We start from the raw sequence: 72,089 nt of genomic DNA, 5'->3' as shown, positions 1-72,089 counted from the left end.
TGACTCACGAAACCCCTACAAGACTTACTGTCACCAGAGAATTTCTCTGGAAGCGGGAGGCGAGTTAGAGTCGGGACATCAGCGGCAGTGGACAAGGTGGCTGCAGCAACACTAGCAGCCTGAACAGCGACAGCAGTGACATCCACAGCTGAGGTTGAATGCTCAAGAGCCGCCAACCTTCCCTCCAGCTGCTGGATGTACCGCTGTGAACGCTGATCGTCCATCATTTACTAGCCAGACCTTGGCGCTAGTATTATGTTAAGGACCGGCGGAATGCACCAAGTATAGATAATAAGAAACTAGGTGCGTTCGCAGTCCGAGGTCCACCGTGCAGGTAAAAGACCCTGCTGCTAGTAAGACGGACTATATGGCGGTACTAAGTATACACACATGGGTTAACTTCACCCTGCGTGAAGGAAGCGATCCTGTTGCGTCACAGGACCGCAGTACCGCACATAAAGCGAGAGCAAGAAGTCAGCGGACTCAACCCCTACACAGGATTGAAGTCCGATTAGACACTTGCTGGCACAACACCGCAACTGGGTGTGTCATAGGAATATAAATAATAATATAAAGGCACAAGAGTGCGTGCGGTGCCGCACTGACGGATGCCACTAACCACCCAGGCTTGGGTCAGGAAAGCGCAGAGCAAGCGCACGGCGCCGTACTGGCGGACACAGCAACTGGTAGCTGTAATGTGTGTTTTGTGCTGTTGGATAAGTCGGGCGCTAGATAGCAAACATACACCTTCCGCGAACAGACATTCAATAGGGAGGGTTATTTAAAGAGCGACTTTCACTCACAACACACACACATATTTACAAGACAATACTAGCGCATGGCCGTGCGGTCATGCGCAGTTTATATAGTAGCAGCACAGGAAGCAGCTCCAGAAGTTTTGCCCTTCCAGGACCTGCCAAGAGGACCAATGGGATGTGCTGCAATACCTGAGCATGTGACCCTCGATCTCCAACGGGAGATCCTGCCCTGGGCATGCTCAGACAGAGAAAAGCAGGACTTAGATCCAGAAACGTCCACTCGCCGCTGCCCAGCACTGGCTTCAATAGCAGAAGCAGGAAAAGAAGCAGTAACTCTTCGCACAGAGTCAGACTGAGCGAGACGCTGGGATCGACGTCCCTGCTAAGCAGACTCCACCGCGGCTGGAGAAGAATGGGAGACCGCAGCGGAGATGGATCGAGATTCCCCCAGTGCAGCAGAGGAAACTCGACTCCTAACAACGGGTCACTTCCATCTTTCTTTCCTTCTGTCTTTCACGGATATTCATTGGTCGCGGCCTCTGTCTGTCATGGAATCCAAGTCGCTGATTGGTCTCGCCAGCTACCTATCATTACTGCCTGCGTCCAATCAGCAACGGCCACAGTCGTCCCTCCCTTACTCCCCTGCAGTCGGCGCCTGCTCCATTCTCCCCGCAGTCAGTGCTCACACAGAGTTAATGCCAGCGGTAACGGACTGCATTATGCCGCGGGTAACTCACTCCGTTACCGCCGCTATTAACCCTGTGTGACCAAGTTTTTACTATTGATGCTGCCTATGCAGCGTCAATAGTAAAAACATCTAATGTTAAAATTAATTTAAAAAAAATAACAAATCATTATATACTCACCTTTCGCGACGCTCCGGTGACCTCCGGCAGGTTCCGGTGCCAAGAATGGTATGGGAGAAGGACCTGCCATGATGTCACGGTCATGTGACCGCGACGTCATCACAGGTCCTGCGCGCCTGAGTATATGTTTATTTTTTAACCTGTGACATACATGGCTGGGCAATATACTACGTGACTGGCCAATATATACTACGTGACTGGCCAATATACTACGTGGCTCTGTGCTGTACAGTCATGGCCAAAAGTATTGACACCCCTGCAATTCTGTCGAATAATACTCATTTTCTTCCTGAAAATGATTGCAAACACAAATTGTTTGGTATTATTATCTTCATTTAATTTGTCTTAAATGAAAAAACACAAAAATAATTGTCCTAAAGCCAAATTGGATATAATTCCACACCAAACAAAAAAAGGGGGTGGACAAAAGTATTGGCGCTGTTCGAAAAATCATGTGATGCTTCTCTAATTTGTGTAATTAACAGCACCTGTAACTTACCTGTGGCACCTAACAGGTGTTGGCAATAACTAAATCACACTTGCAGCCAGTTGACATGGATTAAAGTTGACTCAACCTCTGTCCTGTGTCCTTGTGTGTACCACATTGAGCATGGAGAAAAGAAAGAAGACCAAAGAACTGTCTGAGGACTTGAGAAACCAAATTGTGAGGAAGCATGAGCAATCTCAAGGCTACAAGTCCATCTCCAAAGACCTGAATGTTCCTGTGGCTACCGTGCGCAGTGTCATCAAGAAGTTTAAAGAACATGGCACTGTGGCTCACATACCTAGATGTGGACGGAAAACAAAAGTTGACAAGAGATTTCAACGCAAGACTGTGCGGATGTTGGATAAAGAACCTCGACTAACATCCAAACAAGTTCAAGCTGCCCTGCAGTCCGAGGGTACAACAGTGTCAACCCGTACTATCCATCGGCGTCTGAATGAAAAGGGACTGTATGGTAGGAGACCCAGGAAGACCCCACTTCTTACCCCGAGACATAAAAAAGCCAGGCTGGAGTTTGCCAAAACTTACCTGAAAAAGCCTAAAACGTTTTGGAAGAATGTTCTCTGGTCAGATGAGACAAAAGTAGAGCTTTTTGGGCAAAGGCATCAACATAGAGTTTACAGGAGAAAAAAAGAGGCATTCAAAGAAAAGAACACGGTACCTACAGTCAAACATGGCAGAGGTTCCCTGATGTTTTGGGGTTGCTTTGCTGTCTCTGGCACTGGACTGCTTGACCGTGTGCATGGCATTATGAAGTTTGAAGACTACCAACAAATTTTGCAGCATAATGTAGGGTCCAGTGTGAGAAAGCTGGGTCTCCCTCAGAGGTCATGGGTCTTCCAGCAGGACAATGACCCAAAACACACTTCAAAAAGCACTAGAAAATGGTTTGAGAGAAAGCACTGGAGACTTCTAAGGTGGCCAGCAATGAGTCCAGAACTGAATCCCATAGAACACCTGTGGAGGGATCTGAAAATGGCAGTTTGGAGAAGGCACCCTTCAAATATCAGGGACCTGGAGCAGTTTGCCAAAGAAGAATGGTCTAAAATTCCAGCAAAGCATTGTAAGAAACTCATTGATGGTTACCGGAAGCGGTTGGTCGCAGTTATTTTGGCTAAAGGTTGTGCAACCAAGTATTAGGCTGAGGGTGCCAATACTTTTGTCTGGCCCATTTTTGGAGTTTTGTGTTAAATGATCAATGTTTTGCTTTTTGCTTCATTCTCTTTTGTGTTTTTTCATTTAAGACAAATTAAATGAAGATAATAATACCAAAGAATTTGTGGTTGCAATCATTTTCAGGAAGAAAATGAGTATTATCTGACAGAATTGCAGAGGTGTCAATACTTTTGGCCATGACTGTATACTATGCAATAATTACGTGGCTCTGTGCTGTATACTACATCACTGGGCAATATTCTACCTCACTGGGCAATATACTATGTGGCTGGGCAATATACTACGTGACTGGGCAATATACTACGTGGCTGGGCAATATACTACGTGACTGTGCAATATACTCCGTGACTGGGCAATATACTACGTGGCTGGGCAATATACTATGTGGCTGGGCAATATACTACGTGACTGGGCAATGTACTACGTGACTGGGCAATATACTACGTGACTGGGCAATATACTACGTAGCTGGGCAATATACTACATAGCTGGGCAATATACTACGTGGCTGGGCAATATACTACGTGTATGGGCAATATACTACGTGGCTGGGCAATATACTACGTGACTGGGCAATATACTACGTGTATGGGCAATATACTACGTGACTGGGCAATATACTACATGGGCTGTGCAATATACTACGTGGCTGGGCAATATACTACATGACTGGGCAATATACTACGTGGCTGGGCAATATACTACGTGGCTGGGCAATATACTACGTGCCTGGGCAATATACTACATGCCTGGGCAATATACTACGAGGCTGGGCAATATACTACGTGGCTGGGCAATATACTACGTGACTGGGCAATATACTACATGGGCTGTGCAATATACTACATCACTGGGCAATATACTACGTGACTGGGCAATATACTACGTGGCTGGGCAATATACTACGTGACTGGGCAATATACTACATGGGCTGTGCAATATACTACGTGGCTGGGCAATATACTACGTGGCTGGGCAATATACTACGTGCCTGGGCAATATACTACGTGGCTGGGCAATATACTACGTGGACATGCATATTCTAGAATACCCCATGCATTAGAAACGGGCCACCATTTAGTGATTTATATTCTGGCATAAACCTTTCAATCTCCTGATGAATGACCATTCTGCTCCCTTGTTAGGTGGTGGCCAATATTTTTTAGGTTATGTGCACACATTGTGGATTTTGTTGCGGAACCGCAATATTGGTCGCTGCGGATTCGCAGCACCTTTCCGTGAGTTTACAGTATCATGTAAACCTATGTAAAACAAAATCCGCAGTGCACATGCTGCGGAAAAAAACGTGCGGAAACGCAGCGTTGTTTATTCTGCAGCATGTCAATTCTTTATGCGGAATCCGCAGCGGTTTACACCTGCTCCATAATAGGAATCCGCAGGTGTAAAACCGCAGGTGGAATCCACACAAAAAAACGCGGTAAATCCGCGGGTAATCCACAGTGCGGTTTACCTGCGGATTTACCAAAAACTGTGGAAAAATCGGCACACCATTCCGCAGCGTGTGCACATAGCCTCAACGCTTTGTCTGCACTGCCAGTAGTTTTTCATGTGGATGATATACACACACTACACGCTACAGCTGCGGCCAAAAGTCTGGAAACTGACAAATTTTGGTTTTCACAGTTTGCTGCTTTATTGTCTTTAGATGGTTTAGTCAGATGTTTTCTATGCTTACTGACATACAATAATATGTATTTAGTAAGTTTTTAAGCTTTCTTTAACAAATAACATCAACATTTATCATTGGAAGAAGTTGCTCTTGGAGACCATTCTTTTTTAATGCCACTTTTCATCCAAGGAAGTGAGCCCACTCCCTTAGATGAAAAGCAACCCTATACAGGATGCTTTATTGTTGCCATGACACAAGCCTCACCACAGTGCTCAACTTTTCCTATCTTGACAATCATTCTTATTAATGTCCCAGTTGGGGGCTTTAGCAGAGGAAATAACTTCACCCCAGTCCTCCGCAGTCCAATGCCTGTACTTCCTACAGAGTGTCAATCTGCCCTTTATGTTTTTTTCTTGGAAAGCAGTGGATTCTCTTCTTCACATTTTAACACCAAGCGTGTCTCAAAAAGCCTTTGCCTCAATGTGCTTGGAGAAGCGCTGACAACTGACTACTGCCAACTTTACACTGCTGTTGAACTGATCCTGTAGCTGAATGCTCTTTAGTAAACTGTCCTGACATTTGCTGGATTTTCTTGGGCGCCTTAAAGCCTTCTTCATGACAACTGAACCTTTCTCTTTTTATGATGATCCAATAAATGGTTGATTCAGGGGCAATCTTACAAGCTGCAATGTCCTTGCCTGTAAAGCCCTTTTGATGCAATGTAATGATACCTGCACATGTTGCCTAAGTAGTTAACAGAAGAAGACAATAATTTCAATCACCAGCTCCATCTTAAAGGAACCAGTCTGCTCTTATAATTCAATCAGCATGACAAAGTAATATCAGCTGCCTTGTCCTCTTTAACACTTTCTCTTGATCTAACGAGATACTAAAAATAATGTTTTTAATAATGTAATAAAAATCGGGTTTTAGGAATAAAGTTAAAGGGACGATAATGAAGAGGCGGCGCCCAGCGCGCAGAGGCCATGAGTGATGGCTGTGAGGTGTCTGGATTAGGGGGGAAGACCTGCCCCCCTAGCGATTTCACGGAATGAGGGACAAATTTCAAAAACTATTATTGCAGCAGTGCCAGGGACCCGAACTAAAAGAGCCACCTTGTCAGAATTCAGTATTAGTGCAGCACAAGGTGGCTCTTTTAGTTACAAACGCCTGGGGGGGGGGGGGGGGGACAGGTTCCCTTTAACTTTATTTCTAAAACCCAATTTTCACTGAATTTCAGATCTACCACAAAATGACTTGCTTACATTATTTTTAGTATCTCGTTAGATCAAGAGAAAGTGTTAGGGTGTGTTTCCACGTGCAGTAAACGCTGCGTGTTTGACGCTGCATAGAGATGCAGCGTCAAACACGCAGTGTCCAGATGTTACAGCATAGTGGAGGGGATTTAATGAAATCCCATCTCCACTATGCGTGGTAACACGCACGCGGCGGCCCTGCGACTCCAGACATGCGGCGCGTCTTTTAAGATCGCAGCATGTCCGTATACCTTGCGGCGATGCTGCGTCGCCGCAAGGTATAGCACAGGGCCCTATGGTGGGGTGCGATGATCCCGGATGTGTGCTATGAACACATTCGGCATCATCGCGTCCCAGAAAGGGGGCGGAGCTTAGCACAGAGCGGGTTTGCCACTCCGACGAAACCGCCGGCCATCCTGATCGTGGACACATACCCTTAAAGAGGTCAAGGCAGCTGATATCACTTCTTCATGCTGATTGAATTATAAGAGCAGACTGGTTCCTTTAGGAGGGAGCTGGTGATTGAAATCATTGTCTTCTGCTGTTAATTACAAATGCCTGGGGGGGGTGACAGGTTCCCTTTAATTTTCATGTCATGAAATGACTGTTCCATTCATCTGATCACTATTCATAGCAATCTACAGTTACTAGATTTGCCAACACACACAATTAAACCTGCAGCTGTGTATGATCTTGTTGGGGGGCCCTTTTGGATATTGGTGCTGTGGACCATTGCCCATGTTGCCCTGCCCCCCAATGTTGGCTCTGAGGGAAAATAATCCACTGTGAGAATAGTCAGGCAGGAGTTTCTTCCTCCCACCCATACCCCACAGGAAACACATGTAGAAGGCTGTATGCACAAGTTAATAATGGAGTTATTAGAAATATTTGCCTGATCAATAGCTGTTTGTCTGTTTGAGGATGGGCAGCTTTAGACTAGGGTTACACGTCGACACATTGCAGCAGTATATGTAATTATGGGGTCGCATGGCGACCTGGAGTCGAAAATGTTTCCAAATATGTTGGGTTTTCTGTAACAAATCACAAGAAACACACTTCATAGACTTCAACGGAGATCACAGCTGACGTGTGGCTCATGTGCAACTCGGCTGTTTTATTTACAGCAAAATCAGGTCTAAAAAAGTCAGTCGACAGCAAGTCGCACAGATGTTTTTGTTGTACGTCTTTTCTGAGAGCTTCTGTCGCGGGACATGTTGGATTTAGCCTTAGGGTGTAGCACTGAGGCAGAGCAGGACATAGACATTACTGTTTAGACACTTTTCCATGAAAAACTAGATAGATAATATGCCCAGATCAAAAAGGGGGAGTCATACCTGCTTGTTCAAAGTACAAAAATCTAAAGCAAAACCAAAGAAATGAGCTGGAACACTTTGTTATAAGTGCAATGTGTAGATGCACATTCACTGTGGCTATTTAACAGAATCTAGGATACAAACAAAATGCGCAAATACGCTGTAGTAAGTTTTCTATATAGCGTTCCACAGGCAGGTGTCTTAACTATCAGGTCTGGATCCTGCTCTGCCTCCTTATATTTTGAGGTCTGCTGACACATCACAAGGGGAACTACAAGAGTTAGCTTCCATCCTAATCGGGTACACCTTGTCACGGTGGGATGGATTTTACACCAGTTTGATCAAAATAGTGCTAACTAAGTACCCTATGTTATATGTACTATTACTATTTATTTACTTTCTACCGTTATTTGCTCATTTTGTTTTTTATCCTAGGTTTTGATGTAATTATAGTTTGACCTTTAGCCCTCTAGATTTTCTTTTTGCTGAAAATTTTAAAAATAAAAGGTTAAACATTAGTATTTCTAATTTTTTATTAAAATAGTTGCATAAAAAAAGCATTATTAAGACGTGATGTAACCCTAGTTAGGGTTGGAAAAAGTGTGTAAAAATGCATTATAATGTTAGTATTTTTTAAAAAAAAATACAAATATTAAATAAAATGTTAAAATATTTACTATTTACACTTTAGATGGGAAACTTCTTTAAATTTTGGACAGTTTTTCCAGCAGGTGCCTGTCAAATTTGCAAGTCAGAGGAGAGGCAGAAAGCTGGGGGAGAGCATAGTGCAGAACGTGTGCAGTGCACATGATTTGTTATTGTCTCGCTCAGCCTTTTCCATCTCAGTTGCTGTCCATGTAGAGCACAGCAGCCAAAGACAATTTCATCTCCAAAGACAAACTCATCTTGACTACTGCGCTATGCTGCTATACTGGTGGCAGTGACCGAAACTCTGAACTTGTGCAGTTCACCGACTGCTGGGCGGGTCTGACTGCGCGCATGCATCGCTCGGCTTCCGGTGGTTTTGATCATAGACACAGCGTGGCATAGGGATCCCACCACTGAGCTATTGATTTTACACGAGAGTCCAGAACAAGACACCTTCATAAGGTTTTTTTTTTAAATGGGTTTAAGTGTATTTTCCCAAGTAGCAAAAGCAGAACATGCAACGAAAATATCTGCAGCATAAATTTTTTTGAAGACTGTCCCTGCCTATTTGTGAATGCGTACTTTACTCTGCAACCCAAAGAGTGAAATTTGCAACTTACCCAAGCCCCTTTTACAACCAACTTACCCAAGCCCCTTTTACAACCAACTTACCCAAGCCCCTTTTACAACCAACTTACCCAAGCCCCTTTTACTACCAACTTACCCAAGCCTCTTTTACAACCAACTTACCCAAGCCCCTTTTACAACATCGTTGCAGGATATCTGCATTGGAAACGCAATAAAATAATTGTTCTGTTACTCTATGTTATGGTGTTTATTGTATATTACAAGTTACACTTTGTTTCAGTACTAAGCCACATTGTATAATATAGAAAAACTCTAGTTTCGGTTCTAATGAGATCCTGTCCTGTTAAATAGGAGATTCTGAGCAGATTGATAGCATTTTATGGAAAATCTCTGCTTATTCTGCACTTACCAGACCGGGATGGGCATCTTTGTATGGTTATTCATACAGGAACGGTTGTCAATCGTCCATTGAGACTGCCCAATGCCCCTTAGGCATAGGAATAAATAATAATCTTTATTTTTATATAGCGCTAACATATTCCACAGCGCTTTACAGTTTGCACACATTATCATCACTGTCCCTGATGGGGCTCACAATCTAGATTCCCTATCAGTATGTCTTTGGAATGTGGGAGGAAACCGGAAAACCCACGCAAACACGGAGAGAACATACAAACTCATTGCAGATGTTGTCTAGGGTGGGGCTTGAACTCAGGACTCCAGCGCTGCAAGGCTGCAGTGCTAACCACTGAGCCACCGTGCTGCCTAAGAGCAGGAAATTCAATCAATAAGATACATGTTTTACTGAATTTTTTCCACATATGTATCAGCTAAGCTCCTTCTGCTCTATAACATGCTGGCAGATTAAAATGGAACCTGGCAGCTTGTTCACGATACCTTTACAACGTAAATCATACACTTGCTCTGTCATTTCATCCATGTACAGGTGCTTTTCACAAAATTAAAATGTAATCAAAAAGTTAATTTATTTAAGTTTTTCAAAGCAAAAAGTGAAACTCACATTATTTAGAGTCATTACAAACAGAGAGATCTATTTCAAGTGTTTATTTCTGTTAATGTTGATGATTATGGCTTACAGCCAATGAAAATCCAAAAGTCATTATATCAGTAAATTAGATTACCAAAAAACACCTACAATGGCTTCCTAAGCATTTCTAAAGGTCCCTTAGGCCGGTTTCACACGTCAGTGGCTCCGGTACGTGAGGTGACAGTTTCCTCACGTACCGGAGACACTGACTCACGTAGACAAATTAAAATCAATGTGTCTCTGCACATGTCAGCGTGTTTTCACGGACCGTGTGTCCGTTTGAAAAACACGGAGACATGTCAGTGTTTGTGGGAGCGCTGTTAATAAAATACTCACCTAGCCCCCTTGCTCCCATAGGGGTGGAGCCGCATTTTCATCACTGTAATGGACGGTACCACGTGACCGCTCATACAGGAGAAGCTGCGGCGCAGATAGGAAGCAGCGAGAGAGCTGGGTAAGTATTTTATTAACAGCGGGGGGGGGGGGGGGGAAGCGCACAGGTGGTGCGAGGGGGTTGGGGACAGGGATTTTTTTTTTTTTTTTTTTTTAAACACCAAAAAAAAAAAAAAAAAAAAAAAAAAGATTTTTTTCATATCTTCTCTCCAGCGAACGCTGCAGGAGACAAGAAATGCATGGCGGCTTCAGCACCAGATGCAGGGGACAGCGCTTAACTGTAGCGCTGTCTCCTGCACGGTGCGTGTGGTACCCAGTCGGCACACGGGCGGCACACGGATGCCGCACGTGTGCCACACTGATGTGCCATATGAGCACACGGACACGGATAATTCCGGTACCGATTTTTCCTGTACCGGAATTATCTGGACGTGTGGGACAGGCCTTAGTCTGATTCCGTAGGCTCCACAATCACGGGGAAGACTGCTGACTTGACAGATGTCCAGTCATTGACACACTCCACAAGGAGGCTAAGCCACAAAAGGTCATTGCTAAAGAAGCTGGCTGTTCACAGAGAGCTGTATTCAAGCATATTAATGGAAAGTTGAGTGGAAGGAAGAAGTGTAACAGAAAAAAGGTGCAGAAGCCACCGGGATAAACGCAGCCCTGAAAGGATTGTTAAGAAAAGGCCATTCAAAAATTTTGGAGGAGATTCGCAAGGAGTGGACTGCTGCTGGAGCCATTGCTTCAAGAGCCACCACACACAGACGTATCCAGGACATGGGCTACAAGTGTCGCATTCCTTGTGTCAAGCCACTCATGTCCAATAGACAACGCCAGAAGTGTCTAACCTGGGCCAAGGAGAAAAGAACTGGACTGCTGCTCAGTGGTCCAAGGTGGTGTTTTCATATTAACAAAATTTTGCATTTCATTTGTAAATCAAGGTCCCAGAGTCTGGAGGAAGAGTGGAGAGGCACACAATCCAAGCTGCTTGAGGTCTAGTGTGAAGTGTTCACAATCAGTGATGGTTTGGGGAGCCATGTCATTCTGCTGGTGTAGGTCCACTGTGTTTTATCAAGACCAAAGTCAGCGCAGCCGTCTACCAAGAAATTTTAGAGCACTTCATGCTTCCGTCTGCCAACAAGCTTTTTGGAAATGGAAATTTCATTCTCCAGCAGGACTTGGCACCTGTCCAATACCTGGTTTAAAATCAACAGTATCACTGTACTTGATTAGCCAGCAGACTCGCCTGATCTTAACCCCATAGAGAGTCTATGGGTTATTGGCAAGAGGAAGATGAGAGATACCAGACCCAACAATGCAGACGAGCTAAAGACTGCTATCATAGCAACCTGGGCTTCCATAACACCTCAGCAGTGCCACAGGCTAACAGAAATAAACACTTGAAATAGATCACTCTGTTTGTAATGACTCTATATAATATGAGATTCACTTTCTGTATTAAAGAACTGAAATAAATAAACTTTTTCATGATATTCTAATTTTGTAAGAAGCACCTGTATGTGATACTCTGAAACACTGTGATGCATCAGGGAAAACATTTAATATCTGCAGCTCAGTTGACTAGTCTAAGAAGCTGATCCTTGGAGACTTCTCCACATCCCGCTTTCCTGGAGTAACAGGTCTCTCCCTATGTGTATGTGTGTGCAGGAAGAAACTGGTCACTGAAAGTTAGTGGGGAGAAGTTGATCCTGTCACCTGAGCAGCATGGTCTATGACCGGCTTTTAGGGTATGTACAGCCGTTCCGAAACTGGCAGAGCTTTGGACGCAGCACATGTTCGCAGCGTCCAAAGAGCTGCCGGCTACTGAACGTAGGTGACTGCATTTGTTCACTGAACTGTGCGTATTCACTGTGTCCAATCTGTTGCTTCTCGGCAAGAGAAATTGACATGCTGCGGGTGAGCCACGGACGTCTATGGATGCGTAGTGCGCATGGGATTTCAAGAAATCCCATCCATTATGCTGCAACATCTGGAGGCTGAGGGTTGGACGCCCCAGAAGTACGCAGCGTCCAACCCGCAGCCTTTACTGATCATCTGCACATACCCTAAAACGTATGTTTTCTTTGAAACTGCAGCATTCAGAGCAAAAGGTACCTGGCTGAAATTACAGAGCCAGTGTCTGATCCATGTTGCCCGAAGTTCGGTTATTTTTAAACTGCATTTTCATGATTATTGGTTCTGATTAAGAAAGAGTTGCCACTTTATTCATATGCTTTTGTATGGCCTTTTAAACAGACAGTGATCTGCAGAAAAGTTTGTTCTCAATCATTGCCCTTCAATGCAAACCTGATGTCAAATGAAAAAACGCTCGTTTGTCGTTCATCATGTTTCTTATGCTGGTAGAAACAAGATTGTTGTTCAAAAGCACATCATGTAGACAAGATTGCACTTTTGGGAATGAAGAGAACAATCATATGGGATGGTCCCTGCTGGCTTATCCCTTCCCAAATTGAGTAACAGGTATCTTTTTTTAAACTATGATTTATCAGAAAAGCTGTAGAGTTTCAAAATAAAACATAGATGTCCTCAAATAGGGATCATGTCCTTTATTTATTTCCTTTACTAGAAATAGGCCCGATGTTGTCGCATTGGGAGTGCGATGAAATTACATAGACGTCACCGCTATTCCCCATGTAGGCGCAGTAACAGCTGCGTCGTTACCGCGCATGCACAGGTAGAGCGCGCAGTTGTGACTGTTACTACGCCTTCGTGGGAATAGCGGAGACGTGTATGTCACTTGTGCAGGTGAAAGTGACACTGCCATGGTGCCTTATGGGATTCGGGGAAAGCGGCCGGAAGTCCCAACTGGCGATTATATAAATAGATTTATCCTGCCTGTGGTTTAGGTAGCACAAACCTTCCAGGTTTCCCTAAAAGCAACATAGTAAAAGTTCCAGTTCTGTTGGGGTTGTCTAGAAAATAAGGAAAAAAAATGGCCTTTAGCTGCTTGGTGTCCTGAGCAGACCCTACTGATGTCCCAACAGTGTATAATATAATGTAAAAATAGTACAATTTTACACGGTACAAATATCCATACCGAACAGCCCCCAATAACATTTACCAATCAATACTAGTTAAAGAAACAGTTTCTCCCGCTGCATGTTCTTTTTCTATGGCACCAATAGTCAGATGAGGAGCACATTTTCTGGGTGACTGTCCAGGTCACTGGGCTAGTGTCATCCCCCAAGTCACTGGGCTAGTATCATCCCTTAAGTCATTGGGCTAGTGTCATCCCCCAGGTCACTGAGCTAGTGTTATCTCCCAGGTCATTGGGCTAGTGTCATCCCCCAGGTCACTGGGATAGTGTCATCCCCCAGATCACTGGGCTAGTGTCATCCTCCAGATCACTGGGCTAGTGTCATCCCTCAGGTCATTGGGCTAGAGTCATCCCCCAGATCACTGGGCTAGTGTCATCCCCAGATCACTGGGCTAGTGTCATCCCCCATATTACTGGGCTAGTGTCATCCCCCAGGTCATTGGGCTAGTGTCATCCCCCAGGTCACTGGGCTAGTGTCATCCCCCAGGTCACTGGACTAGTGTCATCCCCCAGGTCACTGGGCTAGTGTCATCCCCCAGGTCACTGGGCTAGTGTCATCCCCCAGGTCATTGGGCTAGTGTCATCCCCCAGGTCACTGGGCTAGTGTCATCCCCCAGGTCATTGGGCTAGTGTCATCCCCCAGGTCACTGGACTAGTGTCATCCCCCAGGTCATTGGGCTAGTGTCATCCCCCAGGTCACTGGGCTAGTGTCATCCCCCAGGTCACTGGACTAGTGTCATCCCCCAGGTCACTGGGCTAGTGTCATCCCCCAGGTCACTGGGCTAGTGTCATCCCCCAGGTCACTGGGCTAGTGTCATCCCGTCAGTAAGGATAAGTAATGCACCCTTTGCACACTCCTGAAGCTAGCCACACAGCTGCACATATGAGCCCAGCGATTATTTTTTTCTGCTAAATGAATTTCCAAAGCGAGCCAACATGTAGAAGCATAACAGTATATCTGGGAAGGAATTGCATGTGAATCTGTTTATTACAATGTGTTCAGCTTTGTGCATTTTTATAATCAGTATTCAGGAGAGTACAAAACATTCACATATAAATTTGTCATCATGCCCCCATGACACATTGAACCCTCAGTTCATGAGGCATTATACAGTTCTGAGATCAGTGTAACAATGACAGTGCTGGAAAAATACTAAGTGCTTATCTTTCTTTGTATTGTGTCTTCATTGTGCATGTCTCTGAACGTCAGCCGGCACCATTCCTACCATAATCATTAGGTCTTACAGTCTTTTCTAGTGCTCTTTTAGGGGCTCATGCACAGTAATGCTTTTCCCATGAATTCGGCACTACCAGTTTTCTCATTTGTTATGTCATATCGTTTTTACTTCCCTTCACCCCCTATTCCCGGCTGTTCTACCTCAGGTTCCACCAGAGAAGAAGCGAAAGCTGACTGTACAATTTGAAAACCAAATGACTCTAGTAGGGACATATTTTGCTGTGGAGAGAAAGGAGATGCCAGTGCAGAGCCTAAAGCTGGCCCAAGAGATGCCCCAAGAGTTGGACCTAGAGAAGGCCCAAGGGCTGGTCCCAGTGCGGGCCCCAAAGTAGGCCCAAGTGCAGGACCCAATGCTGACCCTAAATCACCAAGGGATGCACCAAGAGGCCTGGCATGAACTTTCTGGATGTGTTTATTAAGATAGGCCTTAGAGCGAAAGAAGCTGCCACATTCTGAACAGGGATACCGCTTCTCTGATTCTGTCTCCATTTTCTTGGGAATCACCAAGTCATACGTTGCATACGATCCATTAGAATTCTGTTTGTCCGGTGATTTGAGGTCGCTGCCATCAGATAGGTCACCATAGGAGTCAGAACTCTCTTGTTCTCCATGCTGACATTTCTCCCCCTCTGCAAAATAAGAACAATCAGTGAAAAAGGCTTGTCATCTTATGGTAATGGACAATTCTCTATTCCAAGTACGGTAAGTTTCTAGTCCCCCTAAATATTTGTAATTGCTAAATAAATAGGTGTATGACGTGCCATGAAAGCTGAACTGAAAGGTCTTCAAGTCATATACAAAATGGAACAAAAAAATAATTAATGATGCATAACTCAATAATAATACTAGACATTTGAAAGTTTTAATATGCAGGTGAAATAGTTATTACCAACTTCGACATTCATGGCATGTTTACAGGATGTGGCATAAATATTGGACAGATGTTGAAGAACGGAGGTTCCATCAACTGGTCTGATTGGCTTATTCCAGTGAACAGAGGGGAAAAAAAAGAAAATAGAGCCACATACTGGCAAAGCCACCTCAACATTCACTCTCCACCTAAATGCGAAAGCAGTTGCTTTACAAGGCAGATTCGGGGTACCGTAGATCTCTCCATTGGTCCCATAGGTGAGACAACCATTTATCATATATTTATGACATAACCTGGGGACTTACCATGAATGTCAAAGTCACCCCTTTAAAGAGGACCATTCACCACATTTTTCATGTTGAACTGGATACACAAAATAATAGTTGCTGCAGAGCAGAATTAAAATCATTATATATTACAATATACAATTTTATTTGTACAAAAATAATTCTTTGAGAATACAATACACACAAAATAATTAAAATATTTTTGTATATATGGGTACACAAAGTTTCAGATCCAAAAAGGTGTCAAGTAGTGGCTGGAGGCTATGGCCAGGATCATATAGTAATTAAACGAAATACCAGTATATTACAGTATCAACATGATTAAGAAAATAGCCACATGGTAGAATTAAGATCCAAGTTAGGCAATCTGTAATCCTGATTTTGTTAGATTAGATTGTGTTAGACAGCCACAAAACATGCGGAGGTTGCCTGACAAAGACAGTCCCCGCATGTCTTGTGGCTGTCTAACAACCGTGAAACGTGGCTGCAGGGACTCGAACATGTCACTCGGGCACCCGCGATATTTGGTGCATACCCGGGCATCCTAGGCAAACTCGAGTAACAAGCAATTGTGCTCATCACTAGTCAGCATCATACAAAGAGAATGCATGCCCTTAGTGAAAACTATCTAACTTTTTTTTTAAAGTTCAATTGGGTGTTAACTCATTAGGTGCCAAATACCTGATTCCTAATATTTCTGCAATGGAGAGGTGAAATTTTTTTTAAAAAAAGGTGTAGTTCTGCTTTGCAGCCACTATTATACCATGTGCCCAGTTCAACAAAAAAGATTGGTGAAAGGTCCTCTGATTGTTGTAAAACTCGTGCTCCTTGCATTAAAGATATGAAAATATTACGCAGGTTTTCCAATTTTATGGAAACAAAGCTTACTAATTAGCTAATTAGGAATTACACAACTGTCTAGTTTGCTTTTGGTTTCAGTTCCTTCTTTCAGGATGTTTGCTTTCAGTTTACAATCAGAAACCCATACAGATACAGGCCTACTCTCATCATAAAAGTGCACACAGTTGTGTCCAGAGTAGGTAATGCTCTAGGAGCTGAACAACATACACTTCAGGCTGCACTCCATTGTGCGCTGATACAAGAGATATGGGACAGAAATGTGTACCGATGCTCACAAAGAAGTAACTGGTGGATATGTATCAATCTCTGTGAGCAGGACCAGATCAGTAGGTTTCTGCCTTGGTTCAGCTGCAGTACCCAACAGCCATTTATTCCCACAGGGTCAGCAGTAGTTGTTTTACAATTTATGGTTCAATATTTAAAAGCAATAAAAGGGTATATGTAATCAGAAAATCAGCCATTGTGTAAATCAGGATTTTATACCAAATGTATATTTTTTACCTGGTGGTCCTGCCCTAGGGTACAAAGCTTTAGGATTAGCATTTACCTTTTATGTTTACCCAAGTCTACCTTACTCATGCTCCTTGAGATGTGCTACTGGACAGGCCCACACTTGATATTCCAAAAATACAAACACTAAACTCATGTTCATTTTTGCCAGAATTACAGGATCATGGTTAACGACAAACTCCCTAGTATCCTTCTAAATCCGGTTACCTTGTATGAGAAAACTCTGCTACCATGGAACCATTATTTGGAGAATATTACTCTCCATTGCGAACTGATGGACCAAACAGGTGTTTTTCCCTGTGGAGTTGGATATCGAAGAAATACGCTCTGAATTTCCCTTCTTGCTGTCTAGTCTTGTCTTCTTTTTTCTTTCTTTCTTACTCTCTCACCTCTATCCTGTTCTTTTATTACGGTAAGTTGTTTGATGACTTTGTATGCTCTGGCGGAAAAAGGCCGTAGTGTAAGGGGTACTCATGAAGTAAGCGATTTTTAAGCTGCAGAGTTGTTGGTCTTGCTTGTATGATATTGGTAAATCCTCATCCATTGACAAATCACATTTCAGGGCCATGAACTTATTTTCTTACTGTTATGCAATCTAAGTCATCTAATGTGTGTATCTGTTTATTATGGAGTAATAAACCATACGCTGTGTGCAGAATTATTAGGCAAGTTGTATTTTAGAGGATTATTTTTATTATTGATCAACAACTATGTTCTCAATCAACCCAAAAGACTCATAAATATCAAAGCTTAATATTTTTGGAAGTTGGAGTGTTTTTTTTTTAGATTTGGCTATCTTCGGAGGATATCTGTTTGTACAGGTTACTATTACTGTGCAGAATTATTAGGCAACTTAATAAAAACCAAATATATTCCCATCTCACTTGTTTATTTTTACCAGGTAAACCAATATAACTACACAAAATTTAGAAATAAACATTTCTGACATGCAAAAACAAAACCCCCAAAAATTAGTGACCAATATAGCCACCTTTCTTTATGATGACACTCAGCAGCCTTCCATCCATAGATACTGTCAGTTGCTTGATCTGTTTACGATCAACATTGCGTGCAGCAGCCACCACAGCCTGCCAGACACTGTTCCGAGAGGTGTACTGTTTTCCCTCCCTGTAGATCTCACATTTTATGAGGTTCTCTATGGGGTTCAGATCAGGTGAACAAGGGGGCCATATCATTATTTTTTCTTCTATGAGACCTTAACTGGCCAGCCATGCTGTGGAGTAGTTGGAGGCATGTGATGGAGCATTGTCCTGCATGAAAATCATGTTTTTATTGAACGATACCGACTTCTTCCTGTATCACTGCTTGAAGAAGTTGTCTTCCAGAAACTGGCAGTAGGTCTGGGAGTTGAGCGTCACTCCATCCTCAACCCGAAAAGGTCCCACAAGTTCATCTTTGATGATACCAGCCCATACCAGTACCCCACCTCCACCTTGCTGGCGTTTGAGTTGGAGTGGAGCTCTCTGCCCTTTACTGATTCAGCCTCTGGCCCATCAAGAGTCACTCTCATTTCATCAGTCCATAAAACCTTTGAAAAGTCAGTCTTAAGATATTTCTTGGCCCAGTCTTGATGTTTTATCTGATGTTTCTTGTTCAAAGGCGGTCATTTTTCAGTCTTCCTTACCTTGGTAAAGTCCCTGAGTATCGCACACCTTGTGCTTTTTGTTACTCCAGTAACATTGCAGCTCTGAAATATGGCAAAACTGGTGGCAAATGGCATCTTGGCAGCTTCACGCTTTATTTTCCTCAATTCATGGGCAGTTATTTTGCGCCTTTTTTGCCCAACACGCTTCTTGCGACCCTGTTGGCTATTTGCCATGAAAAGCTTGATTGTTCGGTGATCAACCTTCAAAAGTTTGGCAATTTCAAGACTGTTGCATCCCTCTGCAAGACATCTCACAATTTTGGACTTTTCAGAGTCCGTCAAATCTCTCTTCTGACCCATTTTGCCAAAGGAAAGGAAGTTGCCTAATAATTAAGCACACCTTATATAGGGTTTTGATGTCATTAGACAACACCCCTCCTCATTACAGAGATGCACATCACCTGATTTACTTAATTGGTAGTTGGCTCTCAAGCCTCAACAGCTTGGAGTAGGACAACATGTATAGAAAGTATCATGTGATCAAAATACAACTTGCCTAATAATTCTGCACACAGTGTATATACATGCGTGTTTGTTGTATGTATGTATTCACAGTGCTCAGCAGAAATTAATACAACCACTTTGTTCTTGTATTCAGTGGGTTGTTAATTAAAATCTTACTTTTCAATTTCCAAAATTTTGACAAGAGTAAATTTCATAGAACATTTTTTAACCTACGACATGATAGTAACGATAATAATATAACTTTTATTACAATACCTTCAGTTTTACTCAAAATAGTATTTTGCATGACCTCTATGATTTTTAGCGCAGCACCAAGTTTTCTTGGCATAGAATGAACAAGTTGAGGGACGATCATAAAGAATAGAAAAATATAGATGTTACATTATGTCGCAACTTGTTCATTTCATGCCTAAAAGTCTTAGTACTGTCCTTAAAAATCATGGAGGTCATATAAAATACTAGATGTAGTTTTTCATGTGGGGTGTATTCATTTTTGCATCATCTAATTTTAGTAAAACTGAAGATTTTGGAATGAATGTTATGTTATTAACCTTACTTTCATGTTATGGGGTAAAAAATGTTCTATGAAACTCAGTCTTGTCAAAATTTTGGAAATTATTTTTGTATTCTGTAAAATATTGATTAAAATCTTAAGTAAATGAAAGAATATACACTGGCGCTATAACTGTAGATGTGAGCTACACAAGTGCCGCTGGTACTCCTGTCAGATGATGTGCCCAATCCGACAAACAAGAATAAAAGACCAGTATAAACGAATAAAGAGTACCGCGCTACAAGTGGCTAGGGCTGAGTGCCGTCCGTGATCCCAGCGTAACGACTCAAAACTCCCTATGACCGCAGATGGCAACTAATACTAACTGACCTTCATGAAGGAGTGCGTGTCACTTTGAAACGCGTAGGTCAGATTTGACCCCATTGAGGCTCCATAGGCCAGTGACGTCACTCACTGCTTCGCAGTGTCGGCCATTTTTTCACGTGTATCCAGGGACGCCTCCGGCCGGGACGTCTCTGGCGCTACACGTAGCTACCACAGTCCTCACCTGCAGTACCCAAAGCCGCCGATATCGACCGAGGCTGGCACCCGCATACTTACCTTCCAAGCAGACGGAATCAGCCCTCCGACAGAGCGGACCTCTAGATGTACTGACCAGCCAGCTGAATCCGACGAAAGTAGCCCAGCAGCTCCGGGATCCCCATACGGCGGCACTCAATAGGTAACGAAATATTACTAGTTACCATCTACTAATGTGGGTGTACCAGTATAATATTACAAGCTCAGCAGGAAAGCCACAACTAGTTGCACTACGCACACAGAAGGTCAGCGCACCTCTCTCTTCCAAGTATATGCAAATTGGCAAATTGGTCAGTTAGTATTAGTTGCCATCTGCGGTCATAGGGAGTTTTGAGTCGTTACGCTGGGATCACGGACGGCACTCAGCCCTAGCCACTTGTAGCGCGGTACTCTTTATTCGTTTATATTCATTAAAATCTTATTTCTCAAAGGGGCTGCGCTCATACTGTATATACTTGGACACATACACATTTTCACTCTGGTCACAAGGCCCATCATTGGACTTCAAATGCCAAGTGGACATTTTCAGCAAACTGACTCAGACGCTATTGAATTGAAGTATTTAATGAGTATGCTCTCATCCAGGAAAAAGTCAGTGTGAAGGGGGAGCTGTGACATCACCTATTGAGAATGGCGGATTCTGTGTGATCTACTGTGTATAGAGGTGCTATCTGTAATTGTGGTCCTGTCTGATGATATGACTGCTGAAAAGTCATCTGTAATAGTCAGGAAGTTTAAGTCTAATATTAACGCTATTTGCTATTGTGAAAATTGCATTCTTTTCTTCTTTTTTTTTAAACAAATAGAGCTAATGATATGGAAAACTGGAAAAACAATTTACAAAAAAAGGCAAATATAAAAACCTGATTTAAACAACATCAGCTGCTCTCCAACAATTCTAAATTGTGGCATTTTTCTTCTGTTCACTCTAGAGATTCACTTGAATCCCCCCAGGATCATAGTTTATGGGATCACGTTGTTTGCCATTTATGTACTATTCAACCTTGTCATTGCTGAATGTTCTCACCCTATGCCCCGTGATGAGCTGATATCTGTATAGTAACCATTTATGAAAAAATATCTGGCTAAGTGAATAAGTTGTTGAACTTTTCATGCTTGAATGATTAAGCTTTATTTAGATAAAACCAGAAAACCCTTTGAACTCAGACCGGATGGGTCTCCTGTTCTGTTCTGACCTGCTTCCATCTGCATAACATTGCTATTTCCATGCATTCTTGTTTGCTCAGATGGAGCCGTCGCATACTCTTTTTAGCATGTTTCCTGTAGCGGTAGTCACATTTTACCTCAGCATGCGCCCCAACCCCCATCAACCAAGGTTACCACTAGTGATGAGCGAGTATACTTAGTTAGTGCTCGGAGAATTAGTTTTCATTGCCGCAGCTGCATGATTTACAGCTGCTAGACAGGCTGAATACATGTGGGGAATGCCTGTTTGTTAGGGAATTCCCACATGTGTTCAGGCTGTCCAGCAGCCGTAAATCATGCAGCTGAGGCGATGAAAACTAAATCTCAAGCACTAACAAATACTCGGAGGACACCCGAGCAACGAGTATATTCGCTCATCACTAGTTACCACCAGTCATGTATTACAAATATATATATTTTTATATCATATCTTTATAAAGTTTAGGTTTGTGCAGTCTAAGACTTTATTCACACTGGCATCTACAGGCCACACTATTCTAGCCATCAGGAACAACAGCTACAGGATGACTTGGACCTGTGACTAGTGTGAAAGTCGCTTAGTTATTACTCTGCACATCTGTATGCATTAATGGATCATGGTTTATTAGTCCCTAATATGTACAACCATAATGAATTAAATAACAACCCATTCTAGCTGACGGATGCGCCCCCCTCTGCACGGACAGCCGGCTGTGCAACGCTTGCCTTTCACGCCACAGGTCCGGACACAGTGGAACAGCGCTGCACCGTTTGGGACGGAGTCCGGCGGGTGAGGGCCCGCGCTGAGGAGGGCGCCATGATGTGTTTTTACATGGACTTTTAAGTATGAGGCAGAGGAGAAACCTAAACAAGATAAAAGCAGGTAAGATGCTGCCACAGACAGACCTCCAGCTGCTTACAACATCAATATGCAGACTACTCAGCTACCTCACAAATGTACTTTGCATTGCCTTCATCTGCATTACTAGGTAGACATATTCAGGATTTCACAAGGTTTTAAGCTTGTCAGTATTTTACCTTTCAATTCACATCATTTCTACAATAGACATGACTGGTCTTTCAGACGGCGCAATAGTGGTGTGTATTATGTGCCAAGAGCGGGCATGGATTCTGTAAGAACAAACCAGTGAAACATTTTCCAAGCAAAAGCTTTGGGGAGGATGACTTGCTTAGTTCTGATCATTCTGCACAGAGCCCTATATACCGGCTTCAGCCTGGCGCTATAAAGCAACACTGGTCGCGCAGCTGTAAATCGCTGCATGCTGAAGCCTAATGCAAGTGAATACGACCTGCAAGGTGCAGTGACTGCAATAAGCAGCAGATCCAACTGGGCTAGCTTTCCGAGAGTGGCTTGTCGCAGTCAATGCGACTCCATTCACTTCCATTATGCTGAACTATAACAGCAGCAGACATCGATCCTTGGCTGTGCGACCCATGGTGTAGCTGCCAAAGCCAGCATATAGCTACAACCTAAGAAAACGGTAATTTTACCACAAATGGAAATAATACAAATTACTTATAGCAACTACTTAGTGTGATTTCCTTTCCATAGGTTATGCCTTAAATACAGTAGCTAACTTTCTTCCTGGTAAACAAGATGTCCGCCTCCAAATTTAGAAAAAAAAAAGTCACTATAATACAACGCTATAGATTAGGGAAAATGTGAGTTGTAATCACACATGCACAGTTGCCAAACAATTTATTATTAAGGGGTTTTCCAGTTTTATGTAGTTATGAAATAATCATTGTACAATGAAAAAGCTTACAACTTTGTTGTAATGATCTCTGCTTGCTATCAGTGAATGTAAAAACCTTCCCCGATCGGGCACCATTCACTTCCATAACCACAGTGGGCAGTGCCAATGATGTTACAACCCCATCCATCTACTGAGAGGTGGCAACTTGTCGAGCTCATGTCTCGCAGTTATGTTGGGTTGTAACGTCAGCACTAATCACTTATGATGTGGAAGTGAATGCCATTTAATAACCCATTTAAAATTAACCAGTCAGATGATTTATGCTGACCAATTATTACAAACCATGTACCTTCTAGAACAGGTGTGGGGGACCTCAGGTCTTTTGACAGGTCTGCTCAATCCAGCAACTGAGTTTAGATGGCTGACGGCCATTAAATTTCGTCTTCCTCCTTGAGCATGAGAGCGTGATGCAGCGTTCACTACTGAATGCTGCAGCGTGTGCAATGAAAGATTACATCCTGGCCAGTGCCAACGTCAGGACGTACTTTATGGTCAGAGATGGCATGCAACAGCAGCCTCTGTGTTTCCTCCTATGATGTATATACTGCAGACCATGTGTCTGCTCCTGTGATGTATATACCGCATCCCCTGTGTCTCCTCCTGTGATGTACATACTGCAGCCCATGTGTCTCCTCCTGTGATGTATATACGCACGCATATATACGATGTATATACGCAGCTTCTTATGCTTTCTCCTGTGATGTATATACCGCAGCGCCTGTGCCTCCTCCTGTGATGTATATAACGCAGCCCCTGTACTTCCTCCTGTGATGTATATACTGCAGCCCCTGTGCCTCCTCCTGTGGTGTATATACCGCAGCCCCTGTGCTTCCTCCTGTGATGTATATAACGCAGCCCCTGTGCTTCCTCCTGTGATGTATATACTGCAGCCCCTGTGCCTCCTCCTGTGGTGTATATACCAGCAGCCCATGTGCCTCCTCCTGTGATGTATATATATCGCAGCCCATGTGCCTCCTCCTGTGACCTATATACTGCAGCCCCTGTGCCTTCTCCTGTGATGTATATACCAGCAGCCCATGTGCCTCCTCCTGTGATGTATATATATTGCAGCCCATGTGCCTCCTCCTGTGATCTATATACTGCAGCCCCTGTGCCTTCTCCTGTGATGTATATACTGCAGCCCCTGTGCCTCCTCCTGTGATCTATATACTGCAGCCCCTGTGCCTTCTCCTGTGATGTATATACTGCAGCCCCTGTGCCTTCTCCTGTGATGTACATACCGCAGCCCATGTGCCTCCTCCTGTGATGTATATAACGCAGCTTCCTATGCATTCTACTGTGATGTATATACTGCAACGCCTGTGCCTCCTCCTGTGATCTATATACCGCATCCCCTGTGCCTCCTCCTGTGACGTATATACCGCATCCACTGTGCCTCCTCCTGTGATGTATATACCGCAGCCCCTGTGCTTCCTCCTCTGTGATGTATATACTGCAGCTCCAGTGCCTCCTCCTGTGGTGTATATACCAGCAGCCCGTGCCTCCTCCTGTGATGTATATACCAGCAGCCCGTGCCTCCTCCTATGATGTATATACTGCAGCCCATGTGCCTCCTCCTAGGATGTATTTACAGCAGCCCCTGTGCCTTCTCCTGTGACGTATATACCGCATCCCCTGTGCCTCCTCCTGTGATGTATATACCGCATCCCCTGTGCCTTCTCCTGTGATCTATATACTGCAGCCCATGTGCCTCCTCCTAGGATGTATTTACAGCAGCCCCTGTGCCTTCTCCTGTGATGTATATATCGCATCCCCTGTGCCTTCTCCTGTGATCTATATACTGCAGCCCCTGTGCCTCCTCCTGTGATCTATATACTGCAGCCCCTGTGCCTTCTCCTGTGATGTATATACTGCAGCCCCTGTGATGTATATACTGCAGCCCCTGTGCCTCCTCCTGTGGTGTATATACCAGCAGCCCATGCCTCCTCCTGTGATCTATATACCAGCAGCCCATGCCTCCTCCTGTGATCTATATACTGCAGCCCCTGTGCCTTCTCCTGTGATGTATATACCGCATCCCCTGTGCCTTCTCTTGTGATCTATATACTGCATCCCCTGTGCCTTCTCCTGTGATGTACATACCGCAGCCCATGTGCCTCCTCCTGTGATGTATATAACGCAGCTTCCTATGCATTCTACTGTGATGTATATACTGCAACGCCTGTGCCTCCTCCTGTGATGTATATACCGCAGCCCCTGTGCTTCCTCCTGTGATGTATATACTGCAGCCCCTGTGCCTTCTCCTGTGGTGTATATACCAGCAGCCCGTGCCTCCTCCTGTGATGTATATACCAGCAACCCGTGCCTCCTCCTGTGATGTATATACCGCAGCCCATGTGCCTCCTCCTGTGATGTTTTTACAGGAGCCCCTGTGCCTTCTCCTGTGATGTATATACTGCATCCCCTGTGCCTTCTCCTGTGATCTATATACCGCATCCCCTGTGCCTCCTCCTGTGACGTATATACTGCATCCCCTGTGCTTCCTCCTGTGATGTATATACCGCAGCCCCTGTGCTTCCTCCTCTGTGATGTATATACTGCAGCCCCTGTGCCTCCTCCTGTGGTGTATATACCAGCAGCCCGTGCCTCCTCCTGTGATGTATATATATCGCAGCCCCTGTGCCTTCTCCTGTGATGTCTATACCGCATCCCCTGTGCCTTCTCCTGTGATCTATATACTGCAGCCCCTGTGCCTTCTCCTGTGATGTATATACCGCATCCCCTGTGCCTTCTCCTGTGATGTACATACCGCAGCCCATGTGTCTCCTCCTGTGATGTATATAACGCAGCTTCCTATGCTTTCTCCTGTGATGTATATACTGCAACGCCTGTGCCTCCTCCTGTGATGTATATACCGCAGCCCCTGTGCTTCCTCCTGTGATGTATATACTGCAGCCCCTGTGCCTCCTCCTGTGGTGTATATCCCAGCAGCCCGTGCCTCCTCCTGTGATGTATATACCAGCAGCCCGTGCCTCCTCCTGTGATGTATATACCGCAGCCCATGTGCCTCCTCCTGTGATGTATTTACAGCAGCCCCTGTGCCTTCTCCTGTGATGTATATACCGCAGCCCCTGTGCCTCCTCCTGTGACGTATATACCGCATCCACTGTGCCTCCTCCTGTGATGTATATACCGCAGCCCCTGTGCTTCCTCCTCTGTGATGTATATACTGCAGCTCCTGTGCCTCCTCCTATGGTGTATATACCAGCAGCCCGTGCCTCCTCCTGTGATGTATATACCAGCAGCCCGTGCCTCCTCCTATGATGTATATACTGCAGCCCATGTGCCTCCTCCTAGGATGTATTTACAGCAGCCCCTGTGCCTTCTCCTGTGACGTATATACCGCATCCCCTGTGCCTCCTCCTGTGATGTATATACCGCATCCCCTGTGCCTTCTCCTGTGATCTATATACTGCAGCCCATGTGCCTCCTCCTAGGATGTATTTACAGCAGCCCCTGTGCCTTCTCCTGTGATGTATATATCGCATCCCCTGTGCCTTCTCCTGTGATCTATATACTGCAGCCCCTGTGCCTCCTCCTGTGATCTATATACTGCAGCCCCTGTGCCTTCTCCTGTGATGTATATACTGCAGCCCCTGTGATGTATATACTGCAGCCCCTGTGCCTCCTCCTGTGGTGTATATACCAGCAGCCCATGCCTCCTCCTGTGATCTATATACCAGCAGCCCATGCCTCCTCCTGTGATCTATATACTGCAGCCCCTGTGCCTTCTCCTGTGATGTATATACCGCATCCCCTGTGCCTTCTCTTGTGATCTATATACTGCATCCCCTGTGCCTTCTCCTGTGATGTACATACCGCAGCCCATGTGCCTCCTCCTGTGATGTATATAACGCAGCTTCCTATGCATTCTACTGTGATGTATATACTGCAACGCCTGTGCCTCCTCCTGTGATGTATATACCGCAGCCCCTGTGCTTCCTCCTGTGATGTATATACTGCAGCCCCTGTGCCTTCTCCTGTGGTGTATATACCAGCAGCCCGTGCCTCCTCCTGTGATGTATATACCAGCAACCCGTGCCTCCTCCTGTGATGTATATACCGCAGCCCATGTGCCTCCTCCTGTGATGTTTTTACAGGAGCCCCTGTGCCTTCTCCTGTGATGTATATACTGCATCCCCTGTGCCTTCTCCTGTGATCTATATACCGCATCCCCTGTGCCTCCTCCTGTGACGTATATACTGCATCCCCTGTGCTTCCTCCTGTGATGTATATACCGCAGCCCCTGTGCTTCCTCCTCTGTGATGTATATACTGCAGCCCCTGTGCCTCCTCCTGTGGTGTATATACCAGCAGCCCGTGCCTCCTCCTGTGATGTATATATATCGCAGCCCCTGTGCCTTCTCCTGTGATGTCTATACCGCATCCCCTGTGCCTTCTCCTGTGATCTATATACTGCAGCCCCTGTGCCTTCTCCTGTGATGTATATACCGCATCCCCTGTGCCTTCTCCTGTGATGTACATACCGCAGCCCATGTGTCTCCTCCTGTGATGTATATAACGCAGCTTCCTATGCTTTCTCCTGTGATGTATATACTGCAACGCCTGTGCCTCCTCCTGTGATGTATATACCGCAGCCCCTGTGCTTCCTCCTGTGATGTATATACTGCAGCCCCTGTGCCTCCTCCTGTGGTGTATATCCCAGCAGCCCGTGCCTCCTCCTGTGATGTATATACCAGCAGCCCGTGCCTCCTCCTGTGATGTATATACCGCAGCCCATGTGCCTCCTCCTGTGATGTATTTACAGCAGCCCCTGTGCCTTCTCCTGTGATGTATATACCGCATCCCCTGTGCCTTCTCCTGTGATCTATATACCGCATCCCCTGTGCCTCCTCCTGTGACGTATATACCGCATCCACTGTGCCTCCTCCTGTGATGTATATACCGCAGCCCCTGTGCTTCCTCCTCTGTGATGTATATACTGCAGCTCCTGTGCCTCCTCCTATGGTGTATATACCAGCAGCCTGTGCCTCCTCCTGTGATGTATATACCAGCAGCCCGTGCCTCCTCCTATGATGTATATACTGCAGCCCATGTGCCTCCTCCTAGGATGTATTTACAGCAGCCCCTGTGCCTTCTCCTGTGATGTATATATCGCATCCCCTGTGCCTTCTCCTGTGATCTATATACTGCAGCCCCTGTGCCTCCTCCTGTGACGTATATACCGCATCCCCTGTGCCTCCTCCTGTGATGTATATACCGCATCCCCGTGCCTCCTCCTGTGATTTATATACAGCAGCCCCTGTGCCTTCTCCTGTGATCTATATACAGCAGCCCCTGTACCTCCTCCTGTAATTTATATACCACAGCCATTGCGCCTCCTCCTGTGATTTACATACTGCAGCCCCTATGTCTCCTCCTGTGATGTATATATTGCATCCCTTCATGTCTCCTGTGATGTACATACTTGTGCCCTAGTGTATACCTATGTGGTGTATATAGTCCAGCCCCGGTGACTCATATGTGATGTACATGGCAGTCTCGGTGTCTCCTATGTGATGTACACAGCTCTCAGTGTCTCCAATGTGATGTGTATACAGCAGTCTGTGTCTCCTATGTGATTTATACACAACAGTCTCAGTGTCTCTTATGTGATCTATACGGCACATCTTCCACTGCTTGAGTTCAATAAATGTAACATGATTAGTGATGAATTTCCCACAGTGAGGAGACCTGCAGTGTAATATACCAGTAGTAGTGTAATGTACATCTGTATTTGGTACAACTTACTGCTACGAATTCTTTACAAAACTTCATTGCAAAGAGTCTCCTGTGCGCCAGACCAATGCAAACCTGGAAAAACACTGACAAAACTCTATTTTTTGCACATGAGAATTATCGCATGAAGGAGCCCTTAATTCTTCCTGCACATCTGCTCTCCCTGTGTCATAACCAGCTAGTGCTGCAAAAATCACCAGACAGGTTTTTTCAATGGAATCCTGCAAACCCCACTCAGATGGTACATCAAAAAAATGTGTGTCAATATACAGTACCTTAGTAGGCTGTGCATCTGTCTGAGAAGAACATCATCAAGACAGGTGTTTAGACTTAGCAAACAAATGCATTATGTTTTATATTGACAGCAGGCAAAGATCTTAAAAAGGTAAAAAATAAAGAGTACAGCATATCATTGGACAATGACTAAGATTTATTTATATCAATCCAGAAAACTGTCAAAGGGGCATTCTGCAAAAACATACTGATGGCCTACAATGTGTGACTGATGGGTCACTGATGTGCCCTCAGGAACCAGACTGGTCAGGTGAACAAAGGGTTCTTTGATGCCTAGCCAGGCACATCAGTGCATTTGCTCTGGTGCTTAGTTGCACTTGCAGATCAATAGGGGTTGAAACTAGCAATCTAAGACTAACATCCTTCACAAACCACATTTCATCAGGCATACCGGCTGACATTAACACTGCAGCTTTGCAGAAGTGGGGTCCTGGTATCAAATTCCAGTTTGTATGTTCTCCCCATGTTTGCATGAGGTTTTTCTTTCTCCTACACACAAGGGTAATATGAAAAGGAACTTTTGATTGCGAGTTCCAATGGGAAAAGTGATTATAACGTGCTGCAGAATATATGTCCTATATAAGCGAGCATAATTAATAATAATCTAGACCTCCCATTTCCATAGCCAAGATTTTTCTCATCCTGCACCAGTTCTCTGGAATGCGCTATCCTAGACATTCAATCCAATTAATTTACAGTGACTACATTCTTAGATGGCCCTAAAAAATATCTTTTTAGACAGGCCTCTAACATTAACTCACTATTTTAATGTTTCACTTTTCTTCCTTACTAAATTTTTCTCACAATCCCTCCTATCATCTGTTCCGACACCCTCCATGCACTCAGTAGCACTTTGTACCTGGACGTATAAAGAACGGGGTTGATGACCGGTTCATGCAGCTTTACATGAATCCCCGTACTTATCAGAATAATGGCTACACCTATACAATACACGCAGTTTTTACTTTTTGTATCCCACCTATTTCCTTATAGATAGTAAGCTCTCGGGAGTAGGGCCCTCACTACTAATGTCTGAGTTGCTGACTTCTGTGTTAGGGTATGTGCACACGTCAGGATTTCTTGCAGAAATTTTCCTGACAAAAACCGGACATTTCTGCCAGAAATCCGCATGCGTTTTTACCGCGATTTTGACGCGTTTTTGATGCGTTTTTGTGCGTTTTTTTCCAAATGCATAGAATTGCGGGAAAAACGCAGAAAATCCGCAAAAATAATGAACATGCTCATTTTTTTACCGCGATGCGTTTTTTTCGCGGAAAAAAACGCATCCATGTGCACAAAACATGCAGAATGCATTCTAAATGATAGAATGCATAATGTATGCGTTTTTAATGAGTTTTTATAGCGTTTTTAGCGCGAAAAAACCTGCACGTGTGCACATGGCCTTAAGGTACCTTCACACATAACGATTTCGTTAACGATATCGTTGCAACATCACGCTTTTTGTGACGTAGCAATGATATCGTTAACGAAATCGCTATGCGTGACAGCGACCAACGATCAGGCCCCTGCTGGGAGATCGTTGGTCGCTGGGAATGATCAGGACCTTTTTTTGGTCGCTGATCACCCACTGTCATCGCTGAATCGGCGTGTGTGACGCCGATCCAGCGATGTGTTCACTGGTAACCAGGGTAAATATTGACTGTCTGTGTCAGCGCCGGCTGGCCGTAAAGCAGAGCACAGCGGTGACATCACCGCTGTGCTCTGCTTTACAGCCGGCGCTGACAGTCAGTGCGGGAAGCTGACGCCGGGGGACGTGACAGACATTGGAATGTGAGTATGTACTGTTTTTTTGTTTTTTTTAACTTTTACAATGGTAACCAGGGTAAATATCGGGTTACTAAGCACGGCCCTGCGCTTAGTAACCCGATATTTACCCTGGTTACCCGGGGACTTCGGCATCGTTGAAGACAGTTTCAACGATGCCGAAGTCTTTCCCCTGATCGTTGGTCGCTGGAGAGAGCCGTCTGTGTGACAGCTCCCCAGCGACCACACAACGACTTACCAACGATCACGGCCAGGTCATATCGCTGGTCGTGATCGTCGGTAAGTCGTTTAGTGTAACGGTACCTTTACTCAGTAATGCCTGACATTGTACATGTGCCCTCTAAACTGTAAACTTCTGCACTATAGAAGTGAACAATTCTGGAAAATCTACTTAAATTGAGATTATCTGCACTTAGGCCAGATTTATAGTATGGTTTTCCTGGTTTTGTATATGGACACATCTATGGGAAAAATACACATATTAACTAAATGTATAAGCACAGACTTAGTGAGGACTGTTTCACAAAAAAGAGTTGAATATCTGAGCAATTTGCTGACATGGTGTACTGCTTACAATGGATACACCCTGTAGTTACCTCGGTTACAGATGGTGCAAAAGTTGCTAGGTCCTTCACTGTGTTTCTTCAGATGATCGGCCATATAAGCAGCTCGTAAGTATTTCCCACACACCTGACATGGAACTTTATCCTCATGACATGCCAAGTGTGAGCGCAATCGGTCCCGTGTAGCAAAAGAAGCATTACAGGTCTGGAACAGAAATTATATCAGCAGTTATCATATTTTGGTGCATTTTATATACATTGCTATAATAGCAGCAATAGTCTATCTTAGGCTTAGTTCACATTTGTGTCAGATGCTCTGTCAAGTGCATCCTTTGCAGATTTTTTTCAAATTTTTCAGTAATAGTGCTCTGTGCATCGCTATTTATCTTGTCAAAATTGATCAAACCATGATGGAACCCAAAGGCGCCACTAGCGTGCCTCCTGCCATTGTTCCAGCTCCTACTGAATCTCAGGCTATTGCCACAATGGAATTGACAGCTCAGATGTGATGACTTATTCACGTGATGCAGTTGTGATGTCTTTTTCACATTAAGACAATCTTCAGGTCAGAAGCCATTTTAAAGAAAACATTGAAGGGGTGATCCGAAACGAACATATATTTGATCTAATTGTCTATTTATTAATGTCATAATCTATTCTCTTTTCCAATATACTTTAAGTAAATATTCCTTATTGTTCCCTCACTACGCTAACGGCTTTGTTTTTGTTTTTTTACTTCCTGTGTGATGACACTTCATTTGAGAAACCCAGTACATGCTGGGATACTAAAACAAGCCGTCATCGGGGGCAGAGGCTGTAGTTACTTCCACCAACTTTGTCCCCACCCTGAAATTAAGCCAGTTCTTGTTCTCACTGATGTTACGTGACGAGGCGGCAAGAGAGCGAACTGTCAGTGTGCACTGTCAAGTGAGAACGAGCGAGCAGGCACCAGCCTCACCCCTGCAAGTGATGTCACTTGCGGAAGTGGGGCTAGTGTTTGCTTGCCGGGTTCTCTCCTCACAATCCTCCATGACAGTGCGCTCACTTTCCGCCTCGTGCGCATTGTCACTACGTATATTGCACAATGACAATATCCTACTGTGCATACGTCGGAATTGACAACCTATGAGAAGACAGAGATGTGTCTCAGACTACCACAGACTACATGAGGATGGTGATGGTAAATTGTAATCACTAATGGAAATGACCTAAAAAGCAGCTAAGGAGCAAGATCTATGGAAAATAGGGACTGACTTCAATTTAATTTTTAACTCCTGACAGAGTCGCTTTAATAAAATTGTATTTTTCAGTGTTGGCACCCTTGAAGTTGTTCCAGAAATTGAAGTATTTTTCCTAGAAAATGATTGCAGATACACATGTCTATAACAAAACATGTGTTTTTCCTTTGTATGTATTGGAACAACACAAAAAAAAACAGAGAATAAAAAGGAAAATAGGACATAATTTCACACTAAACCCCCAAAATGATTGTAACATAAATTTGTAACATGTGTATTAACAAAACGTGTATCTGCAATAATTTTCTGGGAGAAATACTTCAGTTTCTGGAACAACGTTTGGCCATGACTGTAGCTGTTGCAGACTCATACTTCCTGTAACCCTCCCCTCCAGCTAATAACTGCTATTGTTTCTTTAACTGCTGAATCTGTGACGGCTCAATTATAAGCAGCTAAATAAATGTTGCAGTGACTTCATCTTTTTTTTTTTTTTTTAGAAAAAAAGACTAAGGCAACATTTAATCATTTGCCTTTCACACTTCTGTTTCATCTTGTTGTATCAATTATCTTTGTCTGCGGCAAAATTCTACAAAATGACACACGCGGTTCACTAATTTTTTTGCAAAGTGTAAAATGGTCTATATTTTAATTGCGATTGTCAACACAAAAGTTGCATGTCTTGCTAAATGTATTGTGTACATAAAATCACTTCCTTCAGGGGTACTGGACTACATTAAAAAAGTCGCAAATAATTAATCAGCCAAAAACCTCTGGAAACCTGAAACTCTGCTTACAATGGCGAACATATGGAAAATAGGGATTTTTGTGTACTCACCATAAAATCCTTTTCTCCGAGCCATTCATTGGGGGACACAGACTGTGGGTGTATGCTGCTACCAATAGGAGGCTGACACTAAGGCTACGTTCACATTGGCGTTCCGCCAATGTGCGTCGCTGTTGCGCCGGCGACGCAGCGGCGACGCGCCCCTATGTTTAACATAGGGGACGCGTGCGTTTTTTGGGTGGCGTTTTTTGACACTTGCGTCGTTTACGACGCTAGCGTCGGACGCAAGAAAATGCAACAAGTTGCATTTCCTGTGCGTCCGATTCTCGTCAAAAAACGACGCACGCGTCGCAAAACGCGCGCGTTTTTGCGTGCGTTTGTGCGCGTTTTTTCGTGCGTCGCGCGTTGCGTCGCCGACGCAGGGCGGCGCAACGCTAGTGTGAACGTAGCCTAAGTAATACAAAGAAAGTTAGCTCCTCCCCTGCAGTATACACCTTCCTGTGAGCTCTCAGTTAACCAGTTCGGTGTAAAAGCAGTAGGAGATCAATAACAACATATGAGAGTATAGCATGTAAAAATTATATAAGAGTGTATAGCATGTCAAACTATAAAACAAGCAGAAGCTAATAACAGGGTGGGAGCTGTGTCCCTCAATGACTGGCTTGGAGAAAAGGATTTTACGGTGAGTACACAAAAATCCCTATTTCTCCGTCGCCTCATTGGGGGACACAGACCATGGGACGTCCCAAAGAAGTCCCTGGGTGGGTACAACATCAGATCTAGCCCTGTGTAACCGCTACTTACAAGAACGCCACGCGGCCTGCAGAGCGTCTGCCCAGACTCACATCTGCGGAAGTCTGGGAATTATAGTGCTTCAAGACTGCATGCGGACTGGACTAACCCGCAAGCTTGCAGGCGCGCTTTACCGACACCTAGTGCCTAGAGCCCAAGAAACCACGATTCACAGAGTGGAGTGCAGTTAGGCTGACGTCTAACCCGGAAAGACTTCTGGATGGTGTAATGAATCCATCAAGCTAACATCAGATCAGGCCCTGTGTAACCGCTACTTACAAGTGCACCACCGCGGCCTGCAGAGTCCGTCTGCCCAGACTCACATCTGTGGAAATGTGGGAATTATAGTGCTTCAAGAATGCATGCGGACTGGACGAATCCGCAAGCTTGCAGGCGTGCATTGCCGACGCCTGGTGTCTAGAACCCTCGATAGACAGGGAGATATGTAGCACGGAAGGACTCCTGGATGGTGAAAAGAATTCACCATGTTATCATGTTATCATGGCCGAAGAAATGGCTAAACCCTTCCGGTAACAGTCAGGAAGCCTTCCTCTGACCGTCAGGAAGCCCAAATAAGGTGTCCAACTTTCGGAAGGACGCCGTGCACGATACGTACCTACTCAGAGCACTCACTTCGTTCAGAATAAGGAGAACCCATCCTGTTTTGTGGACTGGTGCCGAAAGAGATGAGGGAAGAACGATGCCCTCGTAACATTGGGAATACAATACCACCATGCCTTGATGGTAATAAGGAAAAAAGTCTGAAAGAACAGAGTGTCTAGCTCTGAAGACTTGTCAGGATGAAAAGATCGCAGGGAAGATAGGGGTGACCTTCCCTGATACTAAAGTCTGCCCGGATCAAAAGGAGTCTAGTGTAAGACTCCCAGAACCATTTTTTTTTCTTTGTTCAGGCATGCGCAGTTTGCGCTGCCCTTTGAAATTACAGCGCAGGCAACGGGGACCTTCATGAAGGAAATGGAGGCGGCGTGTTGTGAATTCCGCTCTTGGGCTCCCTCCGGTGGTTGTAAGTGGCACTTTTGTGAGTTCTGCTCTTGGGCTCCCTCTTGTGGTTTCTAGTGGTATGGCTGCTAATTGGAGTTAGCTGTCATCAGCTGCCTCCACTTATCGTCCGCTATTTAAGTCTGGCTCTTTCTTCAGCCTGTGCCACTTGTCAATGTTTCCTGGCTGGATTCATATCTCTGCTTGGATTCTCCTGGTTTCCTGACCAGTTCTGCAAAGATAAGTTCTGGCTTTGCTCATTTCAGTCCACATGTTGTGGACTTATTGTTCTGTGCATTCTATATCTGTCCAGCTGGTCAGTATGGATTTTTTGTGTTAGCTGGAAGCTCTGGGAAGCAGATTTACCCTCCACACCTTTAGTCAGGTGTGGAGATTTTGTAAACTCTGTGTGGATTGTTTTGTAGTTTTTATACTGACCGCACAGTATCCTTTCCTGTCCTATCTATCAAGTTAGACTGGCCTCCTATGCTAAAATCTGATTTCATTTCTGCGTATGTTATTTTCCCCTCCTCTCACCGTCAATATTTGTGGGGGGCTATCTTTCCTTTGGGGATTCTCTCTGAGGCAAGATAGGTTTCCTGTTTCCATCTTTAGGGGAAGTTAGATCTTAGGCTGTGCCAAGGGGTCTAGGGAGCGTCAGGTACCCCCCACGGCTATTTTTAGTTGCGCTGCTAGGTTCAGGGTTTGCGGTCAGTACAGATACCACCTCCTTCAGAGCTTGTCTCATGTTGTTCCTGAACAACCACCAGATCATAACAGTACAAGTGGCCAAAAATGAATTAAATGTATCTCAAAAGAAGGAAAAGAAAGTTCTGAACCATTTTTTTTTCTGTGCTTTGGTTTGTCTTTTTTTTTTCCTCTTGATATCTGGGTGGTTCAGGATATATGTTTTGGCATGGATGTTCAGGGTTTGTTTTCTCGTGTGGATCAACTTGCTGCAAGAGTACAGAATATCCAGGACTATGTTGTCCAGACTCCGGCTTTAGAGCCCAGAATTCCTACTCCTGATTTGTTTTTTGGGGACAGATCCAAGTTTTTGAACTTTAAAAATAACTGCAAATTGTTTTTTGCTTTGAAACCCCGTTCTTCTGGTGATCCCATTCAGCAGGTGAAAATCATCATATCCTTGCTGTGTGGTGACCCTCAAGACTCATGACCCTCTCAGCAAATCGAAAGGAATGAGTGATCAAGTGAGTTCTGAGTTGAAGGGCCACGGCCTGGTCTCAAGGGAGAAATACCAACCCTACGGAAGTGTCCAGGATCATCCTCAAAAAGGATATCTGCTGGGCTGGAAAAGAGGAAAAACCTGTCTAGATGAAGCTGCCAGCCCAGGAGAGAGAGGGTATAGCAATTGATATAGACGACTCAGCGTAATCCTGGAAGAGCGGCTAGAAAGTCGACCGGATAGGGCAGGATGACCACGCCTCTATGGTGCAAGAGGAACATGATAGCCGCCATGACCCTTGCGAACACTCAGGTTGCGGTAGCAAGGTCGAAGGACAAGGTCGTGACTTGAAAATGCGGTTTGCGAATGGAAAAGCCAAGGAATTTTTAAAGAGGGGAAAATAGGAATGTGAAAGTAAGCATCCCGAATGTCGGTGGACGCCAGAAACTCCACCCTTTTTCCGTTGAAGTAAAGGCTGAGCGGAGGAACTCCATCCGAAGAAGGAGGACATTGTCCAGCTTAGTAAAAGTTTGAGGTCCAGGATCGGTCTTACTTTTCGGTCCCCTTTTTGGAACCAAGATCCCTTAGATCTAGACTGTCCTGGACAATTCTTCCACTGCTGGTTGGGTCTATAGGGAACATGTGATCCTAGGGAGTGATGTCAGAGGCTTTTTGAATGCAGAGTACGCTTCCATACTCTTGAGCTATAATGCCCTTCTGGGTGTAATGGCATTTGATGTTGACAGCGCCGCGCAACTAGCTGCATCCGAGAGGCGTGAACCTGCTCGTCTCCCGCTCAAGAAATTTGATTGACCAGCAGTAGTGTCTTCAGGAAAAGGTTACTGATGTGAATCAAAGTAATTAAGGTCTCCGACCAGGAGACCATTGCTCTTGCAACCCATGCGGTGGCTAACGAAGGGTAGAGGACTCAACCCGAGGCTGCAAGACGGAAAGAACCAGATTTGCTATCTGACAGTTCGTTGTAATTTTAATTGATGACCCATCGGGCAGGAATACTGGTAGACAAACCACAGGAGATTCTACCCGGCTAATCTGCCAAGTGGCAGAATGCGCGGCTGCATCCAGAAGGTCAGGAAAAGCCGTCTCTTGCTACCTCTGCTCTCTTTTGACAGTGCAGAGTTAAAATGATGAACCCTCGATCCACCACCCTCTTCACAGGGAAGTGGAGAGAGATCGTCCGCCTTCTTGCATCATCTGCTAAATAGTGGAGATGCAGAGAGGGGTGCTTGGATGCCACTGTACATCCACAGAGTTCAGGTCACCGGGTGGACAGGGCTGGTTCCGATGTTAGGCCTGGCTGCAGAAGAGTATACATGGAGGCGACACTCCATGTGCTCGTCTATAGATGGTGTGGGGAGATCGGTGCCCTTTAAAAAGGACCTGTCGCCCCTAAGAATCAGTCTAGGCATGGCATCCCACGTCGTAGGGGGGTATACGTGGAGGGAACACCCCGTGTGTTTGCATATTGGCTGAAAAAGGATACCGCGACTGCAGAGGCTTCTGTCCAGTGAATCGCTTATCCGGACGCTCCCTGTCCGGGTGAATGACAAATGCTCTGCGAGGGAGTTTAGTCTCCTTATGAGGGACACTGCGTGATCTAGAGTAGAACCGTAGCCCTCACCAATCTACAGAGATTGGTTGATGATATAAATAGGTGAATCCATCCTTTTCTGAAGCTCTGGCGAGTCCAGATCCAAGGCAGTATCCGATCTATATCAGAGTCTTGTTCATATCAAAGTCTTGTTCTCAGCATAATTGGTGAGGGAGATTAGGAAATGAAGCTTCCATTTTCTAGACGTCTGTACGTTTCTAGAATACTTGCGGCTCCTGCTAGCCGACGGCTCCCATGTAGGCAAGGAACCATATATATCGGTCCTGCAAGCACTCCAAGCCACAGAGGGTTCACGGAGGGCTTCAATCTCTTGATCAGAGAAGCCATGGGATATGGCAGTGATGAAGCCCACTCAGGGGAACTTGGTACTCTGGGATAAGCTGGGATTGGCGACGGAGGGTTCCTGAGTTCATTTAGGGTGACTGGCTTTAGACTGGTCATGTGCCTTTAAGACAAGGGAATACTAGCATGTGCCTTTAGGACCAGGTAATACTGGTCATGTGCCTTTAAGACCAGGGAATGCTAGTCAAATGCCTTTAAAACCAGGAAATGCTGGTCATGTGCCTTTTAGACCAGTGAATCTTGATCATGTGCCTTTAAAACCAAGGAATACTGGTCATGTGCCTCTAAGACCAGGGAATACTGGTCATGTGCCTTTAAGATCAGGGCATACTGGTCATGTGCCTCTATTAAGACCAGGGAATAATACGGGTCATTCATGTAAGTACAGGAGGGAAGAGGGTAGTATTTCCTTACCCGGCTGCAGAGTCGTTGTGCCCCTTTAATGCAAAAAAACATTGCTCCTGCCGGCCGGGTGGACCAAGATGGCCACCGGGAGTCGCAGAGGTGATAAAGTCTCGCAGAGAGCGAGAGGAGCCATTTCGGGGGCGGTGCGACAGACGCGGTGTGGGCGGAGCCTCGTGACTTCCATGAATAGGCCCAAGCCGGGGCCTAAATTTCTGCAGCCAGCGGGAACAATACCAGGTAGAATAGAAAGGCATTGGGCCGAGAAAAGTGAACGCTCCCGTGCCAGACAGAAAACGCCAGAAAAGATGTCGGAGCCGCCTTAGCGCGTGCGCGACTTTCGGGATGCGGCCTACACATCGGCCGAAGCCGGGGGCTATATTTTTGCAGCTGGCCGGAGCGTTACCTTAGGGAGGTGGGCCACAGGGAAGCCATGTTATCAGGTATTGCAGCGTGGACGGTGCAGGGATAAAGCGATAACCCTCAATCCACCATCCCTTTGTTAGGGAGGTGGAGAGGAACCGTTCGCCTCCTTGTGCCATCCACTTTAACAGTGGTGGGACAGTGGGGGCTGCTCGGACGCCGAAGAGACGGAGCCTCTGTACATCCACAGAGTTCAAGCCCCGGGTGGACAGGGCCAGTTGTCAGGCATTAGGCCTGGCTCCACGAGAGGATACATGAAGGCGACACTCCATGTGCTCGCCCGTTGCTGGTGTGGGGAGATCGGGACCCGAAGGAACCGTCGCCCCTAAAGTGAGCTCAGGCATGGCTTCCCACGTCGCAGGAGAGGGTACGAGGAGGCGACACTCCGCGTTCTCGCCTGTTGATGGTTCGGGGGAGATCAGAACCTTGAAAGGATCCGTCGCCCCCTTCACTCTGTTAATTAAAAAATAAAAAAATAAAATAAAAACGGTGGGGTCTGAACCAGACCCATGTGCCTCCTACAGACACTAAGCAAGAACTGGTTAGCTGAGAGCCGGCAGGAGGGTGTATACTGCAGGGGAGGAGCTAACTTTTTTTTTGTATAACATAGTGTCAGCCTCCTATTGGCAGCAGCATACACCCATGGTCTGTGTCCCCAAATGAGGCGAAGGAGAAAAAAAATTCAGGTGAAAATATATAATAGACTTCAAAAAATTTGCTATTAGAAAGGTAAATATGGCACAAATGAAAAAAAAGGTAAAAAAAACAGACAAGAAAACAGGCACAAATGCAGTAACTAAACTAAACAGGACCTATTTCAGTATTTTATTATTATTATACATTTTTATAGCGCCATTTATTCCATGGCGCTTTACATGTGAATACAGGCAGGGCCGGCGCCAGCACCCAGCACACCTGGGCAAGTGCCGGGGCCTTGAACAGGCAGGGGGCCCACTCGCCGTCAGGGACACTGGCGCGCTATAGTGCCGACCCCCTGCCTGCTCCGGGTCCCGGCACTTGCGATACTTACCTCTCCCGATTCCAGCGCTGCAGCGTCTTCCATCCTCTGACTGTGACGTTCAGGTCAGAGGGCGCAATGATGTCACCAGTGCGCGCCCTCTGCCTGAGCAGTCACAGCACAGAAAGCAGGAAGACGCCGGCGGTGAGGAGTCCAGAGCAGAGCAGCGTCAAGCAACGAGAGGTGAGTATTTCATTTTTTTTTTTAATATTTGGAGCAATATATGGGGACCATCAGAAGGGGCCCAAATATGGAGCATTATATGGGGCTAATTCTATATGGAGTATCTTATGGGGCCAATAATATAGGGAGCATCTGAGGGTATGTGTCCACGTTCAGGATTGCATCATTATTTGGTCAGGATTTTATGCAGGTAAACTCCTGACCAAATCTGCACCTGAGGTCACTGGCAGGTCACCTGCGCTGTCCTTGCGTTTTTTCTGCAATGTAAGGACATGCTGCGTTCTTAAAAGACGCGCCGCATGTGCGTTTTCGCGGGTATGCCGCATGCGTCTTTTAATGCTTAGTGGAGACGGGAGTTCATTAAATCCCCTCCACTATGCTGTAACATCTGGACGCTGCGTTTTTGACGCTGCGGCTCAACGCAATTCCTGAAAGTGGAAACATACCCTTATAAAGCCAATTCTATAGGGGCCAATTTAATATGGCGAATCTTATGTGGCCAATTCAATATGGAGCAGTATATGGGGCCAATAATATATGAAGCATCTTATGGGACTAATTATATATGGAGCATTTTATATGGCCAATTATATATGGAGCATTATATGGGGCCCATTATACATGGAGCATCTTATGGGGCTAATTACATTTGGAGCATTATATGGGACCCATTCTGTAACGAGTATTATATGGGGCCCATTTTGTATAGAGCAATATATGGGACTCAGTATACTGTATGCGGCCGATCATATACTGTATGGAGCATTATATGAGGCCCATTATATATGGAGCAATAGATGGGGCCCATCATATACTGTATGGAGAATTATATGTGGCTCACTACAGTATACTGTATGGAGCATTATATTGGGTCAATTCCGTATTGAGCAATATATGCGGCTCATTCTGTATGCAGCACTCTGTGGTGCCCATTATACTGTATTGAACATTATATGAGGCTCATTATTCTGTATGGAGCATAATATTGGACTCATTATTCTGTTTGGAGCAATATATGGGTCTCATTATTCTGTACAGAGGACTATGTGGTGCCAATTATACTGTATGGAGCACTATATGGGGCCATTATACTGTATGGGGCAATATATGGGGCTCATTATTTTGTTTGGAGCAATATATGTGGCTCATTATTCTGTATAGAGGACTATACTGTCCGGTTTCTGAGCTAATGTAGAATGCATAATGGATATCACTCATGTAATGTAAGAGGTAAGTGAAATCTTTGGCATTGTACTATACCTATATTTCTCTGCCGTATCCGTGCATTATGAATTGTGGTATGTGTTAAAGGGGTCCACCGGGACTCTTTCACCCAGGGCTCATGAAAACCTGTAGCCAGCCCTGAATACGGGGCAAATATAAACAAATACAATAAACATGAGCAAAAAAACAAGGCACTACCTGGTACAGAAGGAGGGGGGACCCTGCCCGCGAGGGCTCACAGTCTGCAGGGGATGGGTGAGGATACACTAGGAGAGGGTAGAGCAGCGGTTCAGTAGGTTGAGGATCATTGCAGGTTGTAGGCTTGTCGGAAGAGGTGGGTCTTCAGGTTCTTTTTGAAGGTTTCTATGGTAGGCGAGAGTCTGATATGCTGGCGTAGAGAGTATGGAGGGAATCACGGGAGAAGTCTTGTATGCGGTTGTGGGAAAAAGAGATAAGAGGGGAGTAGAGAAGGAGATCTTGTGAGGATCAAAGGATGCATGTAGGTAGGTACCGGGAGACCATGCCACAGATGTATAAAGGAGACTGGTTGTGGATGGCTTTGTATGTCATAGTTAGGGTTTTGAACTGGAGTCTCTGGACTATAGGAAGCCAGTGAAGGGCCTGGCATAGGGGAGAGGCTGGGGAACAGCGGAGAGACAGGTAGATTAGTCGGGCAGCAGAGTGTAGGATGGATTGGAGTGGTGCCAGAGTGCAAGAGGGGAGGCCAGAGAGTAGGAGGTTGCAGTAGTCAAGGTGGGAGATGATAAGGGCGTGCACTAGTGTTTTTGTGGTTTCGTGGTCAAGGAATGTGCGGATCCGGGAAATATTTTTGAGTTTGAGACGGCAGGAGGAGGCAAGGGCTTGGATATGTGGCTTGAAAGAGAGGGCAGAGTCGAGGATCACCCCGAGGCACCGAGCATGCGGGACTGGGGAAAGAATTTTAACATGAAGGCTGGAGTCACACCAGAGTATGACACCCGATGTGAGAGCATCCTATACAATATGCTAATGACACTCAGCTCCTGCTCTGCAGCAAGTGTGAGCTGAGTGTCAGTGCTCTGTGCTCCGATCCCCTCACATTAGACAGACAATTGAAGCACAGATGCGGAGGAGACGGGGAAATTAATTTCTTCATCTCCTCTGCTGGCGGTGTCAGCGGCAATCACACTGCACTCGGGTAATATCTGAGTGCAATGCAGGCCCGGCTCCAGGTTTTCATGGGCTTTATTATGAAGAGGAGAAAACACAAAAGGGCAAAAATTAAAAATTGCCTGGGCCTAGTGAGGTTAATATAGAAGGCCAGCTGTTTTTTTCAGGCTTGTTTAGCATCAGCTATCATGATATGCCAACAGTTTCAATGTGTGCAAACTATGCGAGTATGATAGTGGTTCTTCTGGGACATATGGTGTGTACGGGAGTCCAGCATTATATTAACCAACAACAATCTTTCCCTTTCCACTTCCTGCCGACTTCAACTCAAAAATATTGCCCGGATCCGTACATTCCTTAACCAAGAATCTGCAAAAACCTTTGTCCATGCCCTCATCATCTTCCGCCTTGACTACTGCAACCTCCTGCTCTGTGGCCTCCCCTCTAACACTCTCACACCCCTCCAATCTATTCTAAACTCTGCTGCCCGACTAATCCACCTGTCCCCTCACTATTCCCCGGCCTCTCTCCTCTGTCAATCCCTGCACTTGCTCCCCATTACCCAAACACTCCATTTCAAACCCTAACCATGGCATATAAAGCCATCCACAACCTGTCTCCTCGATACATCTGTGACCTCGTCTCCCGGTACTTTCCTGCACGCAACCTCCGATCCTCACAAGATCTCCTTCTCTACTCCCCTCTTATCTCCTCTTCCCACAATCGCATGCAAGAGTTCTCCCACGCATCCCCCTACTGTGGAACTCTCTACCCCAACATATCAGATTCTTGCCTACCACGGACACATTCAAAAAGAACCTGAAGACCCACCTCTTCTGACAAGCCTACATCCTGCAGTAACCACCGATCAACTGCACGACCAGCTCTATCCTGACCTACAGTATCCTCACCCATCCCTTGTAGATTGTGAGCTCTCGTGGGCAGGGTCCTCTCTCCTCCTGTACCAGATGTGATTTGTATTATTTAAGATTATATACTCATTTTTAATATGTATACCCCTCCTCACATGTAAAGCGCCATGGAATAAATTGTGCTATAATAATCTATATATATAATTGTCTAAGGGTTTTTCCGTCTGTCTGTCTGTCTGTCTGTCTGTCCTGGAAATCCTGGCTCTGTGATTGGTCGAGGCCGCCAGGCCTCGACCAATCAGAGACCGGCACAGCATCGACGTAGAAATCCCGCGTCTCTGATTGGTCGAGGCCGCCAGGCCTCGACCAATCAGCAACGGGCACAGCGACGATGATGTCATAAAGGACGTAGACATCTCACGTTTCTGATTCAGCGACGGGCACAGTATCGACGTAGATGTCATAATGGTTGCCATGGCGACGATGATGTCATAAAGGTTGCCTCGACCAATCAGCGACGGGCACAGTGTGCCGCGAATTCTGGAATCATCATTGTCCATATACTACGGGGACATGCATATTCTAGAATACCCGATGCGTTAGAATCGGGCCACAATCTAGTCTATATATATAATTGTCTAAGGGTTTTTCCGTCTGTCTGTCTGTCTGTCTGTCTGTCCTGGAAATCCCGGCTCTCTGATTGGTCGAGGCCGCCAGGCCTCGACCAATCAGAGACCGGCACAGCATCGACGTAGAAATCCCGCGTCTCTGATTGGTCGAGGCCGCCAGGCCTCGACCAATCAGCGACGAGCACAGCGACGATGATGTCATAAAGGACGTAGATATCCAGCGTCTGATTGGTCGAGGCCGCCAGGCCTCGACCAATCAGCAACGGGCACAACGACGATGATGTCATAATGGTTGCCATGGCGACGATGATGTCATAAAGGTCGCACAACAGACAACCATACACAAATATGCACAAATCATCATTGCCCATATACTACGGGGACATGTATATTCTAGAATACCCGATGCGTTAGAATCGGGCCACCAGGCCCCAGGCCGCCAGGCCTCGACCAATCAGAGACCGGCACAGCATCGACGTAGAAATCCCGCGTCTCTGATTGGTCGAGGCCGCCAGGCCTCGACCAATCAGCAACGGGCACAGCGACAATGATGTAATAATGGTTGCCATGGCGACGATGATGTCATAAAGGTTGCCTCGACCAATCAGCGACGGGCACAGTCTGCCGCGAATTCTGGAATCATCATTGTCCATATACTACGGGGACATGCATATTCTAGAATACCCGATGCGACCAATCAGCGACGGGCACAGCGACGATGATGTCATAAAGGACGTAGACATCTCACTTTTCTGATTCAGCGACGGGCACAGTATTGACGTAGATGTCATAATGGTTGCCATGGCGACGATGATGTCATAAAGGTTGCCTCGACCAATCAGCGACGGGCACAGTCTGCCGCGAATTCTGGAATCATCATTGTCAATATACTACGGGGACATGCATATTCTAGAATACCCGATGCATTAGAATCGGGCCACGATCTAGTAAATAATAATAATACTGTAATTATTATCCCGTTTCCAATCCTCATACCTCACACTTGTGGGGTCTCTCTGATGTATGAACTTGTTTTATATGTCCATTCAGATGGTCCGGCCTGTAAAGAAAGAAATCACACAGATGTAAAAGTTAGAATAGGAAAAAACGATTTTATGGAGGTGTCTTGCATTATTAATACAAACACGATAGGTAAATTTTTTACACAAATACAGAAGAGGATAGATATTCACATCTCCAGAACTTGTGGCTTCATGAGGGTGCATGTCCTAGGACTAAGGAACTGCCAAAAATGCTCCACCCTAAAGAAAACCTCCAGCAGACAGACACTGGTATTTAAGATGTTGTCAGGAAAAATGATAACAAAAATTATCAAAATAGCTCATACAATATAATATGTAATGTGCTAGGCATGTCAGGCACAGCTTTCTCCCTTGGGGTACATGCACACGTTGCAAATTTGTTGCGGATTTTCAGCAGGGTTTTAACAGGTGGATATGATTTCGACAGGACATTTAAGACAGGTGCACAATACGGTGCTTGAGTGTGCGAGCCGGCAGACATCTGTAGATGTGATGTCACCAGCCTCGCTCATCCACTAATGCAGAGGTGAGAGGAGCCCAATTACAGCTTTAAAGCCACAACATATGTTCTTTATGCTCATTTTCATTGCAGTTTATAGGGAAATCTGCAATAACATTTCCATGGAACACATGTATCTTTAGGCCATATTCACACACATCGTTTTTGCTGCATTTTTTTCTGCAGCCAAAACCTGCTCTCTTGGCAGTAAAAACACCCATTTTGCTGTGTTTTTCACAGTGTTTTTCATTTTTGCAGCTTTTCTTTTACATTTGTGCTTTGTGTACAGAACATGTTTTATTCACCAAAAAGGTTTCATAAAACACTTGCGAAAAATGCTGCAAAAACATTTGTTGTGGCTTTTTTGATGTTTCATGGTATTTGACAAAAGTTTATTGATTCAATCCTGTATGGATTACATGGGTTTATAATGCATTTCCGCAGAGGAAATACATTAAAAAGCATATACAATTCTATGGGCAAGATCCACACATAAAACTCTACGATTTCTACAAATCCATTCCACCTTACACTATAAGGCTGCCGTCACACTAGCAGTATTGGGTCAGTATTTTACATCAGTATTTGTAAGCCAAAACCAGGAGTGGGTGATAAATACAGAAGTGGTGCATATGTTTCTATTATTATTTTTCCTCTAATTGTTCCACTCCTGGTTTTGGCTTATAAATACTGATGTAAAATACTGACCAAATACTGCTAGTGTGACGGCAGCCTAATATGGGTACCTGCATATGAAGAGAATTTGATGGATTTTTCTGTGTTTTCTGCAACAAAACCTGTAGGTGTTACAGTTTTTATTGCAGATTTCATTCTATGCATTGCAATGGGTAAATGCATAATGATGCCATACAGAGAATTGATATGCTGTGGATTTAAAAATCTGAACCAGGTCAATTTATGCCCATAAAATATCCACAACATGTAGATGAGATTTTTAAAATCTGATCACTTAGCTGGTGCTAAATTAGTTTGTGGATTTTCCGCACACAAATTAGCACTGTGGAAAACCTGATTAGCGTGTAGATGCATCAAATATAGGGTACATGTACAAACATTGGTCCTTTTGCCAAATCAAACCTCCATCAATTCTCTCCTGCAACCACTAACCAACTCCAAAGCCAGACCTCTAAGGTTACCTGGGGAAAACTGGGCTTCTACACAGCCATGTATTGTTCTTCCAAATCCACAGACATCCTGTTCCTTTGATTCTGATATTTTCCATAGCATACCGTGGTTTATAAGTATGGCATTTTTTCCTGGAAGCATTGCTTCTAGGGCACGATAAGTTGCTCTATCAGGCGGTTAATGGATTATGGACCTTGCGTGCTCTCATACAGGCTCAATGCCCATGCCTTTCCATGTGTGGATGTAAAGCAAACAAGCTACAAGGGGACACTTGGCCCATGACATAACTCCCAACTTTGTGGATCCAGTGGGACAGTTCCAAATTTGGGATGCAGGAGCCGGCTTGATGAGTCAGTAGGTCAGGGTATGTCCTGAGGACACAGATGAAGTTGAACACAATGGTAGAGCAAGAAGCCCACTGATCCCTGCTCTACTATTCAAACCCAGTAGAGACTGAACAACCTACAAGGACTTTCAGGTCAGGTGACATTCTCAGGTCACATGACTGGGCCGCCCAGTCTCAGAAGAGCAGGGATTTGAAAGGACACATATGCAATTACACTGGTGTGAGGCACTGTGGAGAATTCATACTGCATTATACTGTGTGAGTGGACTGAGGGCATTATACTGCGTGGGGCTGCACTGTAGGGGCATCATGCAGTGCATGGAGAACACTATGGGAGAATCATGTTTAGTCTGAGGGGATTGTAGGAGCACGATACTGTGTAGGCGAGCACCATACTGTGCGTGGGAGCATTATACTGTGTAGGCGAGCACCATACTGAGCGATGGGGCATAATACTGTGTAGGTGAGCACCATATTGTGCGTGGGAGCATTATACTGTGTAGGTGAGCACCATATTGTGCGTTGGGGCATGATACTGTGTAGGCGAGCACCATATTGTGCGTGGGAGCATTATACTGTGTAGGTGAGCACCATATTGTGCGTGGGAGCATTATACTGTGTAGGTGAGCACCATATTGTGCGTGGGAGCATTATACTGTGTAGGTGAGCACCATACAGAGCATGGGATCATTATACTGTGTAGGTGACCACCATACGGAGTGTGGGAGCATTATACTGGGTAGGCGAGCACCATACTGAGCGTGGGATCATTATACTGTGTAGGTGAGCACCATATTGTACGTGGGAGCATTATACTGTGTAGGTGAGCACCATACTGAGCGTGGGATCATTATACTGTGTAGGTGAGCACCATACTGAGCGTTGGGGCATGATACTGTGTAGGTGAGCACCATATTGTGCGTGGGAGCAATATACTGTGTAGGTGAGCACCATACTGTGCGTGGGAGCAATATACTGTATAGGTGAGCACCATACAGCGCGTGGGATCGTTATACTGTGTAGCAGAGAACCATACTGAGCGTTGGGGCATGATACTGTGTAGGTGAGCACCATATTGTGCGTGGGAGCAATATACTGTGTAGGTGAGCACCATACTGTGCGTGGGAGCAATATACTGTATAGGTGAGCACCATACAGAGCGTGGGATCATTATACTGTGTAGCTGAGCACCATACTGAGCGTTGGGGCATGATACTGTGTAGGTGAGCACCATATTGTGCGTGGGAGCATTACACTGTGTAGGTGAGCATCATACTGTGCGTGGGATCATTACACTGTGCAGGTAAGCACCATACTGCGCGTTGGGGCATGATACTGTGTAGGTGAGCATCATACTGCATGTGGGAGCATTATACTGTGTAGGTGAGCACCATACTGAGTGTTGGGGCATGATACTGTGTAGGTGAGCATCATACTGTGTGTGGGATCATTATACTGTGTAGGTGAGCACCATACTGTGCGTGGGAGCATTATACTGTGTAGGTGAGCACCATACTGTGTGTGGGATCATTATACTGTGTAGGTGAGCACCATATTGTGCGTGGGAGCATTACACTGTGTAGGTGAGCATCATACTGTGCGTGGGATCATTACACTGTGCAGGTGAGCACCATACTGCGTGTTGGGGCATGATACTGTGTAGGTGAGCACCATACAGAGCGTGGGATCATTATACTGTGTAGCTGAGCACCATACTGAGCGTTGGGGCATGATACTGTGTAGGTGAGCACCATATTGTGCGTGGGAGTATTATACTGTGTAGGTGAGCATCATACTGTGCGTGGGATCATTACACTGTGCAGGTGAGCACCATACTGAGCGTTGGGGTATGATACTGTGTAGGTGAGCATCATACTGTGCGTGGGATCATTACACTGTGCAGGTGAGAACCATACTGAGCGTTGGGGCATGATACTGTGTAGGTGAGCATCATACTGAGCGTGGGATCATTATACTGTGTAGGTGAGCACCATACTGAGTGTTGGGGCATGATACTGTGTAGGTGAGCATCATACTGTGTGTGGGATCATTATACTGTGCAGGTGAGCACCATACTGAGCGTTGGGGCATGATACTGTGTAGGTGAGCATCATACTGAGCGTGGGATCATTATACTGTGTAGGTGAGCACCATACTGAGCGTTGGGGCATGATACTGTGTAGGTGAGCATCATACTGTGCGTGGGATCATTATACTGTGTAGGGGAGCATCATACTGTGCATGGGATCATTATACTGTGTAGGGGAGCACCATACTGTGCGTGGGGGCACGATACTGTGTAGGCGAGCACCATACTGAGCGTGGGATCGTTATACTGTGTAGGTGAGCACCATATTGTGCGTGGGAGCATTATACTGTGTAGGTGAGCACCATACTGTGTGTGGGAGCATTATACTGTGTAGGTGAGCACCATACTGTGTGTGGGATCATTATACTGTGTAGGTGAGCACCGTACTGAGCATTGGGGCATGATACTGTGTAGGTGAGCATCATACTGTGCGTGGGATCATTATACTGTGTAGGGGAGCATCATACTGTGCATGGGATCATTATACTGTGTAGGGGAGCACCATACTGTGCGTGGGGGCACGATACTGTGTAGGCGAGCACCATACTGAGCGTGGGATCGTTATACTGTGTAGGTGAGCACCATACTGTGCGTGGGTGCATTTTACTGTGTAGGTGACCACCAAACTGAGCGTGGGAGCATTATACTGTGTAAGGTGAGCACCATATTATACATGTGAGCATTATACTGTGTAGGTGAGCACCTCACTGTGCATGGAAGCATTATATTGTGTAGGTGAGCACCATACTGTACATGTGAGCATTATACTGTGTAGGTGAGCACCATACTGCATGTGGGAGCATTGTACCGTGTAGGTGAGCACCATACTGTGCGTGGGAGCATTATACCTTGAATGTGAGCACATACTGCACTTGGGATCATTAAACTGTGTAGGTGAGCACCATACTGTACATGTGAGCATTATACTGTGTAGGTAAGCACCACATTGTGCGTGGGAGTATTATACTGCGTAGGTGAGCACCATACTGCATGTGGGAGCATTGTACCGTGTAGGTGAGCACCATACTATGCATGGGAGCATTATACCTTGAATGTGAGCACCATACTGTACTTGGGATCATTAAACTGTGTAGGTGAGCACCATACTGAGCGTAGGAGCATTATACTGTGTAAGGTGAGCACCACACTGTGCATGGGAGTATTATACTGTGTAGGTGAGCACCATACGGCATCTGGGAGCATTATACCGTGTAGGTGAGCACCATACTGTGTGTGGTGGCTTTATACTGTGTGAAGGGTATGTTGGGGACAATAGAGTGGCACCATACTGTGAGTTTAGGATCAATGTGGATGCATCATAATGTGTAGGGAGGAATCATGCTGTGTGAGGGACTGTGGGCATCTTAGCATGTGATCGGCACTGTGAAGGCACTCACAAAGAGTAGCGGGCACTCTTGGGGCATCATATAGTGTTTGTGGTGGGCATTGTAGGGGCATCCATACAGTCTTATTTAAAGGGAATCTGTCACCTCATTTTTCGCATATAAGATACAGCCACGGCCATTAGGGGCTTATCTACAGCATTCTGTAATGCTGTAGATAAGCCCCCCCCCCTCCCCATGTATCCTGAAAGATAAGAAAAACAAGATAGATTATACTCACACAGGGGCGGTCCGGTCCGATGGGCGTCGCAGGTCCGGCGCCTCACATCTTCATGCGATGTCGTCATCCTCCTTGCTTCGTATCGCGGCTCCTCTGCAGGCGTACTGATTTGCCCTGTTGACGGCAGAGCAAAGTACTGCAGTGCGCTGGCACCGGGCCTCTCCAAGCTTTCTTGGCGCCTGCGCACTGCAGTACTTCGATCTGACCTCAATAGGGCAAATCAGTTCGCCTGCGCAGGAGCCGCGATAGAAGCAAGAGAAAGCACATCATCGCATGAAGATGGGAGGCGCCGGACCTGCGACCCCCATCGGACCAGACCGCCCCTGGGTGAGTATAATCTAACTTGTTTTTCTTATCTTTCAGGTTACATCAGGGGCTTATCTACAGCATTACAGAGTGCTGTAGATAAGCCCTTAATGGCGGTGGCCGCAGCTTATATGCGAAAAATGAGGTGACAGATTCCCTTTAATGAGCACTGTTTGGTTGCCCCTATGAGGGTCATGAATGAGGTATCATACCATGTGGTAAAACTAACGGGATTCTGTGTGGGCACATATAAAAGACTAGATGAGGTTAGGCACACGTTTATCGCAAAATAAAAATTGCAATATGTGCCCCTGTCCAAGTTGGGAGGTATGCAGTGGCATCAGTCACAGCAGGAAGCAAAAAGAAAAAACAACAAGCCCACAATGTATTTGGTTAATATTTTGGAACTAAGGTTAATAATTGACCGCCGCTATGCTGCATAGGTGACACATGGCAGGTGCTATGGTAAACTATCCGTGTAGATAGAGAGGAGAGGGTAAAATACTTGTCGTCGACACTTGTTATAGTAATACAACAACAGACGACATTGAAAAGAGAAATTCTGGCAGATGAACCCGAGAATAAAATCACACCAATAAAGCTACTGTGCCCACATTATTATATTATGGGTATTCCTCCACACATGCTCAGTGATCGCTGCAGCCCTTCTGTAACACCCTCCCCTATATTTCTGTGTCCCTCTGTCCTTTGCATGGAGGAGCGTATACTATACGCCACATTTTCCTGATGGGGAGGAGAGTGTCTTTGTAGTTCTTCTGGCACCCCTCCCTATGTCATTCTGACCAATCAGTGAATGCAGCCTGCAATCCTCCATTTGGGTGGGGGGCCCTTAGTTCACATGTTCTGAGATGGCGTCCCATGGGCAAATGAATAAGGGGGTGTGGGGAGCTGACAGCGATTTTCATGCAAACAACTTCCATTATAGGTGCAGTCAGATGTACAAACAGCAGAAGAAGAATCACAGTGTACACATCTAATCAAATATCTGGCGATAATATAATGTCCAGGTATACATCTGGATAAAGTTTGCATCTTGACCCTTATACATTGCAAAGCAGATGCTACACATAAGAACTCTATGTAACCAGCAGGTCAGCATTCTAGGGGTGAAATAGGAGCAGCCTTGAGCAAATACTAAAGCTCTGGAAGTTTCCTATAATGAAACCGAAAAGCCAGAATGGCCGGAATCTAATGTGCTTTCTATAGATCTTAGTAACTCTGCCACCTAACCACAGCACCCCTCCCTTCTCATGGCCTTTCATCTGAACCGTGCATGCATGCCTTCTGCAATTTGTCTTAATAACATGGCTGTTCATCAAAGAAAGTGGCTTGTCTAGTGCATGGTATGGGACAGAAAACTACTGCTGGTAACACTACTAATGCCCTACATTACTAGCCTATTCAATGCACAATATTAGGGTTAGATGGTAGGAAGCAGAGGAAATAGTGTACAGCCCCACTGGATTTAAGGGGTGCTTCTGTAACCCTGGTGAATTTAAAGGGGTTGTTCGGACAACCCCTTCTCAATCCAAATGTACTATCCCGGGGCTCACGTGACACTGGATTGTCATGCGAGCTCTGCGACCAATCAGTGGCCACTTTACTCTTCCCGCATTCTGACAATTCACTTACATCTGGAGGAAATAAGAGCTACTGCGCTCTCACTTCCTCTGTATGTACATGATACACCCAAAGGTAGGGAGAGTGAAACCAGCGCTGATTGGTTGCAGGGATTGCGTGACATAATGTCATGTGAGCCCCGGGATACAGTGCTGACACCACTGGAACAATGCCAGCCTCGAAGGCGAGTATAATTATTATTATTTATCTTGGGGAAGACAGACGGATTGAGAAAGGGTGGTACAAAAAGAGGACATCTCCTTTAACAACAAAGAAACACTTTCTGGGCAGTTCTTAAAGGGAGACTGTCAGTGCAAAGTGACAGTGCACCTTTGGCATTACCAAACATTCCTGTGCATCTTCCCACCTGCTTGTTCTCCTTCTATCTCTGCCCTCCTCTGGGTCCTGTAAAGCCAGAGCTGCCAATGAAGTAGGGGGGAGGGGTGTTGGGGAGCAGAGATAGGTGGAAAACAAGTAGGTGGGAACTTGACTGATCTGCTTAGCCCTGCCAAGGATGCACCAAGCACCTGTGCTTGGTCTGAAGAATCTTTTTAGGGCCAACAGACTCCCTTTATTGGACAAGGTTTAGACCCATTGTTTAAAGTGCCGCCATTTCCAAGACAGTGGCACTCGAAGATCTTCAGCACTCCGAATGCACTCACTTTGGAAGTCACAACTTTTAAACTTTTCAGTCTTGTCTCTCGCCGTTCACACCATGTTGGCCCATTAGCCAATTAGAACCTACAATAACATTCTGTACTTGTTGACTTAGCAGGACAATGACTGCTATTCTGGTACATATTTAGCTCCATATATTAATGTATGGTAGATTGCATTATATAACGGTAGATAAAGTGCATTAACCACAGGCACAATCATTTATGTAAATCTAATTTAAATCACCCCAGTAAAGGAATAGAGCATCATTATCAAAAGCAGTGAGCCAGAAGTGTGTGGGTATAACGGTACAAGTGCCATTTATATACCAGCTGTTTTTAGACTGCTGTTCATCTCACACTATTACTAAATGTGCCAAGTCGTACCCGCATTGCCCCATAAACCACGCTGGCTGGACTCACCTAGAGAATCCTTTTCCACAGCTCTGACAAATGTAAGGCTTCCCCACCGAACCGTCATGCGAGCGGACATGGTAGGACATTCTGTCTTTACGTTTGAACCGCAATCCACATACAGGACAAGAATATGGCTTCTCCCCCGAGTGAGACAGCTTGTGTCTATTAAGATGGTACACATCTCGAAAAATCTTCCCACACAAATCACAAGCTACCTGTTTTCTTGCTCGGTTCCTTTTTCTAGGGGTCTCACTTTCATCTTGGGGTAGCCCATTCTCTCCAATACGAGGTGCTTGCAGGTCTCCGTACCCTAGCTGTAGGCTAGTAACTCCATGCTGTGCCTCATGCTGGCGCAGGCGCATAGGATCTGTGAAAACTTTGTCGCACAGTCCACAAGGAAGTACACCCGTCTCCCGCAACCCCCCCACTGCTCCGAACAGGACAGAGTCTAAAACACTGGGTTTTCTCGGCCTGCCCCGGCCTCGTTTACTTCCAAGTCCTTGTACTCCCACTTGGTACGGAGACGGCAGAATTTGTGAGGAAGCGCCAAGTGCCAGAAGAGAAGCTTGACTTGGCACAGCTGGACCTGGGCGAACAGAATCTTCTTCATCATCCCCTAAGGATCCTGCAATACCCGAGCCACTCATAACAGTCCCATTAGTCATGTCTAACGGAAAGCCAAGGTCAGAAGCCCCTGATCGAAAAAGCATGAGTTCTGGTCGAGCAGGGGGCACCAAGATTTGGACATTGGACTGCTTGATGACTTCTTGGCAAATGTCTATAACTGAGCGCATTAGTAGGAACTTGGCAGCAGTCATTAGTTCTGGAAAACTCTCCAGTCGGATAATTATGCGAGCGGTATATGCAAAGTCCAAAATGTCCCCAAAAACCTTGGAGCTGATAGTGTGCATCTCAAGCTCTCGGGGAGTTGGCCCCTCCGTATCCCCCAGCACAGACTCAAAGTACTGACTGCAGGCAGCTAAAACGGCACGGTGGGCAGGAAAACTGTCCTCTCCGACACGTAGTATCACGTCACAAAAGCGCCCACCGCTCTTACGCTGCTGGTTCAGTTGATTGAGGACATCGGCGCTGTGCTGACGCACCTGATAGGTGAAGCATGATGGCCCGCAGCCCTCTGCCAAACGCTCCATCGTTAACAGGACGTGGATCCAAAGTCAAATAATTCTAGACCTAAGGAGGATGTGAAAACTAATGCAATAAGGTCATTGAAATAATTCTGAATAACAAACGCATATAGATTAACCATCACATGATACTAAAGATTACATTGAATCGGACACTTGGATTTGCTACCTCATAAGGAACAGAGACCCTGATTCCAGCGATGTGTCACTTACTGGGCTGGTTACTGCAGTTTTGATCAAATCACAGTTTTATCTGTTGCAGATTTAGCAGTTCTCTGAATGCTGAGCTCTGTATAGCCCCGCCCACATCATTGATTTGCCGCTTTTGCGTACACAGTGCATAGGCAGAAAGCTGCAGACCAGTGGTGGTGGCTCATGAGCATGGACGACTACATAGCAGTAGGTTTACTAGTCCTCTAATGATAAATGAGTGATTTTATAAAAACTACACTAAGCATCCCTGTAAGTGACACATCACTGGAATCAGGGTCTCTGTCTCTAGAGTTCAAGAATATGGTGGACTAGATGGCAGCAGGTTTACTTATCCTCTAGTGATTTTCTGCGACCGATAATACAGTGATTTTATTAAAATTCCAGCAAGCAGCCAGGTAAATGGTTTCACTGGAATCAGGGTCTGTGAATTTACATTGTGCTGCTCTCAGATTAGTTGGCAAAAATCTGGTAAGAGAATTCCATTCTTCAAGGCTTCACATATCCTTATCTGGCAATACTTACCCCACTGGCACTGATTTTTAAGTTAAAACCAAGTAGTAGTTATCATGGGGAAGCTACAGGGCTGTTTGCCCTGTGTGCCAACTTCTATGCGGGCACATTTCAGGCTAGGCTAGATGCAGGGACAGGGTAATCATTTATTATTTATAAAATGTTATGTCAGATTTCAGCAAAAAGTTAAAAAAAAGCAGCAAACATCTGTAATTTCCTGATACAAGTGCTTGGGGGATACGGGGTTCAGTACTGGACTGGTGGACGGGGCTCAGCCCAAGCTGGGGGGCACAGAACACTTTGCCACCCCCCGGGAGCTGACAGCCCACGTGACGCCACAGAATGCAAGACATCCTCTCAACGCCACTAAAAAGGGCTAAAGGTGATGAGACCAAATGTGGCAGGATTATCAGACATACCCAGGGAGGGGTCCGGGCACATTACACGGGGGCACACAATGCTCCAGAGTCCAGAACTTTGACTAGTTTCATGGTTAGGGGGCACACAGCCTGGCATGACAGGGGGCACTGCAGAAGGGGCACCTGCCACTAGAAAAACATGCATCCATTCCTAATATGTGGGTAAGGTGACAACACAAGGCGATAGGCGAGGAGCACTCAGGTGTAGTGTGCCCACCTCTATCCTGCAGGACTACTAGTGGGGGCGCAGCTCTGCTCTGGGGGCGGGGCACTGAGTGCAGGAGGGGCACTCGCTATAGGAAGGCCTGAGTGTGCAGCACCGCACACGGCTACTGAGGGGAGCTCTGCAGGGCGCCCTACGATATATCGGGGGTTCAGGGCGATGTCACCTGGTGCGCGTACCCGCGTAGCTCCTCCCCTTGCCCGCCGCGGGTGCGCGCTGCGCTTTCAGGAGCCCCGGTGGAGGTTCCCGGTGTGTTACCGCGCTCTTCAATCTGCTTCTCAACCCCGGAAACCGAGACCCCCAACCGGATACCGGAGCCCCCCCACACCGGACACTGGGGTAGCTCTGACCGGATCCTCCGCAGCCTCTTTGTGTCTGATCCCCCCCCAGGCTGAGAATCTGTGTCCGCCCTCCGGTCCCCCCTCCCTGTGAGCACTCCCCCCACCCGCCCCTGTGAGCAGCCTGGGAGACCCCGCACATGCCGACCCCCCCACTCTTACCCCTCCCGGAATAATAAGCATATTCACTAGTGACACACGGTAGTCCACATCCACAGTGCTCTGCTACCACACGGAGGAATGCCCACTGGCCCCCAGGAGGAGGCTAATGGCTGCCCGAAAGAAAGTCCAGAAAATGCCCCCCTAGTTCCTATCTAGTCACATTCCACAGTGTGATAGTCCTGCCATAGCTGGGAGCAGCCTCATCCCCGTGTCCAATCATCTGTGTGTATATATATATATATATATACATATCTATCATCAGTCCATCTACCAGCGTGCTACGTATCTATCACCTGTATATATATATACATATCTATCATCAGTCCATCTACCAGCGTGCTACATATCTATCACCTGTATATATATATACATATCTATCATCAGTCCATCTACCAGCGTGCTACGTATCTATCACCTGTATATATATACATATCTATCATCAGTCCATCTACCAGCGTGCTACATATCTATCACCTGTATATATATATACATATCTATCATCAGTCCATCTACCAGCGTGCTACGTATCTATCACCTGTATATATATATACATATCTATCATCAGTCCATCTACCAGCGTGCTACGTATCTATCACCTGTATATATATATATATACATATCTATCATCTGTCCATCCATCTACCAGCATGCTACGTATCTATCACCTGTATAAATATATATATATATATCTATCATCTGTCCATCCATCTACTAGCGTGCTACATATCTATCACCTGTATATATATATATATACATATCTATCATCTGTCCATCCATCTACCAGCGTGCTACATATCTATCACCTGTATATATACATATCTATCATCAGTCCATCCATCTACCAGCATGCTACGTATCTATCACCTGTATATATATATATATATCTATCATCTGTCCATCCATCTACTAGCGTGCTACATATCTATCACCTGTATATATATATATACACATATCTATCATCTGTCCATCCATCTACCAGCGTGCTACATATCTATCACCTGTATATATACATATCTATCATCAGTCCATCTACCAGCGTGCTACATATCTATCACCTGTATATATATATATACATATCTATCATCTGTCCATCCATCTACCAGCGTGCTACATATCTATCACCTGTATAAATATACATATCTATCATCTGTCCATCCATCTACCAGCGTGCTACGTATCTATCACCTGTATATATATATACATATCTATCATCAGTCCATCCATCTACCAGCGTGCTACGTATCTATCACCTGTATATATATATACATATCTATCATCTGTCCATCCATCTACCAGCGTGCTACGTATCTATCACCTGTATATATATACACATATCTATCATCAGTCCATCTACCAGCGTGCTACGTATCTATCACCTGTATATATACATATCATCTGTCCATCCATCTACCAGCGTGCTACATATCTATCACCTGTATATATATATACATATCTATCATCTGTCCATCCATCTACCAGCGTGCTACGTATCTATCACTTGTATATATACAGGTCCTTCTCAAAAAATTAGCATATAGTGTTAAATTTCATTATTTACCATAATGTAATGATTACAATTAAACTTTCATATATTATAGATTCATTATCCACCAACTGAAATTTGTCAGGTCTTTTATTGTTTTAATACTGATGATTTTGGCATACAACTCCTGATAACCCAAAAAACCTGTCTCAATAAATTAGCATATCAAGAAAAGGTTCTCTAAACGACCTATTACCCTAATCTTCTGAATCAACTAATTAACTCTAAACACATGCAAAAGATACCTGAGGCTTATATAAACTCCCTGCCGGGTTCATTACTCAAAACCCCCATCATGGGTAAGACTAGCGACCTGACAGATGTCAAGAAGGCCATCATTGACACCCTCAAGCAAGAGGGTAAGACCCAGAAAGAAATTTCTCAACAAATAGGCTGTTCCCAGAGTGCTGTATCAAGGCACCTCAATGGTAAGTCTGTTGGAAGGAAACAATGTGGCAGAAAACGCTGTACAACGAGAAGAGGAGACCGGACCCTGAGGAAGATTGTGGAGAAGGACCGATTCCAGACCTTGGGGAACCTGAGGAAGCAGTGGACTGAGTCTGGTGTGGAAACATCCAGAGCCACCGTGCACAGGCGTGTGCAGGAAATGGGCTACAGGTGCCGCATTCCCCAGGTAAAGCCACTTTTGAACCATAAACAGCGGCAGAGGCGCCTGACCTGGGCTACAGAGAAGCAGCACTGGACTGTTGCTAAGTGGTCCCAAGTACTTTTTTCTGATGAAAGCAAATTTTGCATGTCATTCGGAAATCAAGGTGCCAGAGTCTGGAGGAAGACTGGGGAGAACGAAATGCCAAAATGCCTGAAGTCCAGTGTCAAGTACCCACAGTCAGTGATGGTGTGGGGTGCCATGTCAGCTGCTGGTGTTGGTCCACTGTGTTTCATCAAGGACAGGGTCAATGCTTTATGGTGATGAAGATTTCATTTTTCAGCACGACCTGGCACCTGCTCACAGTGCCAAAACCACTGGTAAATGGTTTACTGACCATGGTATTACTGTGCTCAATTGGCCTGCCAACTCTCCTGACCTGAACCCCATAGAGAATCTGTGGGATATTGTGAAGAGAAAGTTGAGAGACGCAAGACCCAACACTCTGGATGAGCTTAAGGCCGCTATTGAAGCATCCTGGGCCTCCATAACATCTCAGCAGTGTCACAGGCTGATTGCCTCCATGCCACGCCGCATTGAAGCAGTCATTTCTGCCAAAGGATTCCCGACCAAGTATTGAGTGCATAACTGAACATTATTATTTGATGGTTTTTTTGTTTGTTATTAAAAAACACTTTTATTTGATTGGATGGGTGAAATATGCTAATTTATTGAGACAGGTTTTTTGGGTTATCAGGAGTTGTATGCCAAAATCATCAGTATTAAAACAATAAAAGACCTGACAAATTTCAGTTGGTGGATAATGAATCTATAATATATGAAAGTTTAATTGTAATCATTACATTATGGTAAATAATGAAATTTAACACTATATGCTAATTTTTTGAGAAGGACCTGTATATATATATATATATATACACATATCTATCATCTGTCCATCCATCTACCAGCGTGCTACGTATCTATCACCTGTATATATATATACATAACTATCATCAGTCCATCCATCTACCAGCGTGCTACGTATCTATCACCTGTATATATATATACATATCTATCATCTGTCCATCCATCTACCAGCGTGCTACGTATCTATCACCTGTATATATACATATCTATCATCTGTCCATCCATCTACCAGCGTGCTACCTATCTATCACCTGTATATATATATACATATCATCTGTCCATCCATCTACCAGCGTGCTACATATCTATCACCTGTATATATATATATATATCTATCATCTGTCCATCCATCTACCAGCGTGCTACATATCTATCACCTGTATATATATATATATATCTATCATCTGTCCATCCATCTACCAGCGTGCTACGTATCTATCACCTGTATATATATACATATCTATCATCTGTCCATCCATCTACCAGCGTGCTACATATCTATCACCTGTATATATACATATATCTATCATCTGTCCATCCATCTACCAGCGTGCTACATATCTATCACCTGTATATATATATATATATCTATCATCTGTCCATCCATCTACCAGCGTGCTACGTATCTATCACCTGTATATATATATATATCTATCATCTGTCCATCCATCTACCAGCGTGCTACGTATCTATCACCTGTATATATATATATATCTATCATCTGTCCATCCATCTACCAGCGTGCTACATATCTATCACCTGTATATATATATATATATCTATCATCTGTCCATCCATCTACCAGCGTGCTACGTATCTATCACCTGTATATATACATATCTATCATCTGTCCATCCATCTACCAGCGTGCTACGTATCTATCACTTGTATAAATATACATATCTATCATCTGTCCATCCATCTAGCAGCGTGCTACGTATCTATCACCTGTATATATATACATATCTATCATCTGTCCATCCATCTACCAGCGTGCTACGTATCTATCACCTGTATATATATACATATCTATCATCTGTCCATCCATCTACCAGCATGCTACGTATCTATCACCTGTATATATATATATATATATATATATATATATATATATACATATCTATCATCTGTCCATCCATCTACCAGCGTGCTACATATCTATCACCTGTATAAATATACATATCTATCATCTGTCCATCCATCTAGCAGCGTGCTACGTATCTATCACCTGTATATATATACATATCTATCATCTGTCCATCCATCTACCAGCATGCTACGTATCTATCACCTATATATATATATACATATCTATCATCTGTCCATCCATCTACCAGCGTGCTACGTATCTATCACCTGTATAAATATACATATCTATCATCTGTCCATCCATCTAGCAGCGTGCTACGTATCTATCACCTGTATATATATACATATCTATCATCTGTCCATCCATCTACCAGCATGCTACGTATCTATCACCTATATATATATATACATATCTATCATCTGTCCATCCATCTACCAGCGTGCTACGTATCTATCACCTGTATAAATATACATATCTATCATCTGTCCATCCATCTACCAGCGTGCTACATATCTATCACCTGTATATATATATACATATCTATCATCTGTCCATCCATCTACCAGCATGCTACGTATCTATCACCTGTATATATATATATATATACAAATCTATCATCTGTCCATCCATCTACCAGCGTGCTACGTATCTATCACCTGTATATATATATATATCTAATATATAATTGCCTAGAATACTACTTCCTGCAATTTGTGCCAACTTCCGTGGCTTTGTCCGGAGCTAATGTCCGGAGATAATGTCCGGAGCTAATGTGCGGAGATAATGTCCGGAGCTAATGTCCGGAGATAAGTGACGTCAACAGTGTCCAGTGTCTGATTGGTTGCCGCCTGCTGCGAGCGACCAATCAGAAACGTGCCGTACTGTGACACACTCCGCCCGCCATTTTGGTGTGATTTTTGAATTTTTACCTCACAGCAAGTTTCTACTGCGTGGAGGCGGGCCCAGTGACGTTGCTCTTCAAGCTCCTGCCGAATTTCGTCAAAAAAATGATAATACCATTTACCAAAACTATATATATTTAGTTGTGAAGTGGTTCAGTGACATTTTCACACCAATTTTGAACTTTTGTTTGGTGTTTTCTCCATATACTGCCTATTATTTTTGTTCTTTCTTACTATTTATTTATTAATTGTATTATTCTTACATTTGAATAAATAAAGTATATATGGATTCTAGACTCCCGATTCTTTAGAATCGGGCTGCCATCTAGTATATATATATATATATATATATATATATATATATATATATATATATATATATATATATATATATATAAATATACATATCATACTTGAAACAGCACAAATACTCACCATATTTATTTGTATAATCTATATCCTGACTGCCGCATTCACTCACATTCACCGCCCTTGCATTTACTCTCTACACTCCATCCATATCGGCCCCTCTGTCCTTGCCTCTCCTATGTATAGCACTCATGCTCTATTCACATTGCTTAACAGCACAGATCCATTCAGTCCCACCATCCAACACAAGAGACGCTCTCACAAATCACTTAACCATCTGCTCACTCTTTCGATCCTCCTCCTAGTCGCTGGAGACATATCTCCAAACCCCGGCCCCCCATGTTATAGCCAGTCAAACCTCCCAATTGCTACACCCAGAAACCCCTCTAACCTTATTAATATTCCCTGCATGCCTTCTGTCTCTTTCAATTGTGCCCTTTGGAATTCTCGCTCTGTGTGTAATAAACTCTCCTTCATTTATGACTTCTTCCTTTATAATTCTCTTAATCTCCTGGCTCTTACTGAAACCTGGATTCAGCAGTCAGACACCACTGCTGCTGCTGCTCTTTCATATGGTGGACTACACTTTTCTCATACCCCAAGATCAGACAACAGAGCAGGTGGAGGCGTTGGCCTGCTCCTTTCACCCAAATGTACTTTCCAAGTTATCCCCCAAGTACCCTCACTTGTCTTGCCTTCCTTTGAGGTCCATGTGGTCAGACTCTACGTCCCCTTCTCCATGCGAGAGGCGGTGGTGTATCGTCCTCCCGGCCCCTCTCATCAGTTCCTGGATCACTTTGCCACCTGGCTTCCACACTTTCTCTCCTGTGACACCCCCACCCTTATCATGGGTGATTTCAACATCCCCATTGCCTCTCCTCTCTCCCCATCTGCTTCTCACCTTTTATCGCTATCCTCCTCTTTTGGCCTCTCGCAGCATACTAACTCTCCAACACATGAAGATGGAAACTCCCTTGACTTGGTCTTCTCCCGGCTTTGCTCAGTGGATGATTTCACAAACTCCCCTCTCCCACTCTCTGACCACAACCTTCTTTCATTCTCTATCAAGAACTGCCTTCCCGCTCAGGTCACCCCCACTTTCCACACTTATAGAAACATACAGGCCATTAACACCCAGAAACTTATGAAGAACTTGCAGTCCTCATTGGCCCCAATCTCCTCCATCTCATGTCCTGATTCTGCTCTGAAGCATTACAATGAAACCCTGCAAAGTGCTCTGGATGAAGCTGCTCCTCCTATACATAAAACAACTCGGCACAGACGGCAACAACCGTGGCACACGCTGCAAACACGTTTCCTGCAGCGGTGCTCCAGGTGCGCAGAACGTCTGTGGAGAAAATCTAATCTACCCGAAGATTTCATCCATTATAAGTTCATGCTAAAGACATACAATTCTGCCCTTCACCTCTCCAAACAAACCTACTTCAACACCCTCATCACCTCCCTGTCCAATAACCCTAAACGTCTCTTTGACACGTTCCAGTCCCTACTCAACCCAAGAGTGCAGGCCCCAACCACGGATCTCCGTGCTGACGATCTGGCCAATTACTTCAAAGAAAAAATTGACCACATTCGACAGGAAATCATCTCCCAATCTCTTCATACCATGCACTGTCCTCCCTCCCCCACTGCATCTAGTTCACTCTCTGACTTTGAAGCAGTTACAGAAGAAGAAGTAAGCAGGCTCCTTGCATCTTCTCGCCCGACCACTTGCACCAGTGACCCCATTCCGTCACATCTCCTCCAGTCCCTTTCCCCGGCTGTCACCTCTCACCTAACAAAAATATTCAACCTTTCCCTCACTTCCGGTATTTTTCCCTCCTCATTTAAGCATGCCATCATACATCCATTACTTAAAAAACCATCCCTCGATCAAAACTGTGCCGCAAATTATAGACCTGTCTCTAATCTTCCCTTCATCTCTAAACTCCTCGAATGCCTGGTCCACTCCCGTCTTACCCGCTATCTCTCAGATAACTCTTCTTGACCCTCTTCAATCTGGCTTCCGCTCTTTACACTCTACTGAAACTGCCCTCACTAAAGTCTCTAATGACCTACTAACAGCTAAATCTAATGGTCACTACTCCATGCTAATTCTCTTGGATCTCTCTGCAGTATTCGATACTGTGGATCATCAGCTCCTCCTCACTATGCTCCGCTCCATCGGCCTCAAGGACACCGTTCTCTCCTGGTTCTCCTCCTATCTCTCTGACCGATCCTTCACTGTATGTTTTGCTGGTTCCTCCTCCTCTCACCTTCCCCTTACTGTTGGGGTTCCTCAAGGATCAGTCCTAGGCCCCCTCCTCTTCTCGTTGTATACTGCCCCTATTGGACAAACAATCAGTAGATTTGGTTTCCAGTACCATCTCTATGCTGATGACACCCAATTATACACTTCTTCTCCTGATATCACACCGACCTTTTTAGAAAACACCAGTGATTGTCTTACCGCTGTCTCTAACATCATGTCCTCCCTCTATCTGAAACTAAACCTGTCAAAAACTGAACTCCTCGTGTTCTCTCCCTCTACTAACCTACCTTTGCCTGACATTGCCATCTCCGTGTGCGGTTCCACCATTACTCCAAAGCAACATGCCCGCTGCCTTGGGGTCATCCTTGATTCTGACCTTTCATTCACCCCCTACATCCGATCATTGGCTCGCTCTTCTTACCTGCATCTCAAAAACATTTCTAGAATTCGCCCTTTTCTTACTTTCGACTCTGCAAAAACTCTTACTGTTTCACTTATTCATTCTCGTCTGGACTATTGTAACTCTCTACTAATCGGCCTCCCTCTTGCAAAACTCTCCCTGCTCCAATCTGTCCTGAATGCTGCAGCCAGGATCATATTCCTCACCAACCGTTACACCGATGCCTCTACCCTGTGCCAGTCATTACACTGGCTACCCGTCCACTCCAGAATCCAGTACAAAACTACTACCCTTATCCACAAAGCACTCCATGGCTCAGCACCACCCTACATCTCCTCCCTGGTATCAGTCTACCACCCTACCCGTGCCCTCCGCTCCGCTAATGACCTCAGGTTAGCATCCTCAATAATCAGAACCTCCCACTCCCGTCTCCAAGACTTTACACGTGCTGCGCCGATTCTTTGGAATTCACTACCTAGGTTAATACGATTAATCCCCAATCCCCACAGTTTTAAGCGTACCCTAAAAACTAATTTGTTCAGACTGGCCTACCGCCTCAATGCATTAACCTAACGATCCCTGTGTGGCCTATTTAAAAAAAAAAAAAAAAAAAAAAAGGTTCCTCGCATCATGTTCTCATACACTTTATGCAGTATTAGCCCTCTGTGTCTGTACTGCTACATACTTAGGCAGATAACTGGTTCATGCAGCTTTACATGAACACCTGAGCCTTACACTATGGCTGGTCCGAATAACTAAAGCAATTGTTATCATCCACCTCTCGTGTCTCCCCTTTTCCTCATAGTTTGTAAGCTTGCGAGCAGGGCCCTAACTCCTCCTGGTATCTGTATTGAACTATATTTCTGTTATGCTGTAATGTCTATTGTCTGTACAATTCCCGTCTATAATTTGTAAAGCGCTGCGGAATATGTTGGCGCTATATAAATAAAAATTATTATTATTATTATATATCTATCATCTGTCCATCCATCTACCAGCATGCTACGTATCTGTCACCTGTATATATATATATATATATATATATAAATATCTATCATCTGTCCATCCATCTACCAGCGTGCTACGTATCTATTACCTGTGTATATATCTACTATATAATTGTCTAAGGGTCACTTCCGTCTTTCTGTCTGTCTTTCTGTCACAGATATTCATTGGTCGCGGCCTCTGTCTGTCATGGAATCCAAGTCGCTGATTGGTCGTGGCAAAACGCCCACGACCATTGCCACGACCAATCAGCGACGGCCGCAGTCCGGCGGCAATATGGCCGCTCTTTCCTCCCCGCAGTCAGTCAGTGCCCGCTCCATACTCCCCTCCAGTCAGCCCTCACACAGGGTTAATGCCAGCATTACCGGAGCGCGGTGTAACGCACTCCGGTTACGCAGCTATTAACCCTGTGTGACCAACTTTTTACTGTTGATGCTGTGTATGCAGCATCAATAATAAAACGATCTAATGTTTAAAAATAATAATTAAAAAAAAAACCTTATTCTCACCCTCCGCCGTCGCGTCCTCTCCTCGGCACTGCAAGCGGCAGGTTCCGCTTCCAAAGATGCTATGGGAGAAGGACCTTCCATGACATCACGGTCATGTGACCGCGACGTCATCACAGGTCCTGCGCTCATACCAATCCTGGGACCGGACACCGCACACAAGCGCCGGAACTACAACGGGCTCTTCGGATGGTGAGTATGTTTCTTTTTTATTTTTTAACCTGTTACATACGTGGCTGGGCAATATACTACGTAGCTGGGCAATATACTACGTGTCTGTGCTGTATACTACGTGACTGAGCAATATACTACGTGTCTGTGCTGTATACTACGTCGCTGTGCAATATACTACGTGGCTGGGCAATATACTACGTGAATGGGCAGTATACTACGTGACTCGGCAATATACTACGTGTCTGTGCTGTATACTACGTGACTGGGCAATATACTACGTGTCTACTGTATACTACGTCGCTGTGCAATATACTACGTGGCTGGGCAATATACTACGTGACTGGGCAATATACTACGTAGCTCTGTGCTGTATACTACGTTGCTGTGCAATATACTACATGGCTGGGCAATATACTACGTGACTTGGCAATATACTACGTGGCTCTGTGCTGTATACTACGTGGCTGGGTAATATACTATGTGGCTCTGTGCTGTATACGACGTCGCTGTGCAATATACTACGTGACTGGGCAATAAACTACGTCGCTGGGCAATATACTACGTGACTGGGCAATATACTACGTGACTGGGCAATATACTACGTGACTGGGCAATATAGTACGTGGCTGGGCAATATAGTACGTGGCTGGCCAATATACTACGTGACTGTGCAATATACTACGTGGCTGGGCAATATACTATGTTGCTGGGCAATATACTACGTAGCTGGGCAATATACTACGTGGCTGGGCAATATAGTACGTGGCTGGGAAATATAGTACGTGGCTGGGCAATATAGTACGTGGCAGGGCAATATTCTACGTGGCTGGGCAATATACTACGTGGCTGGCCAATACACTACGTGACTGGGCAATATACTACGTGGCTGGGCAATATGCTATGTGACTGGGCAATATACTACGTGGCTGCGCAATATACTACATAGCTGGGCAATATAGTCTGTGGCTGGGCAATATACTACGTGGACATGCATATTCTAGAATACCCAATGCGTTAGAATCAGGCCACCATCTAGTCTATATATATAATTGTCTAAGGGTTTTTCTGTCTGTCTGTCCTGGAAATCCCGCGTCTCTGATTGGCGGCCTCGACCAATCAGCGACGGGCACAGCATGGCGACGATGATGTCATAAAGATTGCCTCGACCAATCAGCGACGGGCACAGTCTGCCGCGAATTCGCCTCGACCAATCAGCGACGGGCACAGTATCGACGTAGATGTCATACTGGTTGCCATGGCGACGATGATATCATAAAGGTTGCCTCGACCAATCAGCGACGGGCACAGTCTGCCGCGAATTCTGGAATCATCATTGTCCATATACTACGGGGACATGCATATTCTAGAATACTCGCTACGTCATCATCTCGCGAGACCGCAATGCACTCTTCAGACCGGAGCGCGCAACGAGCGTCGGTAACCGCTTCGATCCGGGGGCCAACGGAGTGTGAGTATATCACTATTTTATTATTTTATTTTTACTGGTAGATGGATAGACATACAGATAGAGATATGTAGGTATATACACTGTTCAAAAAAATAAAGGGAACAACAAAATACCACATCCTAGATATCTCTGAATTAAATATTCCAGTTGCAAATTTTTATTCATTGCATAGTGGAATGTGTTCAGAACAATAAAACATAACAATTATCAATGTAAATCAAAATGAATATCCCATGGAGGTCTGGATTTGGAATGATACTCAAAATCAAAGTGGAAAATCAAATTACAGGCTGATCCAACTTCAGTGGAAATGCCTCATGACAAGGAAAAGATGCTCAGTATTGTGTGTGGCCTCCACGTGCCTGTATGACCTCCCTACAACGCCTGGGCATGCTCCTGATGAGGCGGCAGATGGTCTCCTAAAGGGATCTCCCAGACCTGGACTAAAGCACCTGTCAACTCCTGGACAGTCTGTGGTGCAACGTGACGTTGGTGGATGGAGCCAGACATGATGTTCCAGATGTGCTCAATTGGATTCAGGTCTGGGGAACGGGTGGCACAGTCCATAGCTTCAATGCCTTCAGCTTGCAGGAACTGCTGACACTCCAGCCACATGAGGTCTGGCATTGTCCTGCATTAGGAGGAACCCAGGGCCAACCACACCATCATATGGTCTCACAAGGGGTCTGAGGATCTCATCTCGTTACCTAATGGCAGTCAGGATACCTCTGGCAAGCACATGGGGGGCTGTGCGGCCCTCCAAAGAAATGCCACCCCACACAATTACTGACCCACTGCCAAACCGGTCATGCTGAAGGATGGTGCAGGCAGCAGATCGCTCTCCACGGCGTCTCCAAACTCTGTCACGTTTGTCACATGTGCTCAGTGTGAACCCGCTTTCATCTGTGAAAGGTATGTCATCTGCACCTTAAAAACATTTCTAGAATTCAACCTTTTCTTACTTTCGACTCTGCAAAAACTCTTAGGCTGCCGTCACACTAGCAGTATTTGGTCACTATTTTACATCAGTATTTGTAAGCCAAAGCCAGGAGTGGATTAGAGGAAAAGTGTAATAGAAACATATGCACCACTTCTGTATTTATCACCCACTCCTGGTTTTGGCTTACAAATACTGATGTAAAATACTGACCAAATACTGCTAGTGTGACGGCAGCCTTACTGTTTCTCTTATTCATTCTCGTCTGGAGTATTGTAACTCTCTACTAATCGGCCTCCCTCTTACCAAACTCTCCCCACTCCAATTTGTCCTGAATGCTGCAGCCAGGATCATATTCCTCACCAACTGTTACACCGCTTTACCTTGTGCCAGTCATTACACTGGTCACCCATCCACTCCAGACTCCAGTACAAACTGTCACGGGGTCCTTCTCCGGTACCACACAATCAACAGAGCTAGAGTATAGTAAACAATTCCATGACCTTTATTTAGGCAAAAATACAAAAGGTTCATATACGATCCACCACACAAAGGATAAAATAATCCAGAACTCGAAAGCAGTTCAGTAACAGGATAAAAGTCCAACAATCCAGCAGACAGAGGATAGCATAGTCCATATACTCTTCTTTCTCTCTCAGATCCTGTGAACACATCATCATTCCACGCAGGACTGATCTCTGTCTCACCTCTCCGATATTTACAAGTCTCCCTTCTCATTCACAGGTCAGGAGTGGGAAGGTCTCAGGGGCTCATTGTTTGCATTTTTTTGCATACAATACAGTACTGTGGGGGCTGATATCTGAAGGCAGCAACAGCCATTCATCAATTAGCAAATAACTCCTTCTACAAGAGAACACCATGATTATTTTACTTATTTGTAAAACAGAAATATACACAAAAATTATACCCACATAGCATATCACACCATCACACAAACTTATTACCCTTATCCACAAAGCACTCCATGGCTCGGCACCACCCTACATCTCCTCCCTGGTCTCAGTCTACCACCTTACCCGTGTCTTTCGTTCTGCTAATGACCTGAGGTTAGCATCCTCAATAATCAGAACCTCCCACTCCTGTCTCCAAGACTTTTCACGTGCTGCGCCAATTCTTTGGAATGCACTACCCTGGTTAATACGATTAATCCCCAATCCACACAGGTTTAAGCGTGCCCTAAAAACGCATTTGTTCAGACTGGCCTACCGCCTCAGTGTATTAACCTAACTATACCCTTTGTGGCCCATTCAAAAAACTTAAACCATAATCAGGTTCCTCGCATCATGTTCTCTTACCATCCACCTCTCGTATCTCCCTTTTTCCTCATAGTTTGTAAGCTTGCGAGCAGGGCCCTCATTCCTCTTGGTATCTGTTTTGATCTGTGTTTATTGGTATGCTGTAATGTCTATTTTATGTATAAGTCCCCTCTATAATATATAAAAGCTATATAAAAATTATTATTATTAGCACAGGGCGCCAGTGGCGAATTTGCCACAAATATTTACTATGCCCAAGCAACGCCGGGCTCTTCAGCTAGTATATATATATATATATATATATATATATATACACAGTACAGACCAAAAGTTTGGACACACCTTCTCATTTAAAGATTTTTCTGTATTTTCATGACTATGAAAATTGTAAATTCACACTGAAGGCATCAAAACTATGAATTAACACATGTGGAATTATATACTTAACAAAAAAGTGTGAAACAACTGAAAATATGTCTTATATTCTAGGTTCTTCAAAGTAGCCACCTTTTGCTTTGATGACTGCTTTGCACACTCTTGGCATTCTCTTGATGAGCTTCAAGAGGTAGTCACCAGAAATGGTCTTCCAACAATCTTGAAGGAGTTCCCAGAGATGCTTAGCACTTGTTGGCCCTTTTGCCTTCACTCTGCGGTCCAGCTCACCCCAAACCATCTCGATTGGGCTGTGTGGAGGCCAGGTCATCTGGCGTAGCACCCCATCACTCTTTTTCTTGGTCAAATAGCCTTTACATAGCCCGGAAGTGTGTTTGGGGTCATTGTCCTGTTGAAAAATAAATGATGGTCCAACTAAACGCAAACCGGATGGAATAGCATGCCGCTGCAAGATGCTGTGGTAGCCATGCTGGTTCAGTATGCCTTCAATTTTGAATAAATCCCCAACAGCGTCACCAGCAAAGCACCCCCACACCATCACACCTCCTCCTCCATGCTTCACGGTGGGAACCAGGCATGTAGAGTCCATCCGTTCACCTTTTCTGCATCGCACAAAGACACGGTGGTTGGAACCAAAGATCTCAAATTTGGACTCATCAGACCAAAGCACAGATTTTCCACTGGTCTAATGTCCATTCCTTGTGTTCTTTAGCCCAAACAAGTCTCTTCTGTTTGTTGCCTGTCCTTAGCAGTGGTTTCCTAGCAGCTATTTTACCATGAAGGCCTGCTGCACAAAGTCACCTCTTAACAGTTGTTATAGAGATGTGTCTGCTGCTAGAACACTGTGTGGCATTGACCTGGTCTCTAATCTGAGCTGCTGTTAACCTACGATTTCTGAGGCTGGTGACTTGGATAAACTTATCCTCAGAAGTAGAGGTGACTCTTGGTCTTCCTTTCCTGGGGCAGTCCT

The 72,089-nt window shown here is 45.0% G+C and overlaps 1 protein-coding gene across 6 annotated transcripts; it reads right to left on the bottom strand.

Moving 5' to 3' along the window:
• Positions 1-14,211: 14,211 nt before the first annotated feature.
• On the bottom strand, positions 14,212-57,456 carry PATZ1 (POZ/BTB and AT hook containing zinc finger 1). Of its 6 annotated transcripts, none has more exons than XM_069757831.1 (6): positions 57,247-57,324; positions 54,243-55,427; positions 45,467-45,530; positions 31,630-31,801; positions 22,144-22,281; positions 14,212-15,108 (listed from the first exon to the last, which is right to left on the bottom strand). In XM_069757831.1, the coding sequence occupies exons 2-6, from the start codon at positions 55,385-55,387 to the stop codon at positions 14,585-14,587; spliced, it is 2,043 nt and encodes a 680-aa protein (XP_069613932.1). In that variant the 5' UTR covers positions 55,388-55,427; positions 57,247-57,324; the 3' UTR covers positions 14,212-14,584. The 6 variants fall into 6 exon arrangements, with proteins under 6 accessions (XP_069613932.1, XP_069613915.1, XP_069613924.1 ...); XM_069757814.1 differs by lacking the exon at positions 57,247-57,324 and adding an exon at positions 56,926-57,149; XM_069757823.1 differs by lacking the exon at positions 57,247-57,324 and adding an exon at positions 56,913-57,139.
• Between the last annotated feature and the right edge of the window lie 14,633 nt (positions 57,457-72,089).

The sequence above is a fragment of the Ranitomeya imitator genome, chromosome 1 (assembly GCF_032444005.1).
Source record: "Ranitomeya imitator isolate aRanImi1 chromosome 1, aRanImi1.pri, whole genome shotgun sequence".
NCBI classification, from domain to species: Eukaryota; Metazoa; Chordata; class Amphibia; order Anura; family Dendrobatidae; genus Ranitomeya; species Ranitomeya imitator.
The sequence above is the reverse complement of the archived record's forward strand: the minus strand, read 5'-3'. Positions and strand labels throughout refer to the sequence as shown.

Bases quoted from the DNA above. Each gene is read 5' to 3' on its own strand.
- PATZ1 (XM_069757831.1), bottom strand. From the start codon at position 55,387: ATGGAGCGTTTGGCAGAGGGCTGCGGGCCATCATGCTTCACCTATCAG. The intron at 45,531-54,242 runs GTGAGTCCAGCC...CTTTCTTTACAG, and splicing joins TGTGGAAAAGGATTCTCTAG to GCCGGACCATCTGAATGGAC. The intron at 22,282-31,629 runs GTAACTACAGGG...TATCTTGTTTAG, and splicing joins TTGCACCATCTGTAACCGAG to GTTTCTCCTCTGCCTCATAC.